General features: G+C 34.8%; 2 protein-coding genes across 3 annotated transcripts; one reads left to right on the plus strand and one right to left on the minus strand.

Moving 5' to 3' along the window:
* Positions 1-3,316: 3,316 nt before the first annotated feature.
* LOC126827951 (DNA/RNA-binding protein KIN17) lies at positions 3,317-24,877 on the minus strand. The gene is made up of 7 exons (XM_050557533.1): positions 24,750-24,877; positions 19,800-19,949; positions 19,207-19,301; positions 16,517-16,683; positions 10,595-10,828; positions 8,023-8,071; positions 3,317-3,470 (listed from the first exon to the last, which is right to left on the minus strand). Exons 2-7 carry the CDS (start codon positions 19,917-19,919, stop codon positions 3,317-3,319), a joined length of 819 nt encoding a protein of 272 aa, XP_050413490.1. The 5' UTR covers positions 19,920-19,949; positions 24,750-24,877.
* A 52-nt stretch (positions 24,878-24,929) lies between these two features.
* LOC126828374 (UBX domain-containing protein 7) lies at positions 24,930-58,415 on the plus strand. Of its 2 annotated transcripts, XM_050558149.1 has the most exons (12): positions 24,930-24,994; positions 29,349-29,508; positions 31,310-31,374; positions 33,676-33,744; positions 35,297-35,430; positions 38,155-38,301; positions 38,729-38,819; positions 40,890-40,943; positions 43,852-43,925; positions 46,390-46,756; positions 47,780-47,859; positions 53,561-58,415. In XM_050558149.1, the coding sequence occupies exons 1-12, from the start codon at positions 24,931-24,933 to the stop codon at positions 53,720-53,722; spliced, it is 1,467 nt and encodes a 488-aa protein (XP_050414106.1). In that variant the 5' UTR covers position 24,930; the 3' UTR covers positions 53,723-58,415. The 2 variants fall into 2 exon arrangements, with proteins under 2 accessions (XP_050414106.1, XP_055958094.1); XM_056102119.1 differs by lacking the exons at positions 47,780-47,859; positions 53,561-58,415 and having other exon boundaries at positions 43,833-43,925; positions 46,390-46,513.
* The last annotated feature ends 13,674 nt before the right edge of the window (positions 58,416-72,089 follow it).

Genomic DNA, 72,089 nt, shown 5'->3' on the forward strand with positions numbered 1-72,089 from the left:
CATCTGAGTTCCTAGATAGCAGCTTGGTTCCAGAAGGGAAAAGATGTAGCAGATTGTATCAGCAGACTCGCCCAACGAGTCTGGCTGAATGAGGTTTGAGAGAATGACTTTATTATTGTAATCTATACTATGCTTATATCCATGTATCCATGTCTACAAACTACTACTTCAAAGCAGTAGAACCTCCGAGAGCAAAGAAGATTTCAACTGGTTGTTGTATAGATTTGTCTGATCAAGGTATTGGGTGGCTTGTGAATCTATAAACTACAATCCAAAATCGGAGATCGTAACAAGATCTGTTATTGCTTCAAGCTTGTACGTGACAAGAGATGGGTAGTCTGCCCAACTTTTCTTCTAGATCCTCTTGTTTCCCCCCAATGCTAAATACCTTTTGTACAAACAACCTTATTCAAATATCAAGCCATTGCCATGCAAGGTACACCCACGTTTTGCATAGAAGATTGAGAATAGAAAAAATCAAAAGGGCTCATCCCCTTATTGTCTAAATGCTTCACATCAAATTAGACAAAAATCTATTAAAAAATATAGCCTGTATCATGTTCACAATGTTTTCGGAAAAAGAGGGTAATTCTGGAAAGGAATTTCATGGAGAGCTGAATATTGATAGGGTTTGTTTAAATTAGCATCTCATGACCTCAATGCTGTACACAGAATTCAAAATAAATCTGTAGCCTCTATTGTATTCACACTTGAAATGAAATGAAATGAATTGGGGTTTAACGTTCTACTGGTTTGAAAAAGATCAGTTAATATGCAAGAAACGCCCACATTTTGCAATGGATCGATGAAGAACAAGGAAAATCAATACAGCTCATTCTCCTCTCATTGTCCCAATGCTTCACATTAAATTAGAAAAAAAATCTGTTAAAGACTGTAGCCCTATCGCTTTCATAAGTATTTCGTGAATGAGGGTAACTTTGGAATATCAATAGGGTTCATCTTGTCATAACCCCAATAGTACACACCAAATTTCAAATAAAATCCATAAAAAAATGTAGACTCTATCACATTTGGAAGGTTTTTGGCAAAGGTGGTTAAACATGCATTATGCAAGAGCTATTACAGGTCTTTCTTTAGGCCTGAAATCTTATCTAAATTATTAATTAGACATTAATCAACTTATCCAGACCATAATGAACTCTCGATGTCAACATTAGCCTTCGATATTGACTGGATTAGAATCCTATATGTTGCTTAACACTCATTGATAATTAAATCAAACAATGGATAATCGAGACTATGCTTTTTATCGTACTGACTTTAGTAATGATGATCAAGGCTAGGCGGAAATTTCAATGGTTTAAACATACATTATGCAAGAGCTAAATCTGTCTATTGCAGGTCTTTCTTTAGGCATGAGATGTGAAAATGTGGGCATATTAAAATTTGCACCTCAGAATCAGCAATGTTTACAAACAAAAAGTTATTAAATCAAGGATGGCAACATATGTCAATAATATAATACCTTTACATAGCCTTTCTTTTTGTAGTATTTTTCACCTAATCTTTTCAAAATAATTTTAACAACAATATCTTTATGTAACCAGTAGTCTTTACGATTTTTCTTTTCTTTTGATTTTTCTTCAAACTGAAAAGAGCACAAAATAGTTATATTTGTCAGATGGACCAAACTTCATACCTTCATATCTTAAATCCCTGTTCAAGATTTAGGGCAGACCCCAGATTAAACGAAGGGGAATTAAGGGGAGATAGCAGGAGGAGTCCGGGACATATTGCTAAATGTTGATGCAGGTAAGTATAGATAGTGAAAAAATGTGTGATTTGATGATATATTTCGACTTAAAACATATTCAATTTAATTAATCTATCAAAAATATGCTTCAAATGCCCCTCAAAACTTGTATTCACGAAGAGATACCTCAAGCTATGTTTGTCACCTAACTTGATTGAGGGAGGGCCCATTTTCAGAATGTGTTTGTCATTACTTACTGTCCATTTACCATACATATTGAGGCCCAAGTAAATTCTTGAATTATTTCTTTTTCCAACATTTAATTGCAGAGTCTGTTATACATTTACACCACTCAATGTTGCCCAAACCGCCTTACCATTTGATCAAGAAATAACAACCGCTCCCTAAGTTAAGCTGGCAGACAATAAGCCGTCGGGTTGCCAGTTAGTGATACCCTAACATATTTGCCCAGTGCTTGCCCCATGGGTGTTTTTCAGGTAATCCAGTTTTTTTCTAGTAAGATTGGGTGTCTATACTTTCCATATATACCAAATTTGTCATACTTTTATTGGAAATAACCACCCGATAAATACTTTTGTGAGAATGTTTCTTTAATGAATGCCGACTATTAGCAACGATAATCAAGATAAGAAGTAGTCATATGGTACATTTTTGTTTTTTTAAATTTTGAAAATGATTGGGCATGTTCTTGGTCAGACATTTGCCAATCCACGTAGGACATGTCCAGCATATGCTGTCGAAACATCATCACATATTATATCCATATCATCAAAATCAAATAGAGAGTCACAGTGAGTAAGACACTGACTCACTAACCTGGAGGTTTCGGGATTGCTCCTGGTGTTAGCCGAAAAATTTCCTCAGAATTTTATGGCCTGGTTCCCCCTTGTCAGTAGTGCAGAAGGGAGGGCGTGACAAGGACAGTGTCTAGTCATTCAAATGTGTATAGTAAAACAGAGGTAGCATACTCTCATAGCACACTGTATGACATATGCCTGTCTTCATTAACCCAGTCAGTGCATAAAAATGGGACATTTCATTTCAAATCAAAGGATTCAATGATGATAATGTAAGTAACTTCATGGATGATTACCCAAATTTTGATACAGCATATGAGCATTATTATTATCTAATTAAAAATTTATAAAAATATCAGTCACTTACACAGCTTTTCAGAAGTGGGCTATAATAAGGCCATACAATAAAATAATATTATGGTTCTCAGGCATTCCTTACCAAAAATCTGATGCAGGAGAGAGGGGTTTTTTTTTTGTGTTTTTATTTTGTCAAAGGTATAAGCTAAATGACTTCTCATAAACATCACATTTTATGGTCCCACATTTAATGAGTTATCTCATCATGCTGTTTATGAGAATGTATGATTATGCTGTAACATTTATCAAGGTTATGTACTTCATAAATGGACCATTTCTGGATTTATTTAAAATTTATTATCGAGTTACTTCCTGTAACCGGGGTAAAACATTTTCGTGCAATAATTAATGAGAATGTTTTTATTTTTTGAAATAAAAACAGGTCATGCAGGATTATCTGAGAACCAGAATATTTTTTTTATATTGCCTAACAATAGATTTCTACCTCCATGATTTCATCCAATGCTGATTTTCTCTTAAGACCTGTTTTTGTTGCAGTTCTCTGTACTGGCACTTTAGATGGTAAAACTTTATCTGATATATCAGAGACTTTTTTAAATGCATTATCTGTCATCTTTGATCTGAAAAATCAAGACAGGATTAACAACAAAAACATGTAGCTCGTAATTAACTATGGTAAACGTGAAAAAGCTTATTCAATTATCCTTCATTGTGAACAACAATAAAACTCAATAACAAATAAAAGCTGTCCAGTAAACCACTTTTATCCAAAATCACATTTACTTGTGAAGTAAAAGGAATGCACACGCATATTTTAATGTGTTAGCAGTATAGATAAAGATAAAACTATCCTAAACTATAAACCAACCAGCAGCAAATTTTAACCGAAACAAATTAATCAAAATATCAAAACTGTGACGAAATTAAAACAAGTACAGAGAGAAAACAAAATTTTTCAAATCTAATTAAAATAAGTAAAGAGGTCAATTCTTGTTGGATTTGTCTTTTTAACATCAAAACTGTGACGAAATTAAAACAAGTACAGAGAGAAAACAAAATTTTTCAAATCTAATTAAAATAAGTAAAGAGGTCAATTCTTGTTGGATTTGTCTTTTTAACAGCAGATCTGTGTGTAATAAAACTGCCAAACTCAATTAATTTATTTGTGATCATCACCTTGCTATATTTGCTATAACAGACACATGACTGTATGAAAATTTTGATGCTGCATCAATATGTGAACTTGTGCCGAGCTGTTACTCGATTATTCAGGAATCACAAAAAAAAAGGGGCTGGCCCTTGTCCAATCCATAATATAAAAATGAAATGAAATGGGGTTTAATGTCCTACTGTTTTGTTCTGAACTAGGCCAATGAAGACGGGCATACAGTGTGCTATGAGGGAAATTTTGCCCGGACAGCAGCACTATGGCCTACTGTTATATTGAATTGCAAACATCAAGGGATCTTTTACGTGCACGCCAATGTGTACACGGGACCTTGGTTTTTTGTCACATCAGAAAGAATAGACATCTTTCCTAGTCAGGCCTTCCCTCCTGCATCACTGACAAGAGTGAATCACGCCCGAAAATCTGGAGCAATTTCCGAAGTGGGGGTATGACAATTGTTGACAAGTCCCAAAAACGAAGCATCAAATAGCGACGTGAGAGCGCATTGCTGGAGGCGCCGCAGCCGCCGGAAGCTTCCGGCGTGGAGTTTGGGGCCTGCCTAAGGGCCCCAAGAAATTTTTGAAACTTTGATATGATTTTTTGCATTTTAAGGAATCCAAAACCCTCCTAGCTGCTATCACGAAAGAAAAGTTGACCATGACTCATCACCACTCGTGTTATCCATGACGAGAACAATGCCAGTTATAATTATTATAAATGTAGATTGGGACGTAGATTAGTGGGACGAAATAACAATTTATTTATTTTTTTTTTTTTTGCAAAATAAAGTAGGGGGACTGAAGCCCCCGCAGCCCCCCCTGTTCCGCGGCCCCTGTATATTGATATTGTGATATTATCCCTTGTGTTACATGTATTAATATGATAATAATAAATAAAAATAACTGAAAATTTTAAAATTTTGCTTAGTCAGATATTATTATTTCAAATTATATTATCACCATTGGTGGGAAACGTAAGAACTGGTGAAATAGAGACGATTCTCGAGTCCCGGTGCCAAAATGCTCTAAAGTGATCGATGAGTATAATTGTAAGCATCTCTTACAAATAAAATTGAAATTTATATCATTCTATCAGGGATACAGATTCAAATTCAAATACCTTTATATGGTACCTGAAAATAACAATAGGCCTATTGCTCACGCAAAACATATATTTATAGAAAAATGGCAATCCTTGGATGAGATTTGACGCGTACATACTGAAAATATATTATGCAATACAGTGTGCAAATACTTTATAGACTAAAGTCACCAAAAATAAATTATGATCTTAGTAAATCATCTCAAATCTGGGCTAATCTATTATGTAAAGTTGTTGTATATACCGGTACCGGTAATTGTTTTTACAGTAGGCCTATCTGAGAAATAAAATTGTTACATGTCTTATTTATCACACATTTTTGGCAGATAAAATATTCCAGTTGGCGGAAAAGAAATATGAACATTTTTTATTTAGATAAAATTATCATCCATTTTGGCTGAAAAAAAATTGAAAGCCAGCGAGAGCACTTGCATTGAGTAGTCTAAGATACACACTAACTATTCAGCACCAATTGTATTAAGACTCTGCCTCTGCATACTTGTTCCATGTGTAATATAATCCAGAGGACTCATAACAGTCGACCGTCAGTTACTTTTCACATTCGAATTGTTGTATTTTAAAACAGGAAGATACAATCTGATATGCACGAATATTGAAAGGAACCAATATCTTTGGGTTATAAACAAACTTTTCAAGTTCCATTAACACTGGATAAAAATTGTGACCTCTAGACACATGATTTTCGTACAATCAGGGGCCATAATCTATGAAGCTACTGTCCGAAACATGCCAACTTCGAAAGGAACCAAGATCTTTGGGAGATAAACCAATATTTCACGTTTTTATCAAATTCGATAAAAACAGTGACCCGAGAGTGTCCACAAATTGTGGACGACAATATACGTCCACATGAAAATATGGGCGTATAAAAAGCCATTTTTCGTACAATCAGAGGCTATAACCCAGGATGTTATGGTCCGAAATGATTCAATATCGAAAGGAACCAAGATCTTTGGGATCACAATTTGAAAAATGTTCATTAAAAACTGTAGCTTATATCTCATTCAAAGGTTCTCTAGAAAGGACAGGGATGTAACTCAGGGATGCTGGTTATCTATTGGATTCATCCTCTCATGATCCAAGTATATAATTATATGAGATATCTTTGAAAATATATATTGTGTTAAGTTTTTTTATACCTCAAAATCTGCACACTAGTGAAATGACACTAAGTGTCCGTCGCACTTTCTTCGGTCTTACTACAGAATTGAAATTGAAAAAATGCTAGTAGATCGGTAAGATACAAATTCTATGATTGCTCACTACTCTGGAAAGATTGCTGTAACATTTTCTGTTACTGTGAAAAGCAAAACTCTCGTCAATCACATTTTTCAAGAGATGGATAGAGAACAAGCTTAAAAAAAGCGATTTTTCATACAATCAGGGGCCATAATCCAGGAAGTTATGGTCTGAAATGTGCAACTGAGAGTGAGATATTTGGGATATAAAGATATATTTTAAGTTTCATCAAAATCAGATAAAAATTTTGACTTCTAGATTGTCCACAACCTTGGTATTACATACTTTTACACTAATTGCGTACAAGGAGTGGTCATTTTGTCAGGCAGTATTTCCTGAATTTTGAATTCAACCGTGGCTAAATTGGTAAGATGCTGGCTCGCTAGCCTGGAGGTCGGGTGTTTGATCCTTGCATTGGCCGAGAAAGTTCATCCCGATTTTCCGGCGTGGTTTCCCCTTGTCAGTGATGCAGGACGGAGGGCCCGACAAGGACAGCTGTCTAGTTGTTCAGATGGGACGAAAAACCGAGGTCCCATGTACACATTGGCGTGCAGGTAAAAGATCCCTTGGCAGTTGGAATTCGATATAAGAGTAGGCCGTAGCGCAAAATTTCCCTCATAGCAGAACAGTAGGACGTTAAACCCCATTTCATTTCATTTCAACCGTCATTAGGGTGTAACGGTGATACATTTAAACTTTTTTTAAAATCGGATAAAAATTGTGACCTTTAGAGGGTCAAGAAGCTAAAAACGTGATTTTTCGTACAATCTAGAGGGTCCAGAAGCTAACAACGTGATTTTTGTACAATTAGGGGCCATAATCCATAAGTTATGGTCCGATACATGCCAATATCGAAAGGGGCCATAATTCAGGAAGTTACAATCTGATATGAGCAAATATCGAAAAGAACCAAGATCTTTGGGTTATAAACATGTATTTCAAGTTTTATCAAAATCAAATTAAAATTGTGACCTCCACAGAGTCCAGGACCTTGATATACCATATTTTAACACTATTCATGTACAAGCGGTGACCATTTTGTCCGGCACTTTTGGTCCGATTTTCACAAAATTCGAACTCAACCTTCATTACGGTGTAACGGTGATAAACTAAAACGTTTTTTTTTTTAAATCAGATAAAAAGTGTGACCTCTGGAGGGACCACAAGTCAAAAACACGATTTTTCGTACAATCAGGGGCCATAATTCAGGAAGTTACGATCCAATATGCGCAAATATCGAAAGGAACCAAATCTTTGGGTTATAAACATGCATTTCAAGTATCATCAAAATTGGATCAAAATTGTGATCTCTAGAGTGTCCACAAGCTAAAAACGTGATTTTTCGTACAATCAGGGGCCATAATCCATAAAGTTACGGTTCGATACATGCCAATATCGAAAGGAACCAAGATCTTAGGGAGATAAACCTATATTTCACGTTTCGTTGAAATCGGATACAAATTGTGACCTGTAGAGTGTCCACAAACAAATTGTGGATGGACGGACGGGGCGACGGCATAATATGTCCACATGAAAATGTGGGCGAATACAAATAGACCAATTTTGTGAGTATAACTAGTAGTATTGGCTTTCAGACCTATTGAAGCTTTAATGACTTGAACTGTAAATATAAATTGACTTACGTGCTGGAAATTTCTGACTTTTTTATACTTTGTGGCATTAAAAACACAACTGAAAATAAATTTGTAGAAGCAGATTTAATCATCAAGGAACATATTTTCAGAAAGTGCTCATCAGAACAAGAGACACAGATATGGGGTTTAACATAGCAGCTTTCATGGTATGGAGGCGACATGACGTCATTTTGGTGAAGCCATCAACGCCATATTGGTTAACCCCCAAACAGCTATATACCGGACTACTCTAGGTGTACGTCTAATGTGAAAAAAAGAAGAAATGTTATATGTTTTTGCTAGTCAACAAAATAAAAGGTCCAAAATCACATGGCTCTTTGGTGTGAAGAAATTCTGCATTGTGGGATTGTTTTAGGTTTATTGATTTAATTAATTTTTCGGGAACTGTTATCTTTAAATTGACTTATGGATAAACAAAAAAAACCCCAAAAAATTAAAATTAGTGTAATAAATAGTTTCTAGCGGCACTCTAAAACTATAGTCACACTGCTGTAGGAGCGATCATTTTTTCATGCCTCATCAGTATTTGCTTTATCAATTTTTCGGGACGTAAATTTCTGTGAATGCAACTGATTGAGCTTAGATGGACATGGAGTTGAATTTATTTTGCGAAACCAAAGGTCGGTGCAATCAAGTACTGAATTAGCACTCACGAGAAAAGAGATCCGAAGAAATTGCAACTTTGGACTACCGACATTACCAGCCGCGGCCCTGAGAAGTCAAATTGGGAATTTTATCATCCGTTTCATTTCTGTCTCCTCTCCCGAAAAAAATGAGAATTTAGGTGGTCACATCATAGTGTGATTTCGGTTCCAAAACCACAAAAGTAATGCCATATTTTGAATATTTTTTAGTTGCTGCACTAACGGACCGGAATGACAGGAAAACTCCCTCGTAGCCGTCTAAATTTCTCATAGTCTGGAAGCCTTGCTTCGTGCCTTCGGTGAATTTGTTCGGTTATTTCATTTCTGCACCCTCTGAAGCTTACCGGGCTGAACACCTAGGTCTAGATTCCAGAAATATTTGCAAATCATATATTTTTATACAGGAAAACATTACACAGAATCATTGCAACACAACATGAAGACTAAAAGTTGGCAGATACAAAACTTCTTCTATTGACAGGACATTAATTGACGTAGTTTGATGAAATAATAATGTTTTATTTGGGGTTTTTTATAAGTCAAATTTAATAATTGATTTCGATTTGTGTTACATCCATAAAGCTTTGTCTTGTTTATATTTCATTTGAACCGAAGTCATGACATTTTAATATGTATCTAATATATATTTTAATCCTGGCAGTATCGATGCGTGATTTGCATTTTTAGGAAGATATCAAATTTCTCACGGCTGAATCCACCCCAATATGTAGGCCTACTGTATTCAGAATAATTATTTGACATTTAATTAAGACAACAAAATCGAAATACAAACGCTTGATAATATCTTGGCTTGAATTCAGTCGGATTAAAAACTGGTCCATCAATTTGGTTCACGGCAAATAAAGATAGCGACTACCTTGTTATAGGGTGTCGCATAGATTGGTGAAATTGAGTCTTTTTTGGACAGGTATTCGTATTAAAGATTCCATGTTAACAATATTATAGTTTGCAGAGGATTAATGTAGCACAAGAATCACACAAGGTCTTTAATTGAAATAAATGCAATATTCTATAATCCGTTGTACTCTGCTTGAGATGATATTTTCAATTCTATAACTCTATGGAAATTAGGGCCTACATGATTTATTATAATTTAAATAATTTATTATTTATATCTGTAAGTGTGTTGCTTTCACTTAAAACAAATTTCCTCTGGGATAATATTATCTGATTCCTGTTTTAAATAAAAAGTTTTATTCACTGCACACAACCAATTAATTTTAATGTTTTGGGTTAACTAATATGGTGTCACTGGCTTCAATTGTCACAACGGTAAAACAATGTCATGCCCTCTCCAGTTCATTAAAGCTTCTTGGGTGTAACATACTCAACACAAACTTGCCCATAGGGCTATTTTGTAGTGGGAGAAAACTGGAAAACACGGACAAAACCCATGAGGTTGGACAGATAAGCCTACTCCTTGTCACAAACAAGCTGGGAATCGAAACCACATCAGTTGACTTAATGACAGGCCTATAGATGATCTACAGCGCATAGTCTATCATTTGGTTGGCTAAATTGACACTGCAAGTAATTACCCAAATTGTGATTTAATAAAAATAAATTGTGACAGCTAGTGACATTGTTTTAGTATTTGAATTCAGATATGAACATGTGTCACATTACACTTCCTGCTCAGGTCTGTCTTGTTCATTGTACATGAAATACTTAATAAATGAGATTATATTCTGGAAGTATCCACTAGTTTGTTACAAACTTGACTTAATGAAATAACATTATTTCATTGATAAATGGGTGCTCATAAAATTATTACATCTTTTTGGTGAACCTAAAAATCTATAATAATGATCATGGAAATTATACAAAAAGTTGGATGAATGCAAATCTTGTTTTGTTTTTTTTTACGTTTCTGCATCCTAATGATCATACCACACCTTTTTCATCTTCATCTTGTCTATTTAAATCTGTAAATTCTGTTTCAGTTTTACGTTTTTCGTTCAGTGCTGCTTTTTCTATCTGTTTCTGTATGAATTTAGACGTTCTCTCTTCATCATCTAAATCTATTTTTTCTTTGGCTTTAATCGCTTCTTGTTTTTTTATTGTTTCCGGGTCGCGATCGATATAGGAAATAAACCAACCTTTCTCTGTTAGATCAACTACACATTTACCTTAAAAATAGATTAATATCAATAACAATCAAGATTAATAGCCAGCGGTTGGCAGGCAAGATATGACCACATATTGCAAGAGATGGACGGGGAACAGGGAAAACCGATAGGACTCTCATTGTCTCAATGTTTCACATCGAATGTGAAAAATTAGTCAAAATACTTTAGTATGTCATACACATGCTGGCAAAGGCTCAGTTTAAAAAATAGTGTCCTTATTGGTCAAGGCTATTGCATTGTTTTAGGGAACCAGCCCAAATTGGGGACAATGAACAGTGATCAAAATATGCATTGTTTAAACATGCATTATGCAAGAGCAAAATCTGCTTATTACATGTCTTTCTTTAGGCCTGAAATGTTATCTAAATTATCAATTAGACATTAATTAACTTATCCAGACCATAATAAACTCTCGATGTCAAGGCTAGCCTTCGATGTTGGCTGGATTAGATTCCTATATGCCGCTAACGGCTATTGATAATTAAATCAATAAAAGCGGATAATTGAGACTATGCTGTTTATATTAATGATTTTAGTCAATCAGGGTCATAATCCAGGTATTTACGGTCAGATATGCTCGAAAATCGATAAGAACCAAGACCATAGCGTTATATTCATACATTTCAAGTTTGATCAAATATGGATAAAAATTGTGACTTCTAAAGGGTCCACAACCTTGGTATTACATACTTTTACACTATTTGCGAACGTGGAGCGGTCAATTTGCCCAGCAATTTCGGTCAGATTTTTACGAAATTTGAATTCAAACTTCATTGAGGTGTATCGATGATATATTGATACGGTTTTTAAAATTGAATACAAATTGTGACTTCTAGAGCTTCCACAAGTAAAAAACATGATTTTTCAAACAATCAGGGGCCATAATCAAAATGTTATGTTAAACATGGCCAACTGAGGCAGATGTGTCGAGGACGAGAGTTAATCTCCTTCAGTTTTAGCAGTGTTTTATTTTAGATGATCTACCAAGATTTTTTTATCTAAACTGAGTATGTACTAAGTAACTTTTAAAGTGTTAATTATGACTAAAATATGCAAAAAGAGAGATATTTCGTTGAAATATATCATCGTCTGTAGTATTTAGGAATACAGTTCACCCGAGTTCACTCAAGCATTTTTACACATGGTTAGATTGGTGTACAAAATACAAATACCGAAATCAAGACTGGTAAATCGATCCAGAAGAGAGATGGCCTCAAATTCGAATTCAAATGAAAATGATTCAATTAGTATAAATGATCTTCTTGATAATGTTCTAAAAGATGATGGGTCGTTAGCAGTCCATGCGAAAGCCGTCGGACCGCCGGTCATTACCGATAAAATAGCTCTCGGTCCGGTATTTTCATCATGAATACCGGCCCAGTTGTCCGGAAAGATTCTGGACCCGGTTTACTGACTGCTGGTTGTATTAAATCATCGCCGTATTGGCACTGACTGACGGCACTTCGTGCACGGACTGTTGAATTCTCGTTTAATTTATTGTGTTAATTTCACTATTGTTTAAAATGTAAACAAAATCTTATCTCGAGTACGTACAGTGTAGCAGTCGCTACCGTGTGCAACGATAGTCGCGGGACACGATAGGCCTCGGTGTAATTTTACATGCAAAATTAACGGTTATATTTGTCATAAACAATCGATGTCAAAACGATATACTGCCACGATGTTATGAATGTTGAATATTTTCGTTAATAATACGGACGCGTTAGGTAAAGTTGTATAGTAAGAACACGCGTGTTCACATATTCTGCACGATATATGCGGTTACATTTCCAACCAGTCATGTAAAGCTGCATGTCTACTACATTTTGAATGTCTACTACATTAAGACTATACATGTTTAGAGTGCATAGTTAAGAATTACTCTCGAATCACGGCAAAGATAGACTTTAAAATTGCAAACTATAACTGTATTTAGGTTACCGGTCTTCCAAATAGAAATAAGACAAATAGAACTTGCAACGGGAGTCGAAAGCGATTTCAAATCAGACATAAGAAGCTCATACTAACCGCAAAAATGAAATGAACGCGACACAAGTCTCCGATGTCAGAGAATATTAGTAAAGTATAACCGCTATCAAATCCACACGAAAATCCAAGGCATTCATTTTATTTTAGAAAAGAATAACTGTAGGCTCGATAGAAGAGCCTATTCTACATGAACCCCAAATCAATGGTAACTGTCAACTTGTCTGTTGTCATGCTCGTGCAGATTTGTTTGAATAACAGAAATGTCCCGTGAATCAAAGATCAAAGAATAAAATCGCACGTAGCCACTCTTTGTTGTTTTTATGCGAATTCAATTTATCTAAAAGGGGCTCCGGCGCTATTTAAGGAATTATTTTTGACCCAATACTAACCATCGCCAATTTTTTAATCATGGGATAAAGTCAATTAACAAACAATACAGGTCTACTTTATTACAAAAACATTGGTGAACTTACCATTTTGTCTAAAATCATAACGCTAATCAACAAACAATACTATTGTTCTTTATTACAAAAACATCGGTGAACTATATTGTTTTTGTACATATTGTATTTATTTATTTGTTTGTACTATATGTTATACCTGATGAGTCTTTGGCTGAAAGGAATAAAGAATTGGAACTCGAACTAATCGCTGTCGGGATGGCGAACCAAGCTAGTTGATTATTAGGTAAATAAAACAATATAAACAACCAATGAGTAAAACTGATCTATTCTAATCAATTAAATAATATACAAGTCAAGTACCGGTATTACCTTAACCGTGGACGGGTTAACGGACACTCAACTTACAAATATTAAATCATCGCCGTATTGGCACTGACTGACGGCACTTCGTGCACGGACTGTTGAATTCTCGTTTAATTTATTGTGTTAATTTCACTATTGTTTAAAATGTAAACAAAATATTATCTCGAGTACGTAATACCGTATATCGAGCTAGTCTAGTAAGTAGTAGGCTAGGTTAATCCAGACTAAAACGAAAGTCCTTTTATTGTATTAATAACATTGGCTTCTGGTAGACTCGATTGTCATCTAAGGGATTATATTTTCTTTGCGCGGTCTATTTATTGTTATCATTAACACAAAATGACAATTAAGGAAGTGTGCGAAAAAGTCTTTATACAATAGATAATCTTTGTAATAAAGTAAAGTATTTTCCCCCTTATATATACTGTTTGTTGTTTTTCGAGTTTTAGGCCATTATTACTTATTTTATGCATATTTTTGGTATGAACTTTTTTGGACCAGTAAAATCTCATTCGGTCCAGTAATAGTTGGAATAATACCTGCCCAAATGTCCAGTAAAAAAAATATCATTTCGCATAGACTGGTCGTTAGGTCATTTATTGGTGAATTGTTATAAACATGTGTGATTAGAAACAGAACCTGCATTGTCTTAAATTTATCGGATATATTGAAATAAAAACTGGTTCAAATAAATATAGACCACAACTTAAAAAATATTAATCAAGTTAGTCCTACATTTATAAACTGATTATTTTATCCTACGCCTAATTAATATTATTGGCCAATTTTTCTGGGCATACACCGAATAGGATAACAGTCCCGAAACTCAATAATAGATTGCTAATGTGGACTTCAAAAACATTCGTCTTATATAGCGCTTTGACTTATATATATGGATGGAGGTTGGAAAAACAGTAAAATATGACGATTCGACTTATACTTCACATAAACTTATACCTTGTAAAATACGGTAAATAATGAATTATTAAATGTCGATTGGACAAAGAATGTCGAAGGAATGCCTAAAAAAAACATTTCTGGATAGCCTGGAACAGGGTCAAATTTTTGGTATTTGAAAATGTCATAATTTCAAATTTCCACTTCAACGTTTTTCGTGCCAACAAAGTTGTTTACAAGTGAAAAATTTGCATTGTCGGCTTGGAAATAATCGAAATAGGCTGTCGTTTCGTGAATTCATCTCCTATTTTCGAAATTGTAACATTTCTGGATAGCCTGGCTTCGGGTCGAATTTTTGGTACATGAAAATTTCAATTTTCCACTTTGAAGTTTTTTGTCCTGACAAAGTTGTTTACAGGGCATTTTTTCCTTTAAATTTTCAAAAACTTTGAAATCAGGTCTAATATTGATGGCAACCATTTAAGTAGGTCATTTGGTGCCTATTTTTAAAGTTTTATCAAAATCGGTTGGTAACCAAAGATTCTTAGCAACTTTTAAAATGTTAAAACTCAGAAATTTTGCCCGGTTGAAATGTTTTCTGTTATAACTTAGTTCATAATTCTTTTGTGCTTAAGATTACTTATACTTATGTTGATTTTCCAACACAGGTCCTGTTAGGTCCTCTTCGTCGGACTCCTCACTGTTTAACTGAATTCTGCTATTTGTATGACTGCCGGTTTAGGTCTTAATTTCAGCATTATAATCATATAACGTATCTTGTGTACTCCAATATTTGTCCAGTCTATTTTTAATGGAGTTCAATGACTTAGCACACACAACTTCTTCTGGAAGACTATTCCACAGGTTTGCTGATCTCACACTGAAACTGTACTTCCTGATATTCGATTTCGTTCTCTGTACAAGTAGTTTCTTTGAGTTCCCCCTTCCTTGATCTCTGTTTAAATGGTCTTTACGCAATTTGATAAAATTAGAAGTATGAGGGTCATATTTGCCACTTAGAATCTTATATATTTCGATCATATCTTCTCGATGTAGCTTTAATCTTCTTAGTCGTTCTTCATATGTGAGATTTGACAATCCTGGGATCTGTTTTGTTGCCCTCCTCTGAACTCCCTCTATCATATCTATATGTTTACACTTATATGGGAACCATACAGAACTGGCATAGTCAAGGTGAGTCCTTACTAGGGTCTTGTAGAGAGGTATGAATGACTTTTCATCTAAATGTTGAAATATTCTTCTTCATAGTGCGAACATCGAGTTAGCTTTTTTCACCTTTATGCTAATGTGTCTATCGAAGCTCAGCTGGTCATCTATGGTCACTCCTATATCCTTCTCGTCTCGTATGTTGTCTAGTGTGCGACCTAGTAGTTCATATCTGAAATCTGGTTCCGGATCTTTCTTACCAATATGCATGTGTTTGCACTTCTCCGGATGAAATCGCAAGAGCCAGGTATTACTCCAGTCCGTTAGTTTCTGCAAATGTCTTTATCCTTTCTTTCCTGTATGATGTGAAATCAAACATGATCGGTCCTAATACTGAGCCCTAAAATCAATAACATCTGATGGGAAGTGATGCCTGGTTGTTATGACTTAGCCATTTTTTGGCCGATTTAATCTGTGGCATCTATGAGGAAATTTTGCCCGGTTGAAGTGTTTCTCGTTATAACTCAGTGACATTTTAGTCGATCTTAGCAATTTATTTTTCTTTTTCACATTCTTGACAAAATCCATGACCTGTGACCATGAATATGAAAGCTTTCATATCTGCCTAGCAGATCTAGTTATTATTATTATTATTATTATTAGGACAATTAAATGTGTGCTTTTCAGTAAATTTGTGCAACTTTGTACAACCTTAAGTACTTTTTCCACAAAAGTGTTGTGTAGTGTTGAAAATTTCAAGCTGAAAACATGTTGATGTTTACATTATATTTTGGGGGTCTTTTTACGTGAGGCAATTACAAATAGTACATTTATTAAATGTGGATATGAAACAAAAACAATACGGTACCTTCTCTACCAAGCCATTTTACAAAATCTGTCAATGTTACCCACTGTGTGGAATTCATGCGGACATGATTTCGGTTAGAAATATATTCTTGATAGACAATATTAGCATGAATACGCTTAGTACCACATCTTCTTCTCAGTACTTCTAAAAATTCTTCTGCAAAATCGCTGAAAACATAAGTATAGAACATTTTCATAAATATGCCTACCACTTGCTGGTAAACAATTTCAGGGTTATAATTTCTGAAACTTTTCATTAACCTGAAAAAATGTCCCATTTTGTACTGGATAATGACAAGCCTTGGTTGCCAGGATTAGTAACAAGCGGTTACCAAGCAAGATACACCCACATTTTGAAATAGATGGACGGGGAATTGGAAAATAGAGCTCATCCTCTCATTCAATCTGATTAAAACACAGATCCTATTTCTTTCGTTTTTTATAGTTCAAAATTTCGTTTTACTTGTCTTCACAACACTGCATGTAGGATCTGGAAGAGTTGTTATATAACAGGCGTTCTGGTTGATGTGAGGAATTAGCAAATGAAATGGTCTGTTACGGCGAGTTCTTGGAGTGCTCTGCATGGAACTGTGGGTAAACCACTATAAACATCAACGCTGATTCATTAATCAATGTTTTATGTCAGAGGGTCAAAAGTCGCTTGTATGACCACTGACACGACCTCCCATTACAACTGGTCAGATCTTCATGTATGTAGGCCATCAAAAGTACAAAAAAACAAAACGTAATATAGATCTGCATTTTAATCAGATTGCCTCTCATTGTTCACATCAAATTAGGAATAAATCTGTCAAAAACTGTAGCCTCTTTCGCAGAAACAAGGTTTGTCCTCTCATGACCCTGATGCTACACACAAAATTTGAAATAAATCTGTTAAAAACTGTAGCCTTTATCGCATTCAGAACATTTTTGGCAAAGTGGGGTAACTCCAGAACAAAGGGTTGGGGAACGTTGAATATTGATATGGTTCATTTTCACATGAACTCAATGCTTTACACCAAATCTAAAAAAAGATTGGGTAAAAATTGTGGCCACCAAAACACATTCACAAAGTTTTCATGTAAGGGCCCATAAGTAGGGTGACCCACCATAAATAAATATCTCCATATATCTCGACAATTTCGCCACAATATTTATATATATGCCAAGCCTCAAATCAGTTTCACACAATTATAGTCACTAAATAAACGATCATGTTGTACTTAATAAGCTATGACCATTAATCATCTATAAATAATAGACTGAAAACTGGTTCCATGTGTCGTCCATAACATCCAGACACTTTTGAGTGAAAGATAGGTTACGTGCCCTTGTTTTGAAATTAGTCTCGCTGAACCAGTCTATCGACCATTCTAGGGCTGATTGACAGGTCGGGATAATCAAGACTACTTTTTTACGAAACATAACAGAAAGCTAGAACAAGAAATTGAAGTTAGAAATGAGCACGTTAGCTAGCTCAACAATTGTTTTAAGAAGCTTGTAAAAGTAAAATGAAACTACTGCTAGTATCATGTTCCTGTCTAACCCAAGTGTTTCTGAGATATTATTTGTACTAAACCAAAAGATGCCGCTCTTAACGGTACAGTTAATGATAAAGCGATTTAAAAAATGAAACGAACGTAATTTCTAAATCTGCTGTAATAACCAAGAAGCTTAATTTTACTGCTATTCAAAATCGTCAACAATAATTTTTTTACGGCTGTAATAGTTGATAGATTTGTAGAGAATTGCACGTGCCATGGCTATTTATAGTATCATACTGTCAGAAAGTTGGCCTCGACACGGCGAATGTGCACGCTTCAGTGATAGTCTCGAACTATCAGCGGTTGACTGTATTTCTGTAGGTGCGTGGGTCACCCTAGCATAAGTCTAGACAAAAGGTCGCAGAACACTGATAATCGATAAGGTTCGTTGTCTCATGTATGACCCCCAATGCCTCTACCCAAATTTGAAAAAATCTGTTAAAAAATATAGTCTTGATAAGGTTTTCGGAAAAGGGGAATTACTCTGGATCAGAAGGTCTGATGCACACCAAAATCAAAGTGATATGTTAAGTTCCATCATAATCGGACAAAAAATGTGCACTTTGTACACATTTTACATTTTGTGTAAAAGGCAGGGAGCATATAACTCCAACACAAAAGGTCTGATGTACACAAAAATCAAACTGATTAAAAAACACATCCAAATTGGAAAAAAAATGTGACCCCTAATAAGGGTCCACAACATAATGTATTATGGTCTGAGATGCGGCAATATTGGAAGGAGACAAAATCTTTTAGATATAAACATACAATATCGAAAAGAACCAAGATCTTTGGGATATAAACATGTATTTTAAGTTTCGTCAAATTTGGGTAAAATTTATGATCTGTAATGTGTCCACAAGCAAATGTAAATGGACAGACAAATGAACGGACAGGGTCGACGGCATAATACATCCACACGAGAATGTAGGCGAATAAATACAAAAAGATGACAGACACTCATTTTTTTCTGACTGTAACTTTGGGAAGGATAAAGAATAAGCTTATACTAGATTTCAATAACAATAAGTTCATCTTGATTTAATTCAATATTAACAATTACAATACAACATCTTAGGGTATAACATGCATGTGGTCATTGGATTTAAAAATGAATATTAAAAGAATGTCTTTTTAGACTTACTTTGAAAAAGAATCAATATATTCGTCTGGATTTTCGGCAAACAACAACAACTGTCGCTGATGAGACTCTGATGTCATATGACATTTAAAACCATTCTATGAAAAAGACAAGAATAAGCCAAACTATACCAGAGTACAGGTGACGTCACAGGTAGATCAGACAAGTTTCAATTTATGTTAGCTGTGACCATCCCACAGTGAACCACTGCATACACATCAATAACCTAGCTTGATTATCCAGATAGTTCCCATATGTTTATCTATTTTAAACCACATAGTCATAAGAATTGTGATTTTTGAGTCTTTGCAAAAATGTATTTTCATAACGGCAAGTCTTAAGCAGGCATTCTGTTCACACATTACCTGGTACTGAAGCTGTGACTGAAGAAACAGAATGTGTCCAGTTCACATTAATATATCTGACATCATAACAATTTGAGAGATTTTGTATACCATCTATAAACATACTTCAATACCTCTGTACCGGTATGTCAAATCAGAAACCAAAAATTACCTTTCATCAGCAAAGATGGCCAGAGCACAAGAATCCTTTTAACTTAAAGAATTTTAACATAAGATTAATAATTAATTTACCTCATCTCTACACTGTTTTTGACACATCTCACAATACCATCGTAACTTCTGTAAACCCTTGGATTTAATACGATTTGCAATAGCCTTTGGAGTTAAGAATCCACCCTTTTCTTTTCCCATTTTATTGATATGTATTACTTATGTTGACATCTGCAAAGAGAAATGAAATGAAATGGGGTTTAACGTCCTACTGTTCTGCTCTGACTGGGCTAAAGAAGACGGGCATATGCCATACAATGTGCTATGAGGGAAATTTTGCCCGAACAGCAACCTACTCTTATATATAATTCCAACTGCCGGGGGATATTTTACGTGCACTCCAATGTGTACATGGGCCCTGTAGGTTAGCAAGTCAACATCTTAATTACTGAGCCACTGTGTTTCTCCATGTGCAAATAGAAGCATAATCAAAATACGTGTATGCATACAAAATAAAGTTACTTTTAGTCCCAGGGTAATTTTAGCCAGTCAGAAAATGTGACCCATGAAATATGTCTGAAATTATGTTCTATTTGTTATTTTATGTCACTTGCAGTCTGTATTTATAAATAGAGGACATAATCAACCTAGAAGGATCATAGATCTGATATCATCTATACTGACTGACCAGTGCATCGGCTATAATATAACCGTGTGTCTTTTCACCGCTGATGACTGACGATTGTTCTCAAAATACAAGATATTATAACACAATTTAGAATAGGGACTAGTAACCATTGAAATCTAAATATGGGTTAACGCCCAAATTTAAATAACTCAGCCATACATGAAGAAATGAAATTTAGGTAAGCCTTGCCCAATTATAATCAAAGTTTTTCAAAATTTCCAATTTTGTTTCATCTGCTTACCTAAAATTCTTATAATGTAAGCCACCATGACACCAGCCAGGTGAAATCTCGCCAAATATTGTGACGCGTTAACCCCGCCCATGGTTTCCCTCATAAGACTGTGCCACTACGCTCGGTAATTACTATCAGAGAATATAGGATCATAACAAATGTTATAGATTTGCCAAATCCAGTTGGCAAGACGCCCATTACATCAGACTTCTAAAAACAGAGTCAATAATTAACTTTTGTTCACGTTTGAGCGAGAAATTAATACCCATCCTTCGCAACACACAGTCTATTATTGTTTTGGGCATTTTTTCCAACGCTAAAGTCATTAGCATATAATTATGGACATGAAGGCCATATATGGAAAGTGACGTATGATCACGTGAGATGGAGTGCGCATACTATTTCAGACTTGTGGACATTTTAATTTGGATAGCAGAGAAATTTTGCGCAAAGTTGGGTTTCGTCAAATCATGTAATTATGCGGTAATGCTACACCTTTATTTCAATGGGAATTGGTTTATTATATGTTAAGCTATGTACAATACAGTTTGGGGTCAGTTTATGTGTAATTAAGGGAGTTATAGGCCAGTAAACTTTTTTGTAGTGATTTGACTAAAAAACTTGCGCATTGGAACTCTGTAGGACGAGCCACTACTGTGGCTGGAGTAAGACGGAAGACATCAGCAGTGGAACCATTTCTACGTTCACTGAAACTGATACACGATCGTTTAGCAGTTAAAAATTGCCCAGAAAAATTGACTGGGGTCGATTTTATTTTCAAAAAGTATTCAATAGATGTCCAGGACGGTTGCTGAACATATGGGGCGAGTGTAATGAGCCCTACGTTCAGAGCTGAACGAATCCATGACTACTCGGACCAAAGACCACTTGGACCAGGACCAGTCGGACCAACTGATAGACCACTCGGACCAACTGATAGACCACTCGGACCAACTGATAGACCACTCGGACCAAACAAAAAGACTACCCGGACCATAGAAAAAGACTACTCGGACCAAACAAAAAGACCACTCGGACCAATAATAAAGTGTTGTTTTAATAAATTGATAATTGTGTTTGTTTTAATATTGTTGTAGGGGGTAAAATTATCTATAAAACGACCACACAAGGGTTCAGTTTCACAACAGTTTATTTAATATTCATTAAAAAAAACCCCCTGAAAGTATATAATTTCAATATAAGTTATACAATCAACATATAAAATCAATGCGTTCATTTCATTAAAATAACATATTACATGTTAATATTAAAACACACGATTGATGAAAATAACAATCGAATCGACAAGAAACTCTAAATATAAAAATGATACCAAGGTTAAATGAAACATACAACCTTACTCTACCAAATTCTATCTAATAGTGACCAAGGTGATTTCTACATTTACGGGAGCGGTTCGTTGCTCGCGCAAAATTTTAAGAAAACCCAGTAAAAATAATCAAAATATTGACAAGTTTATTGCCGAAACTAACCCAACAATGTCAATAACATCATAAATTCGTCTGTCAAACTGAGATTCACCCAGCTGCACGCGGCATTTTCTCCTGAAATTTGATTGGCTAATAAAGTTACTCGCAACTTGTGTTACTAAAAATACACTTTAGACCTGAACGTCATGACTGGTTTTCCCACGAACACCAGTAACAAACACGTGATAATCGAGTCTAAAGTAAAGAATGTTTACATCCGGCATTTGGCATTCACGCTAAATGAACACGTTTCAAACTAATATTTATCGGTAGTGATTAATTTGTATGTATCTGTACTCACCCGTGTTTTAAACTTTTAAACTTTGAAGTCTTGCACTTTTAACTAATTTTAACCATATGGAACCTATTGGATGAACACTTTAATATGCAAAATATCTACGTGTCCAGCTATGTGGTTTTTACTGTGAGCACTTCGCTTTTCCACATACAGCCAGCGGATTTTTTTCCCCAAGGGTTTTTTTCTATCCGCTCTGATGACGCCAAACATCCGTCAGCTGGACCTCCTGTTTTAACATGTTTTTAAAGAGAGAAGATGACCCGCCCTCTCTTCATACAACAGCGAATTTATAAGTGTGTTTTAAGAAACTTCTGATATCCGAGGACTTTTTTATTTTGTGTTTTTAACAATTTTCAAGTGTAAATAATTTAATTAAATCAACCTGTCCATAATATTATATTTATTGTATTGGACGTTAAATCTGTAGTAAACAACAACAACAATGTTACTAGCTGCAATATTTGTGATAATTCTTATTAACAGCTACAACTGATAAATTCGAGGCTTTGAGCAAGTAAAATTAGGCTCAATTGCAAAATTTTCAACATATATCATCAGTTTGCATGGAAATAAGTATGTTACAAATAGTGAAGAGTGGAACACTGAAATCTTAATCTTATCTTACCGAACAGTTTTTTTTTTTTCTATTTATGAGTGAGGTTTCACCTTTATTTCACCTCTATTTCAATTGGTTTATTATATGTTAAGTTATGTAAAGTACAGTTTGGGGTCAGTGTTATTGGAAATTTAATGAAGTTATAGGCCAGTAACCTTTTTTGTAGTCAAATGACTACTGTGGCCGGAGCAAGACGGAAGACATCAATAGTGGAACTATTTCTACCGTGTTACATGCTTATCAAATTGATGAAGCATATCAAAGAAAAAAAATTAAATTGTTGATGTATGTGGAGATGGTCCGATTAGCAAAGATAAATACTGGTCCGAGTTGATTAATTAGTACTCGCCTTCCTTTGAATTACAGCATGTAATTTGCCGGTTGGAATTGGGTGGTCATGGGCTATTTTTCCACTGACAAATTCTTCAGGACATATGGTTTGTACATGTATAACAGTAGCACCACATTGATGTTTTGTTGTCCTGTCTCTCAGTTGAAGACTTCTTGACATATGTACATGTATCTATCCGTTTTCATCTACTAATTTATTTTTTCCTTTCTGCGACCCAGTATATAACACTGTAAACTCTGGTACAGTTGTACCTGAACTTGGTTCACACACCCTACATAATCTGGTGAAGCCAAGGTGGTGTAGTTATTCCTGAATTTAATGTTAATACATGTATATCAAAAAGGCTACCAGATGGATGCTCCATCCATACCACAGAATTAAAGGCAATATCCACAGCTCTTGAGTGGCTTATGTCATCCACGGAACGGAAGCAGATTCTTTTTCCACACAGGGTTTTTTCTATACGCACTGATGGCGCCAAACATCATTCAGCTGAACCTCCTGTTTTAAAGTGTTTTTGTTATGACAAAGGGAGAAGATGACCCGCTCCCTCTTCTCACGACAGCGATTTTATAAGTGTGCTTTAAATTGACTTTTTATTATACAAGGACTTTTTATTTTGTGTGTTAACCAATTTTAAGGAGACGTTTGATATATACACGGATGTTTGTATTGTATGTTTTTACCAATTTTCAACCAATTAAGTGTAAATAATTTAATTAAATCAACCTGTCCATAATATCATATCTAATGTATTGGACGTTAAATCTTTAATAAACAACAACAAACAACAACAATATTTGCTCAGATATATTCTTTTTCATTAAATTAAAAATGTTTGGCCGTTATGACCAAATTTTTGGGACGTTATAAACCAACTGTTTGACCGTTATAACTAAAGTAGGGCTGTTTTGACCAAACCTGTTTTTGGCCGTTATGGCATCGGGCCGTTATGACTACATCCCCGAGTGGTCTTACAATATAAATTAATTGGTCCGAGTGGTCTTTTGGTTTGGTCCGAGTAGTCTTTTAGGTTGGTCCGAGTGGTCCCTCTTTTGGTCCGACTGGTCTTTTTTGGGGGGTCCGAGCAGTCTTTGGTCCGTTCGAGTGGTCTGGATACCAGCTGAACTAACCCTAACCCGATTCTCCCATATTTTTACTACCGGTAGGCTACTTTTAGTACAGTATATGGTAATTTTATAACTTGTCTATATTATGCATTAATGTGCCTTATATATAGGTTTATATTGGCGCTAGGAGTAGGAATATGTTCAATATGTTGGCTAACTTCTTCTCGAATCCGGATGCTGGAATACGGATGAGAGATTCCGGGATAATGAAAACGGTAAGCTTACCCAAAAGAAATTAACTTTTAATATCGTCCTACTATAAGTAGATGAATTCGGTTGTTTTTTTTTTATTTTATCGCCAATCTTTCTTACCGGATGTTGTTGAATTATCTTTAGTTCAAGGGAGGGAAGTGCGCTAGTGGCGCAGTGGAAGTGCTCTCCTTTTTATTTTGAGTGAAAGGCGCGAATGAAGATGGCGACCGTTTGTGGAGTGAACGAATCGTTGTTGGAACAGTTTTGTGCAGTTACAGGTTTAAAACAGACCATTTCTTTCTTTTCATTTAGGTCTCTGAGACAAAAACTCTAATTGTATCAGTATCATCACCGAGAAATAGTATGAGTAATAGTGTTTATTGTACGTTTAGATGGTATACTAGCTCTTGACCGATCTGGAGAATATCTTGTCAGTGTTTATAGGCCAAGTTTATACCCACAATTCTAACCCTAACCCTTCAGAATAGTTTTAGCCACAATCCACCGTTGTTACAGCTTCAATTTGTACGTTTGACATGTAATTTATAAACCTAACCCTAACCCTGGTGAAAGATATTCTCCAGATGATACAAAGATCTAGTATTATTCACTAGCCATAGCTACGAGAACGAGTTAAAAACGTTGCGATAAAGCATTCTTTTAGGAACTGTACGTCTCTGAGTGGACGATGACCACTGATAGTTCCTATCGGGCTCTATAGGAGCTTTTACGGGTTTCCCTTTTGACGTCATTAGCGGTCATGCGCAGACCCTGGCCCGTATAGGCCTACTGAAACCCATAGGCCATTGTTGTGTGTTATTTTTATAAAATACCGTTACGGTTGTACATATTATATGTAAAATGGAACCGATATATGTGTAAGGTTTACCGAATAATGCCACAAACCGATATTTACAAAAACTTTGATATAGAAAAGATACGTCAGGTTTACCAGACCCGTAATGGCCGTATGCAATTGAGGAAAACAATAGTGGATCATACTGATCCGTGCTCATGGCCCGAACTAGAATTTGGTCAAGTTTATTATGTATTTTACGACCAAACAGATGTTATCTATTAATTCCAGGACTATTAATAGAAAAGATTTAAATGGTCTATCCTATTTACTGTAAAACATGAAATTATTGCGACATGAAATTATTGCGAGTTGGGGTGGTGAAACATAATTGCGACATGAAATTATTACGAATTTCTATAGTAGGGAAAAAATTATTGCGACATGAAATTATTGCGAATTTAAATAATTTTTTTAGTAAATTTGTCTATAAAATGTGGTAGATTGTTATTTTTGGGGTGACAGTTGGCTCTTCAAAACATCGGTTGATTGGTGATCATTAGTAACAGTAAATAAACAACTATTGAGGATTATAGCTTTGAGGTGACAGTCGGCTCTTTAAAACATCGGTTGATTGGTGATCATTAGTAACAGCAAATAGTGTAAACTTGTCATTTTGTACCAACCTTCGATACTACTGTCTACCATTGTGATGCATTCGATAATATTTATCCATTTTTGTGAATAAAATCTATGAATTAATTTTATTTTATCAAAAAAGCACATGAACAAAAAAACACTGCTAATTTTATCTCCTATTTACAGGGGGTGTAACTCTGTATGTAATATTATAGGAGGCACTAAAACGTCTATTTAACAATAAAGTGGCAATGGAAAAGAGATACTGGATGATCGTGACAAAACTCGGTACTTTTATTTTATTCATTCAGTATCAAATAATGATAAAATAGTTGTTTGATGCACAAAGTAAAACATAAGCCATTTTTATTAAATTTCATCTTGATGGAGTATGAATACCAGTAACAGAAAGCATAAAATTATGATCAAGTTGAAGCTGTGAATATTTTTTAAAACCCTTTTTTCCTGTTAATAGTAACCACATAAATCGTCTTGGCTCATTTTTTGGGACTCAGTGAAATTTTAATACAGTCAGTTTATCTCTACTGTTGCAACCAAGAATGAAGAACAATACATTTGTGTCCATTTTATCAATTTCTAATTCAGTATTTGGTTCAGAGATGAGAACCAGGGCTGTCAGTAATTTTTCACAGATGATTAGCAGCACTGCTAATCAAAAAGTCCAGTTTTGCCAAATTTGATTAGCAAATTTAAAAACTGATTAGCAGTTTTTCAGTTTCAACATAAAACACCTAAATAACAAGATTATTATAATTTTAATTTATAACAAATGATTAGATTTCATTAAAAATAAAACACACTTATATGGATATACTACTTCTGAATTTATTAACATGCTACGTTTCGATACACATACAGATATCGTTTTCAAGCAAATAATGATAATCAACAATAAATGTGGTACAATATATAGGTAACAAGTGGAAACCATTTAACAGAATAATCAATACTATCAACAACGCATTATCAAGATCAAAGAAGTTATGTAAATTAACATGATGAAAGAATAACACTAATAATACAAAAGGAAGAGATTAGAGGATAATTGACTACTAATAATACAAAAGGAAGAGATTAGAGGGTAATGACTACATGAAACCGTAACATCAAGACGCTAATTAACTATATGAAACCATAACTATAAGATGAGATGAAAGTCAGAGATAGAAACAATCATCACAAGTGAGACCTTAACTACAAGATGAAATAAAGGGGGGGGGGGTCATACACTTATGACCACAGACACTTCTCATCACTAACGCACACTGATTAAGAATTAATTATTGATTATTCTGTTAAATGGTTTCCACTTGTTACCTATATATTGTACCACATTTATTGTTGATTATCATTATTTGCTTGAAAACGATATCTGTATGTGTATCGAAACGTAGCATGTTAATAAATTCAGAAGTAGTATATCCATATAAGTGTGTTTTATTTTTAGTGAAATCTATTTCTATATGTCTTATAAGGATTATTATAAGGATTAGATTAGATTTCATTCTTAAGATTTTTTTAGAATTTTATTTTTTTAGAATTTTAGCACGGCTACAGGTAGCTGTGAACATTTCTAAATGTAGACTTTTGCTTAGGCCTTACATGTATGTCTGAAGCCAATTCTTGGCAGTGGCATCCGAAGTCCCACTCATTTTAATTCTTATTTCTTCGTTAGAAAACAATTTCGTCTGCTTTTTATCGTGTGTTACTATTTTTTTTCAGTCGGACGCACACAGTATTTTACGAATAATCTCGATTAACTAGACGCACGCGATATAAACAATAATATTTTACGGGAATTCTTACTTTGATTTCTCATTTTACAATACGTTTACACATATTTTTTTTATATATTTTATTTAAAAAGGCCACCAGAAGAATGTCACACATAAAAGCTCCTATAATTAATGAAACTTTATTTTAAAAAATATATCTTTGTATCCCAAAGAAATGTCCCTTTTGATATTTGCTCATTTGAGACCATAACTTTCTGGATTATGGCCCCTGATTGTACGAAAAATCGCATTTGTTTTACCTTGTTCTCTATCCATCTCTTGCAAAATGTGAGCGTATCTTGCTTAGCAAACGCTGGTTTGGCGTTTCCATGAATACCAAACCACAGTCTATAGACAAAAAATTTTCTGTAGTATATTGTTCATGCCAAATTTGATGAAAATCCATGCAGGCATAACTGAGAAAATTCAACTTTGTTGTCAGCAGTACCTTTTATTATCATGCTTTTGGGCCAAGTTTGGAACATAGAGTTGCTAAATACAATTGGTATATTTTTGGTGATTAATATGTAGTTTACCACCCCAAATAACAAAAAATGTCATATCTTATGAACAAATATTACCGTGCTAGCTTTAAAATGTACATTTTAGACTGCTCTTAATAGAACAAAATGAATTGTAACAAAGTTAATTCTTTTTCTTAATTTTCAAAGTCAATCCGATTCCAACAGAATAAGTTTCATTCAGACTTTTCTCCTTTTATTATATTTTGGTTGGGGTTTTCTATAACTAAAGCAAGGTTTTGACCAATTTCTTTTTTCTGTTTGATATTCTTGATAAAATCCATCAGAAAGTTGCGATGAATATGAAAGTTTCTTATCTGTTATCTGTACCATGTCCATGGTAGGTGAATTGTTGCTCCCTGACTTTTCAAATTCATGGTAAAAGTGAGGGCCAGAGAGATTACTCTTCTTTATATAATCGTGGTCTGAATAAACACACTGATCATCAAACTGAAATGAAATGGGGGTTTAACTTCCTACTCTTCTGCTCCGAACTGGGCTAATGAAGACAGGCATACACCATACAGTGTGCTATGAGGGAAATTTTGCCCGGACAGCGGCACTACGGCCTACTCTTATATCGAATTCTAACTGTCACAGGATTTTACGTGTACACGGGACCTCAGTTTTTCGTACCATCCGAACGACTAGACAGCTGTCTTTGTCAGGCCCTCCGTCCTGCATCACTGACAATGGGGAACCACGCCAGAATATCTGGATGAACTTTCTCGGCCAATGCAGGGATCGAACTCCTGACCTCCAGGTTAGCGAGCCAGCGTCTTACCCACTTAGCCACCGTGATCCCCCTGATCATCAAACAATAAATTACATTGAAATTCTGGTGATTTTAACTAAATAGATATTTATTGTTACATTGTAGGAGCTAATAAAGATGTTGGACAAAGGTTGCTAGAAGCTTGTGACTATAATTTAGAAATGGCTATAGGAATGCATATGGATGGAGGAGAAGCTCAAGGAGATGGTCCTGATCAAGTAGCTTCATCATCTTGTCCCCTGAATGATGATGTAGATGATCTACAGTATGTTATTACATATTGCTATTATATCAAGCCTTCACGTAAATAGATTCCTGGAGAGTTAAAAAAAAAAAAGCTCTCCTGAAATCAGAAAAAGGGAAAATCACTCTGCTGAATCTCGTAATTTGTAATTAAAGCAAGAGTTCTTAAAGTGATAATTTCATATTTTTAAAATGTATTAAAATAAGGCCTTAAAATAGATGGTATCTATAAACAGTCCTACCTTGTTAAAGAATAATCCTATTAATCCTATAACTCACTATTGCCAGGAGAGAAATTGGCAAAAATATCATTTTCAAATTCAAACGTTTGAAAATAGCTATTCCATGGGGGGGAGGGGGATAGAAAAACAAGGGAGGTACAATGTAATTGTGTTATTATTATTGTGAATGTTTTTTAAGTGTGAGAATGATACCTATGAAGGTATAATAGTGAGTTGACAACCTATTGAGCAAAAGACAGAAATAATTATGTTTTGACTTTCTTAGAAAATATGAAATTCTTGCTTTAATGCGTTTTAAAACGAACGGCCAGAATTAAGTCAAATGAGGTCCCAGTAGGAAATGGGGGTAATTAGGCTCCCGTTAACTTTAATTCTTGCTAATTTGTTACTTTGCGTTATGGAGAATGTCTTATTCCGAATAGGCTAATATATGCAATTACCACCAAAAAAATAACGATAAATAGGTACACTTTTCTAAAAACAAATCTATATTCAATTTACGTATCAAAACTTCTCAACTAAATGGCCACTCTCCATTATGCAAATAGCATAAAAGCATGTATTAGTACTATTACCAAGGTTGTGGACCTCTAGAGGTCACAATTTTTTATCCGATTTTGACCAAACTCGAAATATATGTTTATATAACCCAATATTATTACCTGGTTGTACGTGAAAAGGAGTAGGGTCGCCTGTCCAACCTCGTGGGTTTTCCTCGGGTCCTCCGGTTTCCTCCCACGACTAAAGACCCCTACGTGCATGCTAATTATTGAAATAAAAATTGAACCATGTGTTAGTCCTGAAATGACCTAGTTTGTGTAGAGTGGACGTTAAACGCCATTTCTCTCTCTCCCCTTTCAATATTGGTGCAACTTGTTTGTTGGATTTTCAGCACTTTATAAATAGATTATTATTATTATTGGGCTGTAACCTGAATTATTACCCCTGATTGTACAATGTACAAAAAGTCACTGTTTTAGCTTGTGGACCATTTTAGAGGTCACAATTTTTGTTTGATTTTAAAAACCCTTCAAAATATACTCTTTAAAAAAAAGTAAGGGATAATGAAATGCAAATACCAATGCAGGTTGCGATATGATAAATAGTCATGGACATTTGACATGCTTTGAGAGTATGTTCGGAGATGAAGAACTTATCGCCCCAACAGAACCACTGAGCTGCACATGGGAGGGGTTCATTGTCAAATTTGACATTTCAAGGAAGGGTTGATGAAAACTGCCGTGTGCTGGTTTATCTATCCATGTTTGCTTTCCTGTTGGTTCTTGCATAAGATTTACTGTTTAGTGTATCTTTGCTTTAGTGTGTTATGTTCATGTGTAGGCAATTGGCCTGTTATTAACATACACTGGTTACCTCTAATAAAAACAGTAGCAGTGCATTTCCACAGTTTTGTATTGTTTCTGAATATCCCCTACTTTTTTTGAAGGGTAAGCTTATATACACTGTAACCCAGGTATCATTTAATCTTGTGTATCTAGCACTAATTGAACCCTATTGATATTCGATTATCCATGCCCTTATGTCTCTTTAATAATGTTGATCAATTTATTTTACTTGTAGATCTTCAATAAGAGCACCCATTCCACAAAAGAGAGAAGTTTTAGTGGAAGATAGTCCTGTATCAGGTAATAAGATACACAAATCTATCATATTTACAACAATTCCAGACCGTTCTTTAAAAAGAAATAATTTTCTGTCCACCAACTGGGTCATAAAAGGGAGGATTACTGGTTTTATATGCCCACATTGAAGTGTGGTCTATATTGTCGTCACCCCCTATCCGTCCGACGTCCACAATTGCTTGTGGATGCTCTAGAGCCTAAAGTTATACACAGTGTTTAGGGTCATGCGACGAAGAAGCCCATTGATTTTCAGCAATTTCCAATAATTACTGCCAGAGTTATGGCCCTTGATCTCTTTGAAAAATCTTGTGGGCGCTCTAGAGGCTAAAGTTAATATCCGATTGACTTTAGATTTGTACACAGTGTTTAAGGCTGCGAGAAGAAGAAACCTATTGATTTTCGATAATTACTGCTAGAATTATCACGCTTGATCACTTTTAAAAAAATCTTGTGGATGCCTTATAGACCAAAGTTATCATCCGATTGACTTTAGATTGATACACAGAGTTTAATTTCTTGAGACAAACAAGTATATTGATTTTCAATGAATTTTGAAATCGAACAGCTAAATCGATGATATTAAATGTTTTGTATACTAAATGTTAGCATGGGGCAGAACTAAAAGACAAACAAATTCTAATAATTTTCTGATAATTACTTAAAGGCTCAATACCACTCTTGTTGTAACTGAATAATATGTCCCAATCTTTATTCTGGTCAACATATTGTACTATTTTACAATATTCCAATTAATTGATGATACAAATTTCATCTTAAAACACCTAATTTTAAAAATTGGAAAAATTCAACTAAATGATTTGAAAAGCCAGACGTAAAGCTTTTCAAATGTGACTTAGATTTAAAAATAATTTTGAACCCTCTGGACAAGTAAAATAGGATTTAATGGATAATTTACACAACAGGTAGGACACTTAACACATCTAGTACTTAGAATAAGGCTATTTTTTATTTTCTGGAGCTGTCAAGCCAGCAAGAGTGTTATAGTCCCTTTAATGAGTTGTTACTTTTAATCAGATTTTAGTGTATTTAATGATTCATTAACGACTATAGAAAAAATACTCTTATTGACTGCTGTGGGCGCATGCATGTGGACTTAATATCATCCATTGTTCACCCTGGGTTACATTTTTTCCCCACCAGATTTCATTTAAATTTCATACTATAAATGTCTCTGACATACCAAACAACAGTTATTATCAGACTTTGATGAAAGGTCAGTTTGAGATTTTCATTTACAAACCATGGCATGGTATAAGTGATGATAATTTCTGACTTTCGCCAATCCAAAGAATATAGAGGCATGTATCATAGACTGTAACAATAAACCTGGCTTCACTCTTAATGCGCCTACATTAAAATGTGTTCGTATATTGTCATGACCCCTGGCCGGCTGTCCACAATTGGTTGTGGATACTCAAGACTTACTAGAGGATAAAGTTAATATCCGATTGACTTGAAATTTATACACAGTATTTAAAGATGCGATATGTAAGAGTCAGATAATTTAAATATTCAAGGTGGCCTCCACGAGGCATTTTCTGGTTATTTAGTTGGGTAAAATTTGTGACAAATTCTCTTGGTTTGAAGGTGGTTTCTATAAATAAAGTGAAATGGGGTTTAACGTCTTACTGTTCTGCTCCAACTGGACTAATGAAGACAGGTATACGCCATACAGTGTGCTATGAGGGAAATTTTACCTTCACAACAGCATTACGGCCTACTCTGATATTGAATTCCTCCTGACAAGGGATCTTTTACGTGCATGCCAATGTGTACACAGGACTTCGGATTTTCATCCCATCCGAATGACCATACGTTGTCCCACATCACTGACAAGGGGGAACCATGCTGGAAACTCCACATGGGAACTTTCTCGGCCAATGCAGGGATTGAACACACAACCTCCAGCTGAACCATCGTTTCTATAAGAATTCAACCCGCTGAATCCAATGAGCTTGGGCATTCCTCCCAAAAGTGACGGCTAATTCCGCAAGGGAACCAAATTCTGATCAAAAAGGTCACAATTCTTATCTGATTTTGACAAAAATTCAAATATAAGTGTTTAAAAGAGAATGAAATCATCTTTATCATGGTAGGAATACACCATGATGTAGTGAAGTTTAGGTCACAGTTACATTGCTAACACAAAAGAAATGATACTACTATATCACACCATTTCAATTCATCTGCAGTAATAATTTTCTCTTTGATTGATAACTCACCCCATGCATCCTGTACAATGCAAAATACAATATATTGTAGACTTAATTTATATTTTTGTAGCGTATAGAGGAAGACAACTGCCAGCAGCATCAGTTTTTGATGGTTTTAGAGACTTCCAGGCTGAAACACGTAAGCTATAATTTATTAAATCAGTAGCAAGCATTATATAACTTTAAAAAAGCACCTACATTTTGTGTAAGCTAAAAGAGAAGGGAGGGTAGTATTATATATATCTTTAAGTTTTTACCTTTAGTATTTATTCCGGTTATCAGACAATCCTTACCAAAAATCTGATGCAGGAGGAAGATTTCATATTTGTATTTTTATTATACACCAACATTTTCATGTGAATAAAAATAAAGAGAGAGGAATCCAAAACCATTTGAATAACATAAACTTTAGTAGGATCCAAGTTTATTAGACACCAGTTGGCAGAGTGGTTAAAAACAAAGTTGTGGGTATCACAAAACCATCTTTTATATAAAACTCTTTTGTTTTTAATTACATGGGGGTTGGATGGCCGAATGGTTAGCATGCGTGTGCTGTATCATAAGGTCTGTCATTGAGTCAACTGACGTTTCGATTCCCCGCAGTTTTACACAACAAGAAGTAGGGTCGCATGTCCAACTTCATGGGTTTTCTCCGAGACCTCCGGTTTCCTCCCACTGCTAAAGACCCCTACGTGCAAGCAAATTATTGAAATAAAATTGAAACGTGTTATTCCAGAAATGTGTCGAGTAGATGTTGAACCCCATCTCTCTCTCTCTCTCTCTCTCTCTTTCTCTCTCTCTCTTTAACTACATTTTCATGTGAACATATTGCCGACACTCTACCAGTCACAATTCTTATCCAATTGTAATGAAACTTAAAATATAAGGTTATCTCCAAAAGATCTTGGTTTCTTTCTATGTTGGCATGTATTCTGATTGTACGAAAAATCACGTTTTTGGCTTTTGGACCCTCTAGAAGTCACAATTTTTGTCTGATTTTGATGAAATTTAAAATATATTGTTATATCCCAAAGGTCTTGGTTCCTTTCGATATTCATGCCCTGGATTATGGCCCCTGATTGTACAGTTAAGTTCGAATTTCATGAAAATCAGGCCGAAACTGCCCGACAAAATGGCCGCTCCTTGTACGCAAATATTGTAAAAGTATGTAATACAGGTACCAAGGTTGTGGACCCTCTAGAGGTCAGAATTGTTATCTGATTTTGATGAAACTTAAAATATATCTTTATATCCCAGAGATTTTGATTCCTTTTGATAACTTCCTGGATAATGTCCCCTGATTGTACGAAAAATCGCTTTTTTTTTAGGTTGTTTTCTGTCCATCTCTTGCAACATGTGGGTAATCTTGCATGGCAACTGCTTGTTAACTTGTGGACATAGTAGAGGTCACAAATGTTATCCAAATTTAAAAATGGATTCTAACATATCATTGTTACACCCCAATGAGAGTTGCATTGGAATTATGTGAAAATCTGTCCAATACTGTCAGACAAAATGGCCGCTTCCTGTATCAAAAATTCTCAGTTACTTTTGATATTGACGTTGGTCGAAACTGTAACATCCTCCATTATGGCCCATTATTGTATGAAAATCGCTATTTTAGCTTGTTCTCTGTCAATCTGTGGTTATATCTTGCATGACAACCGCTTGTTTTATATATATACTGTCAGGTCAACAAGAAGAAAAATTATTGGGGGGGTCAGCAAGTACAAGTGGTAGTACTACCAATCCTTCAAAACAACGAACACTAGAAGATTTATTTCGTCCACCTATAGACCTTACATTTAAAGGCACTTTTCAAAAAGTAAGTTCAAATTTTTCTTGGAAATTTCTAAAACATGTTTTATTTGTTTCTGTTTGTATTCCTCTGCTATTCCCAACATGGTTATTAAAACTATATCTAGATGACACCTTAAATTATCCACAATATATATGCTTCTTTAACATGTGGTCATGTATGTTAGTAAAGCAAATTTAAATCCAGATAATCTTGAAAATCCAATATCAAATTTGCATTTTATCAAAATTGATTGAAAAATTAGTAACTGATTGTTTTACATAACACACACAGATATCGGGCCACTTCAGAATTTTTACTACAGTTATTTTTTTTACGGCCACATAGAAATGTGGTTGAATATTTTTGTTGACCTGTTCATATGCTAGTCCAGTGTTCACAATTACTTGTGGAAATGTATGTACAGTGTATATATTTATGAGACAAAGAATCCTATTTATTTTACGTTATTTCACATAATCACAGAGTTATGGCCCTTGATCACTTTAAAGACTAAAGTTGTCATCTGATTTACTTAAAATTTATGCACAGTGTTTAAATTCATGACACAAAGACGGCTATTATTTTTAGCGTTTTTGAGTTATGGTCCTTGATCACTTAAAAAAATTATAATTGTCAGCTCTTTTACTTGAAATTTATAACCAGTGTTTCATTTTCATAGATGAAGAAGCCTATTAATTTTCAGTGTTTTCAAGTTGAGGACGTTAAACCCCATTTCATTTCATTTCATTTCATTTCGTTTTCAAGTTGTGGATGCTCTATGGGTTGAAAAGTTATCATCCGATTAACTTTAAACTCATACACAGTGTTTAAGTTCATGAGACAAAGAATCCTATTGAATTTAGTTGTTGGGCCTTTTGCTATTTAGAAATTTCAAGGTTTTTCTACAGCCAAATGGAAATATTGTCTTCGCTTCGTCTATGGTCCACAAGTTCTTGTGAACACTCTACTGACCGCATTTATCCTCTGATTAATCTATCAAAAATTTGCTTCAAATTCTATTCATAAGGAAATATCCCAAGATATAGAAAATCTATTTTTTGAAGCCACGTTTGTCATCTAACTTGGTAGAGGGAGGGCCCATTTTTAGAATGTATTTGTCGTTACTTACTGTCCATTTGCCATACATATTGAAGCTAAAATATTGTTGGATTATCTTCCATTAACCTTCTTTTTCTGCAGTTTAAGTGCAGAGTCTGTTGTACGATTAAACCCCACAATGTTCCCAAAACCACCTAACCATTCGATAAAGATATAACAACCACTCCTTAAGTCAAGCTGGCAGACAATAAGCTGTCGGGCTGATAGGTTTTACATATTTTTTTTAAATGGGTTTCAAAGTGTTTTGTTCCTGTTATGCAAGATCTTTTTCGACATTGCAAAGTAAACGTACGGTGGTAAGACCCCCAAAAGATAAATTTATGTTCAAATTATTAATTAGAACAGGTTTTTCTTTAGTTTTTTGTCCCCCGCCTATCAAAGAAAGCAGGGGACTATTAAAATTGGTCGTCCCAAACATCTTGGTTCATTTCGATATTGGCATGTATCGGACCGTAACTTCATGGATTATGGCCCCTGATAGTACGAAAAATCACGTTTTTAGCTTGTGAACCCTATAGAGGTCACAATTATTATCTGATTTAAAAAAACGTTCGAATACGTCACCGTAATACTGTATTGTTGGTGGTTGAGTTTGAATTTCATGAAAATCGGACCAAAACTGCCAGACAAAATGGCCGCCCCCCTACGCAAATAGTTTAAACATCTGGTACCTAAAGGTTGTGGACCCTCTAGAGGTCATTTTTTTAATCCGATTTTGATGAAACTTGAAATGCATGTTTATAACCCAAAGATCTTGGTTCCTGGCGATATTTGCGGATATTGGATCGTAACTTCCTGCATTATGGCCCCTGATTGTAAGAAAAATCACGTTTTTTAGCTTGTGGTCCCACTAGAGGTCAAAATTTTTATCTGATTTAAAGACAAACGTTTTAGTATATCACCGTTACACCTTTAGGATGGCTGAGTTTGAAATTTGTGAAGCCGGACAAAATGGCCACCCCTCGTACGCAAATAGTGTAAATATGTGGTATATCAAGGTTGTGGATCCTCTAGATGTCACAATTTTGATCAGAATTTGATTTATAATCCCAAGATCTTGGTTCCTGTCGGTATTCGCGCGTATTGGATCGTAACTTCCTGAATTATGGCCCTTGATTGTTCGAAAAATTGCTTTTTGTTTAGCTTATTCTCTATCCATCTCTAGCAAAATGTGGGCATATCCTGCTTGGCAGCCGCTGGTTTTTAAATCGGATAAAAATTGAGACCTCTACATGAACGGCAAGTTAAAAACATGATTTTTTGTACATTCAAGGGCCATAATTCAGGAAGTTACGCGCGAATATCGAAAGGGACTAAGATCTTTGGGTTATAAACATGTATTTCAACTCGAATCAAAATCGGATAAAAATTGTGACCTCTAGAGGTCTGATATACCAGATGCTATACACTATTTGCGTAAGAGTGGCGGCCATTTCTTCTGGCAGTTTTGGCCTGATTTTCACAAAATTTGAAATCAAAATCGGATAATAATTGTGACCTCTAGAGGGACAACAAGTGTATTATTACTTGTTGAATAATTATTTACATAGATGAATGTGCGTGGTAGACCTGTTATCTAGTTAATGCAAAGAAAAATTACAGACTTTTATTTGATATACACATGTACAGGCTAGAGAGGCAGGTACCAACAAGAAAAAATGGCTACTTGTTAACATTCAAAATGTACAAGAATTTCAATGTCAAGTATTAAATAGAGATGTGTGGAGTCACAATGCTGTAAGAGGAATAGTCACACAACATTTCATATTTTGGCAGGTATGTGTAATAGCATTTATGCATGAATCTATTTCCGAGAAAAGCATGGGATTATTAAAATGGGTTTGTCTGCCTAATCAACATTTCTTCTCTGTCAAAGCAGGGATAAGCAATTTGATTGGTCAAGATTTTGCAACACTATAACAATAAGCTTACTAAAATTTGAGGTAGAATGTTCAAACGTGGTTCATTAGGCGAATGTCTTGGAAAATTTTGATAAGGAGCATTTTCTGCTTAGGATAGTAAACAGCAACCATTTGAGCACTGTAGACTTCATGTGTTGTAGTTAGGGGACTAATAGTCAGCATACACCAGTTACTTGGAACAGTGTAACTGACAGATGTCACAAAGTTTTTCCTGTATCAATGTACAAAACAGGTTTTTTTGATATGTAATGATTTGTTTTATAATTGTTTTTGTTTTCAAGGTGTATCATGATAGTGAAGAGGGAAAGAAATATATACAGTTTTATAAAATACAAGAATGGCCATATATAGCTATAATTGATCCTGTTACAGGTATCTATATCTCTTTATATAGTTTATTTTAGGACATTTGTCATTCAATAGATTACCGATATGGAAAAGAGTAATACTTCACAGGCTATCAAAATGATAAAAGATACCGATTTGGTTTTTGTTAAGTTACAGCACTGTAGATTGGGTACCATTTACTTGAGAACTATACATATGGTTTACTTTCTTAATTATCATTTAATAGTCATTAAAAATTGTAAACTCCAAAAATGATGTACTTAGTACTATTGTGTAGTTGAATGTTTACCGTGTAATTGACTGTGTAATTTTCCCGGAGCGGTGTGTACCAATCTACGGCTTTTATTTATTAGATAGTCGATATAATTTCCCAAGAGGCGTGTATCAATCACTAAACGCCCCAATTTTTTATCAATTAGATGAACCGTTTAATTTCATGGGATGTGTTTAGCCGATCTGTTTATAATTAAGGAGGTGGACAGTAGAAAATTATAATTTTTTGAGAAAAAAAATGGGGGTAATATTACCATATTTACACATCTAAGAATACATCATGTGAGTAATGCAAAAATGGTCGAATCATTTTCCTGGGGGTACCCGTTGCTATGGAAACAAGAAACTGCCTTTTGGACAATGATTGTTATGTGGCTTACCGTCATCGAGATAATGAAAAAATATTGCCCATGTGCCATTAATCATACCAGACAAATCGTGTACATCTTTTATGGCTCTGCCGTAATAATTTTGCAAGACAACTATTTTATCCTTGGTAAGCCTTCCCTTACCATCAATTGGGCAACCATTGGCTTTATTTTATGGGACAATATTTTCTGGTTAATATAGACTTCATTTTCAACTGGATAGTTTGCGCGATACAGTCCATTATTTTCATTCAGTTTATACAACTTGTTGAAAACTGAGCTATTGTTGTATATCTGAAACAAAATTTCTCAATTGATCATTCAAACAATTTCAAGGTGGCAGCAGTTTCCATGCTCTCTGTGGAGCCATGATGATCTATTTGGCATAGTGGTCTGTGAGCAGTATGCCAAGTTATATATTCCTCGGAAGATCTGTCCATTTTGTTTCGAGAGCAAAATGCGCAGAATTTTGATATAACCTCAGAATCTATAACTAAATTTGTTAAAAAATCAACAATAACAACTACTCCATAATGAGAAGTCAATCCTATTTTGTGCCATGTGCCGTCACTGGAAACAGCAATCATTTTTATACGCCCACATTCGGAAATGAAATGAAATGAGGTTTAACGTCCTACTGTTCTGCTCCGAACTGGGCTAATAGACCAAAACTGCTGGACAAAATGGCTGCTCCTTGGAAGCTGCTCCTTGTAAATTGAATGCTCATTATCAAAATTAGTCAGCTTTAACTGGACGCAAGTACAAATTAGAAGATTTTGGGTGATTTTAATTGATTTTTTACAAATTTTTCAACAAAGATTTTAAATTAAACGAATTAGAAAGAAATTAGTGCTAGATACACAAGATTAAATGATACCCAGGTTACAGTGAATATTACTTCATCACATCAAACTATTTACCATATATATCCTTATTGATTAGTCTACAATCTAATTTGTCATCATTGATTACTTTGTTAGATTCAGGTGTGGTAAGTTTGACTACATTTCTATAGGGGGGGGTTGGATGGCTGAATGGTTAGCGTGCGCGCGCTGTATCATACAGTCTGTCATTGAGTCGACTGGCGTGGTTTCGAATCCCCGGTTGTACGTGACAAGGAGTAGGGTCGCCTGTCCAACCTCGTGGGTTTTCTCCGGGTCCTCCGGTTTCCTCCCACTGCTAAAGACCCCTACGCGCAAGCGAATTATTGAAATAAAATTAAACCATATGTTAGTCCCGAAATGACCTAGTTTGTGTCGAGTGGACGTTAAACCCCATTTCTCTCTCTCTCTCACATTTCTATAGTAGGTCACATTTAAAATGTCCCTTTCTTGCTGACATTCTTTTCTTGTTTTAGAGTGTTTACTTGCAGTTTCTATGTGAAAATAAAACTGTTTTGACCAATTACTTTGATTTCTGGTAATTTTTACTTATATTTTTTGGGGGATATTAGGTGAAAATATGATATCATGGCATAAGATGGATCCATTAACATTTTGTGATTGTGGTAAGTTAACTATTTTATTTAACATAACAAATTACAGTATGTAAGAAATAGTTGTTAGGTACTTTATTTATACCTCAGATTTATTATTATGAACAGGGCTCGAAATTCGTTTTTTCGATCGAAGGCCGACTTTGGCCAACGATAGGCCAAAGTGCAACCTTGATCCAAGGCCAAAAATTGAAAATCCAAGGCCAATTTTTATGTCATGAATTATGATATTATCAGCTTATTTAGAAGGTTTTAATATGTCGATCATATGTAAATCTGTTTATTGTAGATATTGTTTCTCAGTCATAATGTTGTTACAGGCCTGCCTATCACATCACGTTCAATATTTTTATTACTTTTACAAAAATAATGCATCCTTACAGTTATTGAGTTAAGGGAGAAAATTCTTATTGTACTGTTTTTAGTACAATTTTTTTATTCTAAAAAATATGTAAAAAATCGGCATGTAGCCATATTGAGAGTTGAAAGTATTGCTATATATCATCGGTAGAGCTGGGTAAAATATTGATAGTATCGATAAGATATGCCAATTAAAAGCACTATCGAGTACCGGTATCGTTCTCTTCGTCTATTTTTCGTGCGTGCGTAGGAGTCGACTCAATGTTTTCTGTGACTTAATCCTTCGTATATATATAATAATACAATAGCCTACATCGGTCACTTTATATTTACTTCAAAGTCTCAATCTCAATTTAGCTTTTTAAAAAAAATGTTAAAATAAATTCACCCACATTTAAACAATACTTTAGTTTGAAACAATAATCGCCATATCATGGAATTCATTATTTATAAATGACATAGCAATGATGGATGACAAAAACGTTTGTATTTCTTCTTTCGGAATCAAGGCTGTATTTTTTTAATAATAATAAACAATTTACGAATTCGTGATAACAAGCTCTTTAGGCTATTACATTTTCTTTAGTTTTTGCACACGAATCGACAACGATTTGTCCACCATGTTGGTATTTGTCGCGCTCATGTACGCAATGTTTTGAATCGACTCGTGCTCATTTTATTTTGGTTCCTGCACATACATAGGCCTATCAATGGTATTTCATCATTCGGAACCAAGGCTACATTATTTAAACAATTTATACGTAATATGAGACAGTTTATTATTAGACGAACAAAAACATTGTATGGTTTGACTTCAAAACACATAATCCATTCTTCATTACGATCGTGAAAATAAGATTGTTTCGATACCGATTATCGATAGTAAAAATAACTCTCGATACCCAGCACTAATCGGCGACCATACATGGCCGTGGATAGTTAAAAATCGGCCACGAATCTGCGGCCAAATTCTAAAATTCGAAGGCCATGGCCGCCGGCAGTGTCGAGCCCTGATTATGAAGGATGTGGGGTAGGGATCTTGGAACAGGGCATTTAGTACTTAATACTGTAAAGTCGAAATCGTTTAATCTTGCGCACAGTGTTAGTTTCTCTGATGCGTTGAATATCGAAAAATATTATTCAATTAGTACTTGTATCCAATTTAAATCTCAACATTTAATTTTGATTACTGACCGTCCAATTAACTGGTGTTTAGTTCGGCGACATGTTTTCATTTATAAGCGTCCCGTTCAGTTTCCCGAGCCATGATTAATTTAGTCAAGGTGTTCATTTTTGTTTTCATATATTCAATTTCACGTACGATGTTCAGATATTAAGATGTGCTTAGTTGTGGGTCATCGTTCAGTTTTACCACCAAATGTCTGTTTTACTGCACGATGTTAGATTCTCTGTACGATGTTTAAATTCTGTAATAAGTGTTAGTTTTGTTAAATACTGACCTGTTGCGATACAGTGAAATATTTTTCAGGATACATACGACGGCATGTCAAAGGATTACTTTTCAAGACCACTACGGTGAAACAGATGTTGGACTGTAAGGCAACAGGAGGAAGCTAATCTTACTAGAGATGCACATAACGTTTCCTCCACAATCAAAACGTGTATCTATATATCAATTTAAAACAGCATTTTCCACACTGACATAACACATGATCCACGAATGATAAATCTCACTCATCTGATTTACATGTGTAGCTTTGATAATTAAGCGGGACGCTTATAATTGAACACATTTCGGCAAACTAAACACTACTTAATTGGACCCTAGGTAATCAAAATTGAACAGTGGGATTTAAATTGGATCCCAGTATTAATTGAGTAATATTATCCGATATTCAACTACAGTTATGAATATTTCAACCCATAAGAGAAACTAACTCGATTAAACAATACCGACTTTGTTTTAGTTTTGTGAGTATTGAGGTCTTGAATCAGAAGCTTTATAAGATATGTTACTGTACAAATTATACATTATGCCTAAAAACAAATACATGTGTACGGCATGGTTTCCAATTCGTACTTATATTTGACGGTCATGACAGCTTGTATTAAATATTGACTGAATTGTCAATTTACACACTACGATCAAGTTCCGCCACAAAATTCATTGGTGTGAATAGAATATGGCACACGTATGGAAATCATGTCAGCTCATAATTGGTGTTATAGAACAGTATATATAGTTGTCAGCAGAGGATTATATTGTATGTATCGCTAATAATTAATGAAGAACGTCTGATAGAACAATAAAATTAATTACGTGAGAATGTCATGGTAAAATAGATTTAATTTGATCTTAAGAAATAAAGGCAATCAGATACAAAGTAATGCTTGTTGAAACTATTTCAATTGATGTAGAAGGTTGATTAGGTAAATGTCTTGGCTGAGTAGGAGGGTTGGGTGGTTGAATGGTTAACATGTGCACGTTTGATCATAAGGTCTGTCAAGTGGCGTGGTTTTGATTTCCCGCCTCGTGGGTTTTCTCTAGCCACCCAACCCTGCCATTTTTATATTTTATAGACCCCCTGTTTAATTGTAGTTACAGAATTTTTAGCTCTTCATTCAACTGATAGTGGAAGTGATAATAGTCCTCCATGTAAACGACACAAAAAGGTAAATATGTATACATTTAGATTATACAATATATCACACGTTCTGCACATGATGACACCATTCAACAACTACTTTTGCACATAACATTTTAAGAAGTACTGCTAGCAAGGCCTCAATTCAAATGAAAAAAGGCTGCTCTTACTTACACCATACAAATTTTAACTTAACAACTAAATAAAATTTTCCATATTTTGCCAATAAAGAATTAGATCAATTTGTGTACGCCCACATTGAAATGTGGTCGTATATTGTCGTCGTCCGGCGTCCAAAATTGCTTGTGGACGCTCTAGAGGCTAAAGTTAATATCCCATTGATTTAAATTTATGCACAGTGTTTAAGGTCACAAGACAAAGACGCCTTTTGATATTCAACGATTTCCGATAATTACTGTCAGAGTTATGGCCCTAGATCACTTTGAAAAATATTTTTGGGTGCTCTAGAGGCTAAAGTTGATATCCGATTGACTTTAGATTTATACACAGTGTTTAAGGTTATGGCCCTTGATCACTTTGAAAAATCTTGTGGATGCTCTAGAGACCAAAGTTATCATCCGATTGACTTTAGATTGATAAACAAAGTTTAAGGTCTTGAGACGAACAAGTATATTGATTTTCAGTGAATTTTGATAACTTGAACAGCTGAATCGGTGATGTTAAATGTCTGGTATGGTAAATGTTAGCATGGGGCAGAACTAAAAGCCAAACAAATTCTAATGATTTTCTGATAATTACTTAAACATGCATTATGCAAGAGCTAAATCTGCCTATTGCAGGTCTTTCTTTAGGCCTGAAATGTTTTCTAAAGTATTAATTAGATATTAATTAACTGCTCCAGGCCTTAATCAACTCTCGATGGCATCAGAATTCTCCGATATTAAATAGATTAGAATTGTTCAGCGATACTTTGATTTAATCAAATATGGAGGACCGAGACTTAGCTTCGATCAACCAGTACGGTGGTTGAAATTATTGCACACATCTGTCAAACCTTCAAAGGCTAATTTCTTCGCTTGCAATAGAGTAATTTGAATGAATTTTTCAAATTATTCATTTTACATCATCTACTTTCGAACTATTATAGCAAGAATGGCTAGTTCTTTATCTAAATCTTACATAATGTATCTTTTACTCTTGTTGACTGCTCGGACGACTTGGCTGCGTGGGCGTATGTTTCGTTGCCAGGCAACCTATCTTTGTGAAAATGGTAGGACTTGATCTTGAACAGACTGAATCAAAACAGCATAAACTTCACACAAAACACAACATTTATTCGTTATTACATTTGAAACATGGCATGTTTACAAATTCTTTGCAAAAATTTGCTGTCAATTATTCTAATATGCCAAATTGTGATTGATTTTGGAAAAGACTGTTTTTATACGCCCACATTTTCATGTGGACGTATATTGTCGTCGCCCCTGTCCGCCAGTCCGTCCACAGTTGTTTGGGAACACTCTACAGGTCACAATTTTTATCCGATTTCAATGAAAACTTCATCTATTATGGCCCCTGATTGTATGAAAAATCACGTTTTTAGCTTGTGAACACTGTAGAGGTCACAATTTTTATCCGATTTGGTTTAAACTTAAAATGTTTGTTTATAACCCACAGATCTCTGTTCGTTTCGATATTCGCGCATATCGGACCATATCTTCCTGAATTAGGCCCCTGATTGTACAAAAAATCGTGTTTTTAGCTTGTGGACCCCATAGAGGTCACAATTTTTATCCGATTTGGTTTTAACTTGAAATGTATGTTTATAACCCACAGATCTCGGTTCGTTTCAATATATGCGCATATCGAACCATAACTTCCTGAATTAGGCCCCCGTTTGTACAAAAAATCGTGTTTTTAGCTTGTGGACCCCATAGAGGTCACAATTTTTATCCGATTTAAAAAACTGTTTGAATATATCACCCTGTAGAGGTCACAATTTTTATCCGATTTAAAAAAAAAATGTGTGAATATATCACCATTACACACTAAGATCTTGGTTCCTTTTGATAATCTCGTATACCCTAACTTAACTTCCTGGATTACGGCCCCTGATTGTTCGAAAAATTGCATTTTTAGCTTGCAGGTTCTCTTGAGGTCACAATTTTTTTCTGATTTTAAAAACCGTTTAAATACATCACCATTCCACCATAATGAAGGTTGAATTCTTATTTCGGGAAAATCAAAATGAAACTGCCCGACAAAATGGCCGCTCTCTGTATGCAAATTGTGTAGAAGGGTGTAATACGACGGTTGTGGACCCTCTAGAGGTCACAATTTTTATCCGATTTTGATGAAATCTTTATATCCCAAAGATCTCTGTCCCTTTTGATATTTGCACATTTCAGGCCATAACTTGATTGTACAAAAAAAATCACGTTTGTTTTTAGCTTGTTCTCTATCCATCTCTTGCAAAATGTGGGCGTATCCTGCCTGGCAGCCACTGGTTACATAAATATGTTTATTTACAGAGTACAATAGTAGATGCTACAGAAGATGCTCAATTGGAGGCAGCAATTAAGGCTTCAATGGCCGAATCAAAGAAAACTCAGATTTACGCGGCAGATTCAGATTTTGACAGTGATGTAGAAACATTTTCTGATTCTGATGATGAATCTGAACATAATATTAATAAGAGTTCAAAAACCCTATCTCAAGACAATTTGCAAAAAGTAAATTTAGATTGTGTTAAAAGAAATCATAAAAATGGTCAGTCTGCTACTGAATCTTCTACATGTAAACATAAAATAGACAATAGTTGTGTGAGACAATTAGATAACAAACAACAACATGTAGATAAAGAACATCAATGGCAAGCTCATCTAGGAAAGAAAAATGGTATGTACAAAAACTTGACAATAGATGAATATTTCTGGATTCGTTATTAGTATATTGTTGCCAATAATCAATAGATCAGATCTTCCATTTCTACATAAAATCTGATTACACTCTCTCCACATCTATCAGCTAATGATCTTGATACAGCCTGTCATGCTTTTCATCATATTCATGATCTTGAGACTCCCTACTTTTCCCTTTTGGGAGTTCATATCTGGGGAACAGGAGTGAAAATTGTCCCTCTAGAAAACACTACAACTTGGGCATCGTGTAGTCAACATGAGGAATATCTGTATTTAATGTTAAGTTTCAAACCATAGTTGGGAAATTGTTGAAATTCGTTAAGTATCAACTAAAAAACCTAATAATGTTGGATTCCTGCTGTCGTGTAGTTTAAAATGGTCCATTTACAAGTGTTTACTTCCTGTGCAGTGTTGAATAATGAACAGACTAATTAGTTATCTAAGCTGTTTAATTAGCAGGCGAATGTAATTCCCCGTGACTGATTAGATTTAACCAATGATTTGAGTAGCTGACATCATGAAAATTTATGGTTTAATAGAAAATATGACAAGGTTTAGATTCTGTGTTACGGGTCTGGATTCTCTACTAAATTAGTAGATTTACTAAATACGCTTCCATTGTCGTATGAACCGCGCGATGTTGTTATTCTATATTATTGACACTTTCGATCGTGTTACGGTATCATTTATATGCATGATCCACTTTGGTTAATTATACTTTGTGTTATTGTTTGCATAAATAATGGCTATTTCATTAAATGACAATTAAAATCAGTGGAACTAATCCAAAAGCACAAAAATATCTTTATACATAGGATGAAAATGTAGCTCAATTGAATTATATATAAAGTTATGTTTCCTTTCTAAATTATGTAAATTGTACTAGTTATATAATTATGATATAAGGAAATAAGACATATAGATGGTTGCCATACTGTAGGTTTATTTTGATATATTTACATCTTATTAAAAAAAAAGTTCATGTTTTAATTTGTTACAGATCCCATAGCAAATTTACTGATCCGATTTCCTGATGGGAATAGAGAGCAATTATCAATACCTTGCAGTTCTACATTAATGGTATGTTACATATACCAAGTCTTAGTTTTTATACGCCCACATTTTCATGTGGACGTATATTGTCGTCGCCCCTGTCCGTCTGTCCACAATTGTTTGTGAACACTCTACAGGTCACAATTCTTATCCGATTTCAACGTAAAACTTGAAATATAGGTTTATCTCCCCATGATCTCGGTTCCTTTCGATATTGGCTTGTATCAGAACGTAACTTCATGGATTATGGCCCCTGATTGTATGAAAAATCAAGTATTTAGCTTATGAACACTGTAGAGGTCACAATTTTTATCGGATTTGGTTTAGTCGTTCGGATGGTACGAAAAACCGAGGTCCCGTGTACACATTGGCGTGCACGTAAAAGATCCCTTGGCAGTTGGAATTTGATATAAGACTAGCCGAAGCACCGCTGCCCGGGCAAAATTTCTCTCATAGCACACTGTATGGCGTATGCCCGTCTTCATTAGCCTAGGTTAGGAGCAGAACAGTAGGACGTTAAACCCCATTTCGTTTCATTTCATATCACCATTACACACTAAGATCTTGGTTCCTTTTGATAATCGCGGATACCCAAACTTAACTTCCTAGATTATGGCCCCTGATTGTTCGAAAAATAGCAATTTTAGCTTGCAGATTCTCTAGAGGTCACAAATTTTTTCCAATTTTAAAAAACGTTTAAATACATCACCATTCCACCATAATGAAGATTAAGTCGTATTTTGGGAAAATCGAAATGAAACTGCCCGACAAAATGGCCGCTCTTTGTATGCAAATTGTGTAGAAGTGTGTAATACGAAGGTTGGTGGACCCTCTAGAGTTCACAATTTTTTCTGATTTTGATGAAACTTAAAACATATCTTTATATCCCAAAGATCTCAATCCCTTTTGATATTTGCACATTTCAGGCCATAACTGGAATATCTAGATAAGAAATCAGTGAAAACTAGGTGGGATTCTGCATTCAAAAATTTTATCTATTTTAATTCCACTTTAGACAATTTATATTATACTATGAAATCCGTCACAAGAACTTGAACTAATGATATCCAAACATTTAACATTTATTGAAAAAGTCTTCGCATACTGGATGCAAGAAGTTCATGCAGAAGCTGATCAACTGAGATAACTTTCTTTTATGATATCCAATTTGAAACCACCAAGTATAGTGTGTGCATCAGCTGGCTAAGTGTAGATTTTGAACATAATAAACCAGAGGTCTTATTCCTGTGCATATATCTTCCAACAATGACCAATAGCTCTTACATTGATTGTCAGGCAAATGTACTTCATAATTTCAAGATTTTCAAAAACATCACCCTTGCAGTATTTTGGTAGCAAATAGATTTTTCCTAAAACTTTGGACAGGCATGCCTACATGCATGTTTTACAATCCATGGTTATGTATTTCATATCTCGACTGCCTAATTTTAAGTTATGAGTAAAACCAAAGTAACTTTTTATACGCTCACATTAAAATGTGAGATACTTCCAATCAATAGGTAACACAAACCAATCTACAGACAGTTTGATGGAATCAGTTTTGACTTAAATCAAAATGATGCAATTGATATTCAGATCAGTTGATATACAATAATTATTAGAATACAATATCAAATAAACATTGTTTTATCCATCGTTTCGTTAGTAAAAGTAGTAACTTCTTCAGTTATGAAGAACTAAATGAAATGTGTTGTATGTTGTCCATTGTATATTGTACATTGGACGCTTTAGAGGCAAAAATTATTACCTGATTGATTTTTATACGCCCACATTTTCATGTGGACGTATATTGTCGTCGCCCCTGTCCGTCCGTCCATCTGTATGTCCGTCCGTCCACAATTGTTTGTGAACAGTCTACAGGTCATAATTTTTATCCGATTTCAATGAAACTTGAAATATAGGTTTATCACCCTAAGATCTCGGTTTCTTTCGATATTGGCATGTATCGGACCGTAACTTCATGGATTATGGCCCCTGATTGCACGAAAAATCACGTTCTTAGCTTGTGAACACTGTAGAGGTCACAATTTTTATCCAATTTGGTTTAAACTTGAAATGTATGCTTATAACCCAAAGATCTTGGTTACTTTCGATATTCGCGCAATTATGGCCCCTGATTGTACGAAAAATTGTGTTTTTAGCTTGTGGACCCTATAGAGGTCATAATTTTTATCTGATTAAAAAAAACGTATTATTATATCACCGTTACACCCTAAGGACGACTGAGTTCGAATTTCGTGAAAATCGGGCCAAAACTGACAGACAAAATGGCCGTCGTTCGTTCTCAAATAGCGTAAAAATATGGTATATCAAGGTTGTGGACCCTATAGAGGTCACAATTTTTATCCGATTTTGCTGAAACTTAAAAAGTAAGTTTATAACCCAGAGATCTCGATTCCTTTCGATATTCGCGCATATCGGACCGTAACTTCCTGAATTATGGCCCCTGATTGTACAAAAAATCACGTTTTTAGCTTGTGGACCCTATAGAGGTCATAATTTTTATCCGATTTAAAAAATCATTTTATTATATCACCGTTACACCCTAAGAACGGCTGAGTTCGAATTTCGTGAAAATCGGCCAAAAACTGACAGATAAAATGGCCGCCCTTCGTTCTCAAATAGAGTAAAAATATGGTATATCAAGGTTGTGGACCCTATAGAGGTCACAATTTTAATCCTATTTTGATGAAACTTGAAATGTAAGTTTATAACCCAAAGATCTCGGTTCCTTTCGATATTTGCGCATATCGGAACATAACTTCCTGAATTATGGCCCCTGATTGTACGAAAAATTGCGTTTTTAGCTTGTGGACCCTATAGAGGTCATAATTTTTATCCGATTTAAAAAATCATTTTATTATATCACCGTTACACCCTAAGAACGGCTGAGTTCGAATTTCGTGAAAATCGGCCCAAAACTGACAGATAAAATGGCCGCCCTTCGTTCTCAAATAGAGTAAAAATATGGTATATCAAGGTTGTGGACCCTATAGAGGTCACAATTTTAATCCTATTTTGATGAAACTTGAAATGTAAGTTTATAACCCAAAGATCTCGGTTCCTTTCGATATTTGCGCATATCGGAACATAACTTCCTGAATTATGGCCCCTGATTGTACTAAAAATTGCATTTTTAGCTTGTGGACCCTATAGAGGTCATAATTTTTATCCGATTTAAAAAAAACATATTATTATATCACCGTTACACCCTAAGGACGACTGGGTTCGAATTTCGTGAAAATCGGCCCAAAACTGACAGACAAAATGTCCGCCCTTCATTATCAAATAGCGTAAAAATATGGTATATCAAGGTTGTGGATCCTATAGAGGTCACAATTTCTATCCGATTTTGTTGAAACTTGAAATGTTAGTTTATAACCCAAAGATCTCGGTTCCTTTCGATATTTGCGCATATCGAATTGTAATTTCCTGAATTATGGCCCTTGATTGTAGGAAAAATCACTTTCGTTTTAGCTTGTTTTCTATCCATCTCTCGAAAATGTGGGGGTATCCTGCCTGGCAGCCGCTGGTAGATTTATACAGAGTGTTTATGGTCATGAGACTAAGAAGTTTATTGATTTTCAGCAATTTCTGATAATTACTGCCAGAGTTAAAGGTCACCGAAAAGCTTCATAAATTTTTATACGCCCACATTGAAATATGAGAAACTTCCAATCAATAGAAACGGGTAACACAAACCAATTACAGATGGTTTCATGGGATCAATTTTGACTAAGTCAAAATGATGCATTTGATATTCAGATAAGTTAATATACAATAATTAATAGAATACAATATCAAAAAAACATCATATACCCTTCAAAAAAAGTAGGGGATATTGAAATGCAAATACCTATGCAGGTTGTGATATGATAAATAGTCATGGACACTTGACATGCTTTGAGAGTATGTTCACAGATGAAGAACTTATCGCCCCAACAGAACCACTGAGCTGCACATGCGACACACAATAGGGCCATACATGTGTGAGGGGTTCATTGTCAAATTTGACACTTCAAGGAAGGGTTGATGAAAACTGCTGCGTGCTGGTTTGTCTATCCATGTTTGCTTTCCTATCGGTTCTTACATAAGATTTACTGTTTAGCGTATCTTTGCTTTAGTGTGTTACATTTAATTTGATCTTACGTTTAATTTGTTCGGGAGACGTCAACGTCAACCGACAACACTGCAAGAAATGTCCGTGGCACTGCAAGAGGAGTGAGTCAGATTGCCCCAAATCGTGATTGGACGGTTGATTAGGAGCATGCCACGATGAATTGCTGAATGCCTGAGGATTGGTGGAGCAATTACTCATTATTAAGACCAAAATCAAAAACTTCCATTTTCACTTTTGACAGTGTATCTCTTTGCGAGTGAAATGGGGCCATCAGATAAGCCGCCCGTATGAACTGTTTATGTTCATGTGTAGGCAATTGCAGTGTTGTCGGTTGACGTTGACGAACACGTCTCCCGACAACACTGCAAGAAGTGTCCGTGGCACTGCAAGAGGAGTGAGTCGGATTGACCCAAATCGTGATTGGACGGTTGATTAGGAGCATGCCACAACAAATTGCTGAATGCCTGAGGATTGGTGGAGCAATTACTCATTAAGACAAAAATCAAAAACGTCCATTTTCACTTTTGACAGTGTAGTGTATCTCTTTGCGAGTGAAATGGGGCCATCAGATAAGCCGCCCGTATGAACTGTTTATATTCATGTGTAGGCAATTGGCTTGTTATTTTTTAACATACACTGGTTACTTCTAATAAAAACAGCAGTGCATTTTCGCAGTTTTGTATTGTTTCTGAATATCCCCTACTTTATGTGAAGAGTATATATTGTCGATTTACATCGATTTCCAATAATTACTGCTAGAGTTATGACCCTTGATCACTTTGAAATATCTAATGGATGCTCTGGAGGGCAAAGTGAATATTCGTGCACATTAAACTGTAACTTCCTGGATTATCGCCCCTTATTGTAAAATAAATCATATATTTTAGCTTGTCGAACCTCTTGAGGTCACAATTTTTACCTGATTTAAAAAAATATTTTAATATATCACCGTTAGATCCTGATGATGGTTGAGTTCAAATTTTGTAAAAAGTGGACCGAAACTGCTGGACAAAATGGCTGCTACTTGTACGCAAATAGTGTAAAGGTATGCAATACCAAGATTGTAGACCCTCTAGAGGTCACAATTTTTATTCAATCTTGATGAAACTTAAAATATATGTTTATATCCAAAAGATCTCAGTTCCTTTCAATATTCATGGATATTGGACCATACCTTCCTGGATTATGGCCCGATTGTATAAAAAATCACATTGGGTTCTTTTAACTTGTCCTCTGTTCATTTCTTGTAAATTGTAGGTGTATCTTGCATGGCAACTGCTGGTATATTGAATCTCTTGCAAACTTTCTAGGGTAAGCTGCTATATTGTTAAGGATGTAAACTGTTGTTTGATTGGGTTGTAGCATCAACCAATGTAGCCAATGGAATCCTCACAGGCAGATAATTTGAATTTATGACTACCCTGTGAATGTACCCAGAGGTTAGTGGAGTAGAATAGCATGATACCACAGGAGATGCCTTACATAAGGGTAGTTCCAACAAGAAACAGAGATAGTACAATCCGATTCTCAATTATAGCTACTTGTTAATGTGATAGATAAAATTATGTTTGGTTTTCATTTATTTAGGTCCTTGTCAAGTTTGCAGCATCAAAAGGTTTTTCTCCAGAATGTTATGAACTAGTTACTAATTTTCCCAGACGACAGATTTCTCATATGGATATGTGTGATACAATAGAAAAGGCTGGACTCCATCCACAAGAAACAGTATTTGTTCAATCGAGATCATAGCCAATCATATTGATGTTGTTCATTCATTTCATTATTTATGTATAATCATTGATATCTATACATGGTTATAAATCATACAAAAAACATTTATATTATCTTGAAGCCTTAGATATACACTACAAACCTGATTACATCCAAATTAATTTACATTGAAAATTATACGAGCATTTCATTTGTTTTCGTTTTTATACACTCACTTTGAAATGTGGTTGTATATTGCTGTCTGATTTTTTTATACAGCCACCTTTTCATTTGGTTAAAAGCAAAGTCATGGGTATCACAAAACCATCTTTTATAGCATCTAACATTTCATAAGTGTAAAAACACAACTACACAAATGAAATTTGAAGCATAGTAACCAGGAAAGTCATAGTAACCATTGATGTCATAATGTTAATCTGACTAGTCGACAGTGATTTTTATAGAGGATGCAAACCATGTAAAGACCTAAATATAATGTGTGTGCTACTGTTGAAACTACCTGTATAGACTTAAAAACGTTTTATATCAAGACTAATTGTTTTATTGTTTTTTTATCAGATTTTAATGAAACTTAAAAAAATATGTTTACATCTCAAAGACTTGGGTTACTTTCGATACTTGCACGTATCGGACCATAACTTTCTGGATTATGGCCCCTATTTGTACGATTAATTGCATGCTTGTTAACTATGACATCATTTATTTATATTTAGCTTATTATTTATATAACATTATGACATCACTGGTTACTTGTCCTTCAAATTTGTGTAGTTGTGTTCTCTGATGAAGTAAGTTTTTATACACCACATTTTCATGTGTACGACGTCACTCCTGTCTGTCTATCCACAATTTGTTTATGGACACCCAACAGGTCACAATTTTTATCCGATTTTGACGAAACTTGCATTTAGGTTTATATCCTAAAGATCTTGGTTTCTTTAGAAATTGGCATGTATCGAACCATAACTTCGTGGATTATTGCCCCTGATTGTACGAAAAAGCTCATCAGGATTTTCCGGCGTGGTTCCCCCCTTGTCAGTGGTGCAGGACAGAGGGCCTGGCAAGGGATAGCATATAATCGTTCAGATGGGACGAAAAAATGAGGTCCAGTGTACACATGGGCGTGCATGTAAAAGATCCCTTGGCACTTGGAATTGAATGTAAGAGTAGGCCATAGTGTGGCTGTCCGGGCAAAACTTCCCTCACAGCACACTGTATGGCGTATGCCGTCTTCATTAGCCCAATTGGAGCAGAACAATAGGACGTTAAACACCATTTCAGTTCAGTTTATTGGTTGCGGATAGGATTTTAATCTTTTAGAGAGGCATTTAGTTACAGGTTAAAGCAATAAACTATAACACATACTATTTACTTTGGGCGAGTTTTCAAAGAGTATTCTCTTACCTTGGTCTAGCTATTTTTTTTCTGAGTTATTGCCCTTTAATTAGCTAAATTTGCTTGTCTGCTCTCTTGAGGCCATAATTTGTGATGAATCTTTTTCAAGACTATAGATAATGATTTGAGCTCAAATTTTGTTCCAGAGTTATGACTATATGCTACAACCCTTGTTGAATGCCAGGGCGACTCATCTGCCGTGGGGGGGAGGGTGTTGGATGGCTGAATGGTTAGCGTGCATGCGCTGTATCATAAAGTTTGTCATTGAGTCGACTGGCGTGGTTTCGAATTCCCGGTTGTACGTGACAAGGAGTAGGGTCGCCTATCCAACCTCGTGGGTTTTCTCTGGGTCCTCCGGTTTCCTCCCACTGCTAAAGACCCCTACGCGCAAGCGAATTATTGAAATAAAATAAAACCATTTGTTAGTCCCGAAATGACCTAGTTTGTGTCCAGTGGACGTTAAACCCCATTTCTCTCTCTCTCATCTGCCGTGGGGGTATGGTTTCATTGCCTGGCAACCTATCTTTAAACCTTAGGATAATTATTTTTATGAGCAGATGACATTTGGAATTGAAATTGAATGCAATTGCTATTTTTATTCCAGAGTTATTGCTCTTTAATTAGTGTAATTTTGCTTGTTCGCTCTCTAGAGGCCACAATTTGTCCTTTTGTACAAGCTGTTTTGAGACAAAGCTGCTGTGTGGTTTATTTCCACGCTTCATGCTTTGCAGAATTACAATATCTGATCAAAATTTTCATCTCTTAACATTGCACACATAACAAAACTTTCTTCATATTGAGTGTCTAACCTGGTTACAACATTAACATAAATGAGAAGAAAATTACTTATTGTGTTGGTGACAAGTAATATATTTAATATGTGTATCTTGTTTGTTAAAGGATTATATAGGTTATTTAATATAAATATCAATGAAATTAATCTGGAACCCCTATGCAACTGTATTTAGATTTATTATTAGAGCTCTAAGTATGATTATTTTTCTATATTTATTAATGTTTGATCATATTTATTCTCAGGACATACATTTTTAAGTGCTCAATACTTACATTCACTTACCTCAGGATTGACGGAAGATTATAATGTACAGCAAATAAATTAAATGAAATCTTGGTTGGTTTATATATATATATAGGATTCAATTTATATGTAACCCATTTTTATATTCCCGCAATTTCATGTGGATGTATATTGTCGTCGCCTCTGTCTGCCCGTCACAATTCTTATCTGATTTTGACGAAACTTGAAATATAGGTTTATCTCTAAAAGATCTTGATTCCTTTCGATATTGTCATGTATCGGATCAAAACTTCTGGGATTGTGGTCCCTGATAGTACCAAAAGATCCTGATTTTAGCTTGTGTACTCTCTGTAGGTCACAATTTTTATCCGATTTTAAAAATTGTTCAAATATATTACCGTTACACCTTGATGAAGATTAAATTCGAATTTCGTAAAAATAGGACCGAAAATGGCCGCTTGTGTAATACCAAGGTGTTTATATCCCAGAGATATCCGTTCCTTTCGATATTCGCGCATATCGGACTATTAGTTTATGTCCCCGATTATACGTAAAGATCACGATTTTAGCTTTTGGACTCTCTTGTTCACAATTTTTTTCCGATTTTGAAAAATGTTTAAATATATCAGTGTTACAAGATAAGGATGGTCAATTTTTATCCGATTTTGAAAAATGTTTAAATATATCAGTGTTACAAGATAAGGATGGTCAAGTTTCAAATTTCGTGAAAATCAGACTGAAACTGTCCGAAAAAATGGCTGCTCCATTAGGTAAATAGTGTAAAAGTATGTAATATCAAGGTTTAGGACCCTTGTGAGGTCAGAATTTTTATCTGATTTTGATGAAACTTAAAATGTATGTTTATATCCTAGAGATTTCGATTCCTTTTGATATTTGCGCATTTCGAACCATAACATTCTGTATTATATCACACCTTTTTTTTTAGCTTGTTTTCTGTCCATCTGTTGCAAAATGTGGGTGTATCTTGCATGGCAGTCACTTGTTCAACAATAACATGTAACGATTTCTAAAACCAATATGGGCCTTATTACTATTAGTGACATTTTGCCAATGTATTGAAAATTGCTTTAAAAAAAAAATGTCTATTATGTTCATATAAAACAACAGAAAATCAAATTCAGGACCATTCTTCCCACTTTTTCATGTGGACGTCTTGGCGTTGCCTCTGTCCGTCTGTTCAAATTTTGTTTGTGGACACTCTACAGGTCACAATTTTTATCTGATATCCAATTATGATGAAACTTGAAATATAGGTTTATCTCCTGAAGATCTTGGTTCCTTTCAATATTCGAGCACATCAGATCGTAACTTCTGGATTATGGCCCCTGATTGTTCGAAAAATCACATGGTTTAACTTATGGACCATCTAGAGGTCACAACTTTTATCCGATTTTAGAAACCATTCAAATATGTCGCCGTTACAGTTCAAATTTCGTGAAAATTCGAGCGAAACTGCCAAGCAAAATGGTCACTCCTCATACACAAATAGTGTAAAAGCATGTATATGTAATACCAAGGTTGTGGGCCTTCTAGAGTTCACAACTTTTATCTAATTGTAATGAAGCTTAAAATATATGTTTATATCCCAAATATCTGGGTTCCTTTCAATACTTGCGCATATCGGACCCTAACTTTCTTGATTGTGGCTCTAATTGTATGAAAAATCACCTTTTTTCAGCTTGTTTTCTGTCCATCTCTTGCAAAATGGAGGTGTATCTTGCATAGCATCACTACATTCTGTGATGGAAATAAACAAAAGTGTTGATATTGGAGAAAATTAAAGAAAAATGGATTTATACTGATTGAGAAGTGGTTTCAGATGAGTTATTTCCTCCTGTGTTTGATTAATATCTTGCTTATATAAACATAATACATAGCCAAGCTTTGTTTGTTTGTTGACAATTTTGAGCCTTATATATCTATTACAACAATTATACCAACTTGCCAATTTTTGACCATAGATTTATCAAATATTGTTTTTGTGTGTTTTTAAATGACTTCTCATAAACAGGGTTGTGTACTTGATAATTGAGCCTACTGTACATTTCCAGATTCCTTACAGAGTTACTTCCTTAAAACAGAGTATCTGAGAACCAGAATATCTTTTATAAAGCCTAAAATATATAGTTTGGGTTTTCCTTTTTAGGGGATTTGATATTTTGCTGATTATTATCAATGATATATAACAAATGTTTTACCTTATCTTCATGTGTATATTAATTATTTTGTATATATTATTAAACTGTTAAGTTGTTACCTATAAATTTTTTTATCTTTGAGTTTGACTTCAATGTTTAAAGAAGTCCCAGTTACAGTAATTTCCATCAATTACTTCTAGAGTTATGGCCCTTGTTTTACTTTGTTGAACCCTGTGAATGTTCAAATGACAAAAGTTATCATTCGATGTGTATGAAATTTATATGCATTATTTTAATTAGTAAAACGAAAAAGCCAATTGTTGTACATAACTTCCAGAGTTAAGGCCCTTGTTTCAGTTTCTAGAGTCCTGTGATCCCTCAAACGATGAAAATGATAATCTGATCTGTATGAAATTGTCTTGTAAATGCCCCCAATTACCTGCAAAATAATAAATATGTGACAACCCTTGTCCCACATCGGATGATATATCACTGTTAGACCTTAATGACGGATGAGTTCGAATTTTGTGAAAATAAAACAGAAACTGTCTGACAAATGGCCACTTCTCGTACGCAAATAGTGTAAAAGTAGGTAATACCAAGATTGTGGAGTGTGGACCCTCTAGAGGTAAGAATTTGTATCCGATTTTAATGAAACTTAAAATATATGCATCTTTTCAGTATTTGTGCATATCATTACGTAACTTTTAGCTCTTGCAAAATGTGGGTGTATCTTCCCTGGCCCATGTTCGAAAGGGAGTCAATATGAAGGTCGTTGTGAACAACGCTAACCAACTGTGACATCGACTTTTAAAATTATTGTGTGGAGGTCATCTTCTCAGCTTTCATCCCAGACATTACTTTATAATGACTATATAAATAAAAAACATTTTTCATAGAAATTAGGGATTGCCTGCAAATTAGCACTAATCTTTGATTACAATATACATTTTTTCATACAGAGTAATAAAAAAGAATGTTTAATGACTTTTTATTGGTATTATAATTTGTTAAAACTGATTTAAATATTTTTTCAAAAATTATAATGAATTGGATTTGTGTTCGATACACTTAATTTACCTCTTTTGATGCTATAAAATTTGAGGCTTGTCATATTCGAAATATTTATATGTGCCATGAAATGTAATTGACCATTACATGATTTTTGGAATATAATTAATTACATTTCCATTACTTTTGAAATCTTTCATTACTCATTAATTACATGGCCATTACTTTAAAAAAAAAGAAGCAATAATTACATTCCATTACCCCAGCCCTGGTCGGAATCCGTCTTATTGTCTTGTTATTCGAGTCTAAATAATCAACAAACAGAATGGCTTCTATCAGATAAACGTATCTCTCGCCAGGTCGGTAAAATGAAAAGTGAAACATATAGGCCTGCAGCCAAATTTTTTTATTTAGCCTTGAAGTTCCGCTACAAGGTCCTCCCTACTAAACATTTTTATGTCAACTTTACAATTGTTAGTATAAATATAGCATTTACTTGACAATTATCACAATTTTCATCTGGCCCTCAATTGTGTTATTGCAAACATTTTGCTTGCAACTCTCTGGATTTGTGTACCGGGGCCCTGTTTCACGAAATCTTAACTAAAGATAAAATCCAAATTTTAGTAGATACTTCAGTTTTGATTGGCTAAGCACTAAAATCAATCTAATATTATCCAATCAAATTACTGTAATTTGGATTTTATCTTAGTTAAAATTTCGTGAAACCGGCCCCTGGTGTTATAAGCTTTCTAATATGTAGAGTTTGTTTAGTTGGGAGGACCTTGTAGCGGAACTGTGTTTCTAAGCAAGCTAGAAATTTTAGTTAATACATTATGCAAAAGCTAAATCTTTCTATTGCAGGTATTTCATTAGGCCTGAAATGTTATCTAAATTATTAAATAGACATTAAACATACATTATGCAAGAGCTAAATCTGATTATTGCAAGTCTTTATTTAGACTTCAGATGTCATAGAAATTATCGGTAGGTCTTTATTTACACAACAAGAACAAAATCAACTCTGTAGATCCAAGGATGGCTTGGATTTAAACAGGATTTCATTGATTGATTATATTTTTAAATGGCGTCGTAAGCGGAGATTAACCGTTACGTTGACATCATACTCCCTGAAATTTTAGATCGAGGCTAAATGATAAGAGTGTACGAAGCGAGGCCGCATGTCAGTCAATTTATTGAAAGTTTGATATTATGTTTACGGGGTAGTTGTGGTTAAAATGAGAGTTTGGATGTCGGTATTATACGCTCTTTTGGATCACTGTTTCCTATTTGTCTGCTTCGGGAGTTTCGTAGGCCTATAGTTACAGTACAAGAGTACACGAAGGCTAACAAGAAGTCGGCTATAATAATGCCTCATTGATTTGGTCTGTTCCTTTCAAACTTTCGCTTCTTATCTATATATTAAAAGTCTTATTTTTAATTTGTAGTAAAAATAAATGTGATACAAACCGAATATGCTACCGGTACCACAGCCATTGAAAACGTTACTTGATAATCAAGATTATGTAGGTGGAGTTAACGCCTGTCAATCAAACGGTCGGCCATTCTCGGAGACGGTGAAGAGAGAGTTGACTCCTATTTTTAGTCAAAAATTACAATGCTGATAACTTTGTTCAGAATAAAGTAATTTCACTGAAATTTTCAATATATTCTTCTTTCATCATCTATTTTTGAACTGTTATAGCAAGAATGGCCAACTCTCTATTAAAATCTCCCATAATGTATCTTTAAGTTATCCAGATCATAATCAACTCTTGATGTCATCGCTAGCCTGCGATATTTAGCAGATTGGATTACATTTTTTGTGAAATTATTAATCGCAAAAATGGATAATCGAGACTTGCCCAAAATTACTTCATGGAATAAGTTTCCATATAACATCAGGTCCTGTAATAATGTTAATTATTCTTATAAATTATTAGATTGCAACTGTTTTAATCCATTCTAAATTACAGCTATCCAAAGTGAGTTGATTATGGGCTTGTCATGTGAATAAATGCCTAACTAATAATTTATATAACCTTTGAAGCCAAAACAAGACTCCCATAGACAGATTTTGCTCTTACATAATGTATCTTTAAGACTATTATTTTGGCATGTCTGGTAAACAAAAAACGACCCTGCATTGAATTCATAAAACTAATATGTATTTTTATAGAATAAAAAGCACTATAACGATGTTGAAATGATGAACTGGTTGTTATTTGTGTTCACACGCTGATCTATAAATCTACAGCATTACATAGTGTTTGTCTTAATCTTATAGACGCAGGGGTGGATCCAGAGGGGGCGGTTTGGGGGGTACAACTCCTTGTACTTTATCCTTTTTCATCATCAGACGGTACTATGATGGATGGTCTTCTGACAAGCTTAGTCCTAATGAATGTTAACTATACTTTTGAGCTAGATATTGATGACATTATTATAGAACAGTTCATCCAAAAAACATCCATACCTCTTATTCTCCCCGTCATAATTGTGGAAATCTTTACTTTAGGCTCTTGTATTTGAGAAGGAAAAAAAAAAAAAAAAAAGTTTATGTGATGAATTTTCTTCATATTTTGGTGTTTGACAGTCTCAGTCGCCGTCTTCATTGGCCCAGTTCGGAGCAAAACAGTAGGACGTTAAACCCCATTTCATTTCATTTCAGTCTCGGTCGGCTTTTGCTGTTCTATTATGCTTCCTTAAAGTTTCCTGTCAAAGTTGTGCAGAACTTATTTTATTGCAAATAGGTACAACTAAAATATAGTGTAGTAGTTACATTTACTGGTATTTAGTATGTTTTTAGGTAAAATCCTAGTTTCTGTGTTTTGTCAAAGTGACCTCGGATATAAGCCCACATGATGACAGAGCCCACGTATTTCTCAAAATACACTGTCTCAGGAATCTGGCATACCCCCTCCTGCAAAAATTCCTGGATCCGCCCCTGATACATTCATATATTATTAAATCAACTTTAGTACTCTGACAGTATAATATTCAATTACAACAGTTCTACTATTTTAAATAAATATTAGGTTATCTATATCAGTTCAGCATTAATTCTATATAATTATATAAAACTGCTATTATAATAAATATACAATAGCGGTATTCATGTTATAATGTACCTTATAATAATAATAATAATAATAATATCACATAATTAGCATTGATATGTATTAATAACTATTCTTCATCAGTGCAATAATATATAGTAATCTCCAATAATAATGTAATGATGACAACCTTTTTATTCAGTCGTGTGTATTTTTCATGAAAACTAAAATCACTGAAATGGATGCTAAGTTAAAATTGATTTTAAATGGAATTGTTGTTAGGTATAAGGTATCTGTTTATTTCTTTGATCTTTTAACCTCACATTCAATACAAAAGTACAGCATAATTTTTTGCCCAAACCCATTGTTTTATTAGATGAATAAAATGTTTAGATTTGAAAAAGCAATGAAACATACACCCACAGCAGGAATTCACAATCAATTTCAACAAAACTTGTTTTGAAGGAGTTTTCTATATCAGAAAAATGGGCTGAACAAAATGGGCTATGGGGACACTCTAAAATTTGAGTGTTTTCACCATTGGGTATTGTGCCATTTTGAATAAATTAATATTAAAGATGCTTTATGTAAGAGCTAAATCTGCCTATTGTAGGTCTTTTTGCTGACTTCAAATGTTATATAAATTATTATTTAAAAGTTTATTAACATGACAAGCTCATAATCCACTCTTTGGACCAATATTAAGGAGATTGGAATGCCTAAGCAATATTAAGTAGATTAGAACACCTTAGCCATTTAAAATTTTAACGGTAAAATAGACAAATTTTAAGAGCGGCCCCAAGACCATTTCTTTTAGCAGTTACCACATTTGTCTGATATAGAATATAGAAAACCCCTTCAAAATAAGTTCTGCTGTAATTGGTCTAGCATTCCTTATACTTTCCTCTACTAAAAGGTACTCTCAGGCATTCAGCAGAAGGTCATTTCTGCAATAACAGCAGCAGTCAGCAATAACAAATTTTGTGATTGGTACATTCCTACATATATTTCTTGATATAAACTTGGTCCAGGTTAATTGGTTCTAGTATCTTATAAGATAACCAAGCGAAGCATGGAAATATGCCAACACAGCAGCTTATCCGAAAGGAAAACTTAACGACTAAACTGATATTACAGCCTCTATTGCATTTACAAGTTTTTTTAGCAAAGAGTGGATAACTCAGGAATGAAAAGTTGAGGAATGCTGAAAATTGATTCTAATGCTTCTCAATAAATTAGAAAAAATGTGTTAAAAACTACATACAGCCTCTATTATTTTCTCAAGGTTTATGGAAAAGGGGGATAACTCTGGAACGAAAAGTCGCAGAACACCAAAAATCAATAGGTTCATCCACTTATGACCCCAAATGCTTCCCTGCAAATTTGAAAAAAACATCCTTTACAAACTACAGCCATCATCGTGTTCACAAGGTTTTTAGAAACAGGGGAAAACTCAAATAGAAAGTTGCAGAATGTGGAAAAGCAACAGATTTCATCCTCTCTTGACCACTTCACACCAAATTTGAAAAGAACCGGTCAAAAGCTACAGCCTCTATCGAGCTCACAAACAAAATGCTGATGGCCCGACCGACGGGCAAAGACATATTATGCCAAGACAAAAATGTGGGTGTGTAAAAATGACTCTTCTCTAATTCCTGTTAACAGTTGTAGAATGAGAGATTTTCAGCATCAAATCATGGTAATCAATTTACCAATTGTCAAAATAATTTCACATTTACCATTATATATAGGAATGACTTTATATAATTTACATAATATACAGTAGGTGAGGTCATGTTTCATGCTGGTGCTAGGTGTTTTTCTGTTTATACTGGTGGTATATATGCATGTATAGTGTTCTTTATTTTTTTTCGTTACAAAAAAAGGTATTCACCTAACATTTTTTTTTTTTTTCTATAAAGTGTTAAAACACTTAACAGACACAAACATGATCTCTCCCAGTAATAGATAAACACAAATCAATGAGAAAAACATAATGAATTTAAAATAGGCAAATATTAAAATGTGGATATATTAAAATATTATGCCCAATGCTGACGTTCTCTTTGAATGGTATTAACCATGTCATCGTTTGTTGATGACTTCGGTGTAACACCCATCACACACTCGTACAGGTTTTTTGGAAGCGGCTAAAGTTACTGTTTTAGCTGAGCATTCATTACAGAATATACGTCCACAGTTGCGGCAGTGATGCTGTAAATAAAATAATTGAAATTAATCTCAGGTATTATATTCCTCATTAACACTGTAGAATCCAGTTTTGGCCAACTTTTTATCATTAGCATAGAACTTTAATTTCTTTATTAACATATTTACATTTACTTACATATACAGCCATTTAAGAGTTTAACGATAATATGGATATCAAGTATCGATGCTACTCTAATAAGCATTCTATACCACATTTTATCTAAACATTTAAACATTCATAACTTCAGACAGAATAAAGTAATTGACTGAAATTTTTAAAATACTCATTTTTCAGGATCTAATCTAGTTCTTTCATAATGCTTCTTTGGCAGCCAGGGACCCCAAATTTGTTTTTAAAAAAAGTGAAAATGTTCCATAAATAAACAGTGGTTGCCAGACAAGATACGCCAATTTTTTGCAAGAGATGGAAAGAGAACAAGCTAAAAATAAAAAGTACTTTTCGTACAATCAGGACCATAATCGAGGAAGTTATGGTCTGAAATGTGCGAATATCGAAAGGGACTGAGATCTTTGGGATATAAAGATATTCAAGTTTCATCAAAATCGGACAAAAATTGTGACCTCTAGAGGGTCCACAACCTTCGTATTACACACTTGTACACAATTTGCGTTCAAGGAGCGGCCATTTTGTTGGGCAGATTCAGTTCAATTTTCACAAAATTCAAACTCAGCCACCATTAGGGTGTAATGGTGATATTTTCAAATGTTTTTTTTTTTTTTTAAATCGGATATAAATTGTGATCTCAAGAGGTACCACAAGCTAAAAACGCAATTTCTCGTACGATTAGGGGCTATAATTCAGGAAGTTACGGTCCGATATGTGCGAATATTGAAAGGAACCGAGATCTTTGGGTTATAAACTTACATTTCAAGTTTCAACAAAATCGGATAAAAATTGTGACTGACAGACAAAATGTCCGCCCCACATACTCAAATAGCGTAAAAATATGATATATCAAGGTTGTGGACTCTCTAGAGCTCACAATTTTCTTCTGATTTTGATGAAACTTGAAATGTAAGTTTATAACCCAAAGATCTTGGTTCCTTTCGATATTCACGCATATTGGACTGTAACTTCCTGAATTATGGCCCCCGATTGTACGAAAAATCATGTTTTTAGCTTGTGGACCCTATAGAGGTCATAATTTCTATCCGATTTAAAAACACTTTTGAATATATCACCGTTACACCCTAAGGATGGTTGAGTTTGAATTTTGTAAAAATCGAAACAAAACTGACAGACAAAATGGCCGCCCCTCGTTCACAAATAGTATAAAAATATGGTATATCAAGGTTGTGGACTCTCTAAGAGGTCACAATTTTGTTCTGATTTTGATGAAACTTGAAATGTAAGTTTATAACCCAGAGATCTCGGATCCTTTCGATATTTGTGCATATCGGACCGTAACTTCCTGAATTATGGCCCCTGATTGTACGAAAATTCGTTTTTAGCTTGTGGACCCTATAGATGTCATAATTTCTATCCGATTTAAAAAAACATTTGAATATATCACCGTTACTTCCTACAGATGGTTGAGTTCGAGTTTTGTAAATGGCCGCCCCTCGTTCACAAATAGCGTAAAAATATGTTATTTCAAGGCTGTGGACCCTCTAGAGTTCACAGTTTTCTTCTGATTTTGATGAAACTTGACATGTTAGTTTAAAACCCAATGATATTGGCTCCTTTCAATATTCGCGCATATCGGATCATAACTTCCTTAATTTTGGCCCCCGATTGTACAAAAAATCACGTTTTTAGCTTGTGATACCACTGTCAGTGCTGCAGGATGGAGGGCCTGACAAGGACAGCTGTCTAGTCATTCGGATGGCACGAAAAAACGAGGTCCCGTGTACACATTGGCGTGCACGTAAAGATCCCTTGACAGTTGGAATTCGATATATATGAGCAGGCCGTAGTTCGCTGTCCGGGCAAAATTTCCCTCATAGCACTCTGTATGGCGTATGCCCGTCTTCATTAGCCCAGTTCCGAGCAGAACAGTAGGGCGTTAAACCCCATTTCATTTCATTTCATTTTTGTATAGTGATGGAATTGTCTAATACAACATTATGCATTAATGGCTGTCTATCTAGTTGATTGGATTTCAATTTTAATGTTTGGGAGTAAATAGAAATAATATTTTCGGCTATTGAATTTTTGAAATTTTCTGAGCAAGGCCCCCCCCCAAAATCCCCCACCACAACTGGAATACAATCATAGGTGTACAGACTCGATGTATGTTGCGGGGCAGAACCTGAAAAAATTTCGGGATACAGACAGAGCTTACGTGTTTTCCTGCTATTCAGCTCATGAATACAGCAAGGGGTCTAAAATAGCCTAACTTAAATGGCTGACTCGAATCAATTGTTTACAGTCCATGGAGACAGACTTTGACTGCTGCAAACGCGTTTTCCTGCTATTCCAGCCAGTGAATACAGCAACTTCAATGTGGTCCAATATAGCCTACCTTAGGTGGCTGACCTAAATCCAAAAAAAAATAAGCAATCGTCACGGGTATGGGGGCATTGCGTTCCCCGAGAAAACTTTTGAAGTTTAACCACCGCAAATGCGTTTATCTGCTATTCGAGCCCATGAGTTAAGTAACTTCGAAGTTTTCAATCATTTTGCAACCGAAATCCCACTCTATGCCGACCTGAATTCCAACCATCACAAATAATAATCGTTGCCCAAAAAATGTTGCACAAAGCAGAGTGGCTCCAGAGTCAATTCAGTACAAATTTGTGGTATTCAATTAAATGAAATGAAATGAAATGGGGTTTAGGGTCCTACTGTTCTGCTCCTGTATTCAACAAGCCAACAGTGAGGCTGATGTCCCCCGCCGAAATCCGCAAATAAATAGATGCCACATATTAATTAATCGCACATCTATTTTTTTCAAAAGTATCGAGCAATCAAACTGTTTATCAACTATACACTAAATTTCATCACTCTCTATCAGACAGAATCAAAGTTATATTGTCCCAAAGCATCAACCAAGGAAATTGCTTATCTCTGCTTAGCTTGAGATCAATATGTTAATCATTGAACTCAGTCAAGACGAACATCTACATCAAGTTTAAACATTCTACCTCAATTAGAAGCAGTGTGAACATTTTAGCTCAATTAGAAGGAGAGTTATTGTGTTCCGAAGTCTCGGCCAATCAAATTGCTTATCGCTCTGCTTACCCTGAGCAGAAAATGCTCATCATCGAACTTAGTCAAGGTACTGATGTAATAAAACTATACACCAAGTTTCATCACTCTCACTTAATTAGAACTAAAGTTATCGTGTCCCAAAGCATCAACCAATCAAATTGCTTATCTCTGCTTACACTAAGCAGAAAATGCTCATCTTCGAACTCCATCAAAGCATTGACCTAATATACACCCACACCAAGTTTGAACATTCTAGGTCAATTAGAAGGAGAGTTATTGTGTCCCAAAAAGTGTGACGGACAGACAGACGGACGGACAGGCAGGCGGACAGACAGACAGACGGACGAACCCATTTTAATAGTCCCCTGCTTTCTTCAAAAGGCGGGGGACAACTAAAGTTATCGTGGCCCAAAGCATCAACCAATCAAATTGCTTATCTCTGCTTACCCTAAGCGGAAAATGCTCATCTCGAACTCCATCAAGGCATTGACCTAATCAACACATACACCAAGTTTGAACATTCTAGCTCAATTAGGAAGAGAGTTATCGTGCCCCAAAGTATCAACCAATCAAATTGCTTATCTCTGCTTACCCTAAGCGGAAAATGCTCATCTTCGAACTCCATCAAGGCATTGACCTAATAAACACATACACCAAGTTTGAACATTCTAGCTCAATTAAAAGTTATCGTGTCCCAAAGCATCAACCAATCAAATTGCTTATCTCTGCTTACCCTAAGCGGAAAATGCTCATCTTCGAACTCCATCAAGGCATTGACCTAATCAACACATACACCAAGTTTGAACATTCTAGCCCAATTAGGAAGAGAGTTATCGTGTCCCAAAGCATCAACCAATCAAATTGCTTATCTCTGCTTACCCTAAGCGGAAAATGCTCATCTTCGAACTCCATCAAGGCATTGACCTAATAAACACATACACCAAGTTTGAACATTCTAGCTCAATTAGGAAGAGAGTTATTGTGTCCCAAAAAGTGTGACGGACAGACAGACGGACAGACAGACAGACAGACAGACGGACGAACCCATTTTAATAGTCCCCTGCTTTCTTCGAAAGGCGGGGGACAATTAAAAGACTAGCGCATCGCTAAAGCTGCAATGTACGTCCACATTCCTGCTTTCATTGTGTAATACCACTTACCCTTCTAACTGTAACAGAGAAAGCTTTATTACAGGCCATGCAGTCTTTCACTTCATTATCATCAGCCCATTTTCTATTTGTTACTTTAGTAGATGTTATCTAAAATTAAATAATATATAACTGATAATGATAATGAGATAGTTTGTCAGGCAACAATGGTTGTTTGTGCTGTTAAAGGGACAATAACACTCTTGCTGGCTTGACAGCTCCAGAAAATAAAAAAATAGCCTTATTCTAAGTACTAGATGTGTTAGTGTCTTATTACCTGTTGTGTAAATTATCCATTAAATCCTATTTTACTTGTCCAGAGGGTTCAAAAATATTTTTAAATCCAAGTCACATTTGAAAAGCTTTACGTCAGGCTTTTCAAATCATTTAGTTGAATTTTTTCAATTTTTTAAATTATGTGTGTTAAGATTAAATTTGTATCATCAATTAATTGGAATATTGTAAAATAGTACAATTTGTTGACCAGAATAAAGATTGGGACACATTATTCAGTTACAACAAGAGTGGTATTGAGCCTTTAACAAAGGTTCACACCATTTCATTATATAGTTGTTTCATACTCAATAGATATTTGTATAAACGAGGGCTGGCTAAGGACTTTCATTTCATTATGTAGTTTTTTCATACTCAATAGATATATGAGGGCTGTCTGAAAATATCTTTGCCTAAGTGTGAAAGACCTGTACAGAGTTGATGGTTTCCATTAGTTTTTCTACATAGTCCCCTTCAATTCATTTTAGAAAACTTATTTAAGCAAATGTGTTTTCTAGAAATTCTGTAGATACATCCATTAAATGTGCCTTTTCGAGATTCAAGTCTGAATATCTACAAATAAGTAGCTTGTTTTTCGTCATTCGCCAATATAAAAAAAACAAGGAGAAAGATCATTTTTATGTAAATCCACTGCTCAGACGTCCTCATTTATGATATCTTTTAGAAAAATGATTTAATTAAATGGGTTTTGGAAACATTCTGTAGGTTTACATGATTAAAATCTGTATTTTTGAGATTCAAGTCTGAATATCGAAAAACGAGTAGTGCATTTTTATGTGAATCCACTGCTTAGGCATCCTCATTTATGATATCTTTAATTCCATTTAGAAAAAGTATTAATCAAATGTGTTTTCTAGGCATTCTGTAGATATAAATCCATCAAATCTGCTTTTTTGAGATTCAAGTTTTTTTAAATTCACCAATATCGAAAAACGAGCTAACTTCACACTGCTGGAATCTGACACGTTTCTTATCTAAAGTCAAGAGCTTTGGCACCCATCTAGCAGAAACATTTGTCATTCCTGTACAGCTGGCAGGCGGTCTCAGGACAAGAAATTAAACAGGTATAGCGAATGGTTGGCAGAAGCGGTGTGACAAAGTAATCTATAACTTTTATCAAATTGAACTTATTGACCTCCAGCTGTTTCTTGATAATAAATATAATATTGACCTTTTAACTCTATATGCACTGTTCTTGAGTCACAATTGTCTGTGTTGTAATTTAACATGTAATTAATTCAATATGTTCTTTACAAACTACATATGATCTGTGTACACGCTCCGCTTTACTTCAAAGGAATACGCACTGGTCAGTAAGCATGCCATGACGAGATAAAAGAGAAAATTGCATGTATGACCATGAGCTTATTTATTGTCCAAAGGTATATAATCAGGAGTTTACTGACAGTTAGGCAGACGACTAGAGACGACTAGACAGAGCAGAGAGAGACTGAGAGACCGGTGTATGGGCTCGCCCGAGTTCAGCCATTGCTTTGGCAGAGGGGCGGAATGGTGGATTTAATATTGTTATTTGTGTTCCTGTTGTAGTCTAGTTCCTTATGTAGTCTAGTTCAGGGCTGTCGGTAATATTTCACAGATGATTAGCAGCACTGCTAATCAAAAAGTCCAATTTTGCCAAATTTGAATAGCAAATTTAAAAATTGATTAGCAGTTTTTCAGTTTCAACATAAAACACCTAAATAACAAGATTATTTTAATTTTAATTTATAACAAATGATTAGATTTCATTCTTAATATTTATTTAGAATTTTAGCACTGCTACAGGTAGCTGTGAACATTTCTGAATGTAGACTCTTGGTTAGGCCTTATGTCTGAAGCCAATTCTTGGCAGGACTTCTGAAGTCCCACTCATTTTAATTCTTATTTCTTCATTAGAAAACAATTTCGTCTGCTTTTTATCGTGTGTTAATATTTTTGTTCAATCGGACACACACTGTATTTACGAATAATCTCGATTAACTAGACACATGCGATATAAACAATAATATTTTACGGGAATTCTTACTTTGATTTCTCATTTTACAATACATTTACATGTATGGGGATACACTGAATTTATTTTTTCCAAATTGAATACTGATATAATTACTCATAGAGTTATGTCTCTGGATTATATAGTATAATGAATTGAGTCAGGGTAGTTCGAGAAGAAAATGTCACACGGAGAATTCAGTTTTGTTTATAAAATTTATTTGATATTTTATACATGTTGAAAGTGTTGAGAAAAATATATAAATCTTCGTGTCAATATCCAAAATGACAGGCATATTAATGATTTGCAGTTACTGCGAATCAAAAACGTTAGATTTTAATTTTTGAGTAGCAACGGACAAAATACGTATCGCAAATTGCGCTGCGATACTGGTTGTTGGCAGCCCTGGTGTAGTTCCTGTATATTAGTTAAGTTCCTGTTTTGTTTAGTATGTAGATGTGTTATATTCTGTTCCGATGTAAATAAACCATATATTTACAAAACTGATCTCTGTTATCACTAAAATAGTGTTACAGCGGACAGGACATAAACCAGGGCAAATGCAAATGCGATGAAACTTCTGTTGTAGACTTCTGTATAAATGACTTTAATTAAATTTAATTCTTTATTATCAGATAAACATAATGCGGTCTGCTTTGAAATCCGTAAACGAGAAAATAAACCAGTGGTTGCCGGGCAAGATAAGCCCACATTTTGCAAGACATGAATAGAGAACAAGCTAAAAACAAAAGCGATTTTTCGTACAATCCAGAAACTTATGGTCTGAAATGCACAAATATAAAGATATAATTTAAGTTTGATCAAAATCAGACAAAAATTGTGACCTCGAGAGGAGCCACAACCTTCGTATTGCATACTTTTAAATAATTTGCGTACAAAG

The sequence above is a fragment of the Patella vulgata genome, chromosome 7 (genome assembly GCF_932274485.2).
Source record: "Patella vulgata chromosome 7, xgPatVulg1.2, whole genome shotgun sequence".
NCBI classification, from domain to species: Eukaryota; Metazoa; Mollusca; class Gastropoda; family Patellidae; genus Patella; species Patella vulgata.

Excerpts from the sequence above, each read along its gene's own strand:
- LOC126828374 (XM_050558149.1), top strand. The coding sequence starts at position 24,931 with ATGAAGATGGCGACCGTTTGTGGAGTGAACGAATCGTTGTTGGAACAG. Across the intron at positions 38,302-38,728 it reads AACATTTCATATTTTGGCAG|GTGTATCATGATAGTGAAGA; the intron begins GTATGTGTAATA and ends TTTGTTTTCAAG. Across the intron at positions 43,926-46,389 it reads CATGTAAACGACACAAAAAG|AGTACAATAGTAGATGCTAC; the intron begins GTAAATATGTAT and ends GTTTATTTACAG.
- LOC126827951 (XM_050557533.1), bottom strand. The coding sequence starts at position 19,919 with ATGGGAAAAGAAAAGGGTGGATTCTTAACTCCAAAGGCTATTGCAAAT. Across the intron at positions 10,829-16,516 it reads AAAATGGCTTGGTAGAGAAG|GTAAATGTGTAGTTGATCTA; the intron begins GTACCGTATTGT and ends TCTATTTTTAAG. Across the intron at positions 3,471-8,022 it reads AAGTCAGAAATTTCCAGCAC|ATCAAAGATGACAGATAATG; the intron begins GTAAGTCAATTT and ends TTGATTTTTCAG.